Source organism: Oryza brachyantha, chromosome 1 (assembly GCF_000231095.2).
Source record: "Oryza brachyantha chromosome 1, ObraRS2, whole genome shotgun sequence".
NCBI classification, from domain to species: domain Eukaryota; kingdom Viridiplantae; phylum Streptophyta; class Magnoliopsida; order Poales; family Poaceae; genus Oryza; species Oryza brachyantha.
In genome coordinates this window covers 14231724-14303812 of record NC_023163.2, presented here as the reverse complement: position 1 = coordinate 14303812, position 72089 = coordinate 14231724, and the positions used below count along the sequence as shown (strand labels likewise).

Sequence of the window (72089 nt, the reverse complement as noted above, 5' to 3'; positions counted from 1 at the left end):
CTTACCGGGAGGGATGAATATGACTTGGATATGGACTAAAATAGCTCAACCATATTTGTTTTCATACTTCTCTCGGAACCGAAAACAAGTATGGATATGCCGAGAACTATATACGAAAATAAATATTATTGAATACAAATATAGAGAAAATACAAATTGATACACATATGGTCGAATATTTATTGAGACATTAAAACCCATTAAACTGCGCTTCTGAAGTCAACGAGGAGGTATAACTAGTTTTTCTATCCAAAGAAAATATTATAGAAAGATTAAAAGAAATATTATTGAATATAGATATAGAGAGAATACAAATCGACAGAAATATATGGTCAAATATTTATTGACATTAAAACCCATTAAACTGCTTCTAAAATCAATGAAGAGGTATAAGTAGTTTCTCTATCAAAAGAATATATTAAGTTCATGGTAAATATAATATACCACTGTAAATACTATACTCTTTAGTTTTTCTATTTTTAAAAATATAATTATTAAAAATGAAGTTGTATCCATATTAATTAGATTCCCACCTTAGAACTTTACCTCTTTAATTCTAAAGATAATACTATTAAAAAATTCAATTAACATGGACTCTTATTTTTTAAAAGAATAATCTGTTACATTCGATCAGTAGATAATAAATTTATTTAATATAATATTAAAATTGTAATTTGTATAATATCAAGAATAGTATCCAATGCAATGCATGGTTTCTGCTACTAGTAGATAAATAATATTTATGGATAGAGATGTTGCATGTTTCTAAAATAAACATATTTAAGAAGTGAGTTGGACTTAGAGATATGGCCATATAGGCCTAAAGTAGGTATATGGTCTATTTCGGAAATCTATCCAAATTAGTTATTAGCGGTTTAGTATTCGAACGTTTTCCCTTTCCGCTGAATACTAGCTTGATCGTATATATATACATTTTGGTTTATGAAAAAACAATTCCAAATTTGTATTCTTTTCCAATAATGCTATAAAAGTTATCCGTTCAACACTACTTGTTTCAGAAAAAGAAAAGTCCGGATGGTCGAAAACTATCCGAGCTGATTTAATTCTACTTGATCCGATGGCCACTGTGCATAATATAACAAAGGATTTGATCTCGCTCATAAGTCATAACATAATGTTGGTCACTGTAGCCAGTGGTGGATCCAAGACCTGAAGGTTAGGAGGCTAGTTATCTTCTTCCTCCTTCAACCGTTTCTCTTCTTCTTTCCCTACTTTTCTCTCTTCCCTCCCTTATTTTTCAGCCTCCCGCTAGATCATCCCTGACTATAGCCTGTGAGTTTCTGGTTTAAAATACCTCCAGAACTAATATAGTTCGAGGCTCCCGTTGTCTTAGTTGTTAGAGAAATAAGTTAAAAAACTTATTTGCTACTATTATCTACCAACAACTAGTTTATGGGTAAAATTTTTCCATATATATGGGCTCATTGCAATTCAAAAGCAATTCCGGTAAAATAAAATACGATAAAAAATATATAAAATAAACTCTAAAATTATGTCTTAAAATTTGGCTTGTAAACGGTAACAAATACGAAATGAAGAGAGTCGAATTACCAAAAGCTCGTCATTTCCTTGCCAAATCTCACCTCCCCTGAATTAACTGTAGTTTCTAGCTTTCTAGAGTTCATCCGTGGGCCATCATTCAGTAATGCTGCGTATAGATGGCAAAAAAAAATTGCTACTTACGTTGGACGTTTAACCAGATATCAGACGGGGTTTTCGAACACGAATGAAAAATAAATTTCACAGCTCGCTTACAAACCGCGAGACGAATCTTTTGAGCCTAATTAATCTGTCATTAGTGCATGTGGGATGACGGTAGCACTTATAGCTAATCATGGATTAATTAGGCTTAAAAGATTCGTCTCACGATTCCTCACATAACTGTGCAATTAGTTTTTCATTTCATCTATGTTTAATACTCTATTTAGATGTCTAAAGATTCGATGTGATATCTTTAGCACAAAAATCTTGGAACTAATCAGGGCCTAGGAGAAACACAGAGGACAGAGCAAGGTACAGTGGTACAGTCCATGAAGTGCATGTCCTCGGAAATTTCCAAAACAGCCATTCTCCATTTATTTCAATCGCCCTATTATTATATAGTCCCTGTAGTTCCAAACGAATCTTCCTTTTAGAACCTTGCAGGCAGTTAGTACTAGTGAAATTCGACTCCAATTGTTCTTCTACTACAATTGTTGCTTATAAGATTTTAGGCTAGAAAATTACATAGCCAAATTTCTAATAATAAAAACATTTGTAATATTATTCCTATGTAACTATTTTTAGATCACTAGTTGAATGCCCATGCGTTGCAATAAGATTTCAATAAAAGAATTCATCATGAGTCTATGAATTTGTTGTTTAAGACTTACGCAAAAGATGACTTAAGATTTTTTTGACAAGGTAAATATGGTTATGTGATTATAATTAGCACTTTATTATAATCTTCTATCCAAAGCATTCATGAAAGTGACAAGAAAAGGTGAAACAATGATAGGTTAAATATAAATTAGAACCAATCTTTCGCCGAACATATCGCTAAGGAAAAAAGAAGAAAAGAGAGAAAGAAACGGTGCTGTCGGATTTCTCGCCGAGTTCTCCATCAATTAGTCCGGCTGTCCGCGGTAGAGCCTCTCACCGCTAGGGTTGTCAGTTTCTCCCATAGGACTAGGGCGCAATTTTATCGCGCAAGTCATGTCACATAATGGGTCCACTTTCATTTTTTTCTCTGCTTTTTCTTTTTTTATATCTTCTCCCTTTTCTCTCTTTTTTCTTCCCTCTTTTCTTTTCTCCTTCTCCCCTCTTCTCCCGTTACCTCTATCTCTTTATAGTCTTCCTCTATTTCTTTTCTTAAACTTAACTCTCTAAACAATTTTACGTTGGTAAAATCACTTAGAAATAAATACTATAACTATAAATGCTTTCTAAATAAATAAATTAAAGAATTAAACATTCTTATTTGCATTTTTCATTGGTCCAAAACGACCTAAGATAAACTTAATTCCTTTCTTGTCAGGCCCTAGGGACCTAGAACAGACTTTTATTCTTTCGGCACATAGCCTCTGTCATTTCTTCGTGCAGCGGGACGATAAATAGACTTTGTTTTCTCGGCCCAAAAGACTTTTATTCTTTCTTCAGCCGTAAGGAGCCAAAACGGACTTTTATGACGTAAAATAACATAAAAACTAAAACTAACTTTATTTTGTTTCTTTTTCCTTGGTCCAGAGGAACCCATAATAAACTTATTTTCTTCTCGGCCCAAGGACTTTATTCTTTTTCTTCAAGCAGAGGGACGCAAACCAAACTTTATTTTCTCGGCCCAAACCCCTTTATCCTTGTTTCGTTTTCGTTTCGATCGAGGGACGTCAAATAGACCTTTTTCCAGCCCAAATTCCTGCGCATCGACATTTTACTTTTATTCAGCTGCGAAGACTTCAAATAGACCCTTTTTTAGTGTTGGCCCACGTCCTTTTTCGTGCGCGTGAGCTCATCCATGCACCCAGGCCACAACCTAGGCCTGGGCCATGTATTCGTTGCCCTGCGCGCCCTTCTTGGGCCAAAATCTGGTTCGGTTGCTCTCAGCCGTCCGATTGGCTGGGTAACGATCCGACAACCGCCCGCCGAGTTTGGGGCGACAAAACCCGAATCCCAACCGCCGTCAGCGCCAAAACCCTAACCCTAATTCGCTCTGCTCTCTCCTCACTCTTCGGTGATGGGACGCACTGTCGTGGTGCCGACGTTGTGCTCCGGCCGGCCCATGCTTGTCCCATTTCCATTCCTATCGTTGGTGCTCGGATGGCACGACAAGGCGCGGCAACGCCATTGCATGGCAATTCACCAGCGCACGCATTCGCCTAAGGGGGAGCATGCCGCTATCAAGCAGCCTTGTGGCGGCACTCAGACCGGCGGGCCCTCTTCCCTCGATCTCTCTCTTCCACTCAGTGTTGGTGGCTTTATCTCTGACCGATGGCGGCGTTCAGGTGGGACTTCTCGTGGGCATGTACGATGAATGGCCATGGAGGGGAGCGCTTCCTGCGGCGTCAACAACAACTGCAGTGGTGGAGGACTTCCCGTACTGGTCGGTGACGGCATCGACCCATGGAGCGGTTAGGACGGCCAGTGGTGGGCGGGCCGGTGGCTGGGCCGAGGAGCGAGGCGACGACCGAGTGCGGCACCAGCCTAGGGCATGGATGGGATGGCCCAGGGGAGCATGGGCCGACGGCGATGCCAACAAAAGGGGATAAGGCTGATGGCGACAACGACTAGGCCGATAACGTTGGGCGGCGGGGCACGTGGTGGCGGAGGCAGCCGAGAGGTGCCGGGGTGTGCGGCTGGGAGGTCGCCGTGGCGCAGAAGGAGCAGTGGAGGAGTTGGTGGACACTGACAAACGGGGCCCACAGTCATTGACAATAGCGGTGGTGCCAGATTCACTGTCACCACCACTAGTCTTTTTAGATTGATATAGATTATACAGAAAATTAAGTATTTCAAGTTTAATGGAAAACATTTAGAATGCTCACTTCAAGTCTGAATATGATAGTTCATTTTGGCTAGAGACTAGATATACAGAGTATTCAATTTATAATAGCATATATTTGAAATGATTTCGTCACACAAAAATGATAAATCAGGAATGATCTATGATTCTTCTACTCCATTATGTTTTAGTCTTTTAGAATACCTGAGTAATTAATAAGTCTAATATTAAATATAGTTCAGCGCAAGGCATTATCAAACGATATGATACAACAATTTCAAACAGCTTATTTGGAATATAATAGCAACACACACACACACACACACACACACACACACACACACACACACACATATATATATATATATATATATATATATATATATGAGAAGTAACAAGATTGACAGGTTTTCCTTATATACATCAAATATTGAGTTTATCACAACATATGAATAGTGGTTTAGACAACTGCTACCTCCGGTCGTCATCTTTGTTTGACGTTTTGGACAAACCCTTTAGCTTGTTTTCTTTGCAATTTTTTGATCCTAAACGTTATTTATTTGTGTCTGGAGGAAGTACTTACTATCTTCCTAAGTCATACACAGATGATATAGCTATATATATATATATATATATATATACTGCTATAGATTCGACTTTTTTATTATTTAAATCTTTTTAATAAATAATTTTATTACTAAAACTCGAATAAAAATATTTTTACCGTATGAACCTTTTGACCAATATTTACACCGTAAAAGGTTTAGACGGTGAAAATATTTTTGTTCGAGGTTTAGTAATAAAATTATTTATTAAACGGGTTTAAAAATAAAAAATGTATACAGATTCATACATCCATAACAGGCCATCTAGAATGGCTCAACACAACCCGTTAGATATGATTCATCGTTGACAGCTTGAAAAGTAGTCTATTTGAGATATGGCCACACGCCTAAGGTGAATGCCATGACATCTATGTCGGGTGGTAGTTATGAACCATCGCAGATAAGGGAAATTATAGTTTTTTTTATAAAACATTAAGATTAAGAACATACTTTATATAAAATTTATAGATCTAAAATTTATAATTGAAATATTTTTATTTGTGATTGTTCATGCTTGAATATATGCTATAAGTGATGGGATTTATTTTGAAATGCTTTATAAAATGTTTCTAATAACCTTTGGTGGAGATACAATGACATAAATTATATCATAGTTGTATAGATGAATGACATTTATAACTTTAATTGACCATATTTTGAGATGATTCACATGCCTGAATATACATATATGTAAGGGGATCTATTTAAAAAACAAAAATTTGAATACTTTCCAACCACTTTAGATGGAGACATGCTCTACAGTTGAAATCTACATATTTATAATTGATAATGTTTTTATTTAAGATTGTTTATATACTCGAATATGTGTTATAAGTGATGGGATCTATTTTAAAAATGTATTATTGAATTACTCAGAGCTAGTTGTATAGTTCAATGATACATATAATTTTTAGTTAATGACATTGTCATTGGAAGTTGCCTAGTGTGAAATAGGTGCTGCATCTTTCATATATAAGTGACTAATAAAATAACAACAAAAGATTGCTCAACATATATGTTCTCTAGGTGAGATGGTGAAAGGCGAGTTCCATATACTGCATACATGTGTAATTTAATACACGCGTAATTTACATGAACAATATGCATGAATTTAGATGTTCACTCATCCTAGATGAAAGAAGCTTCATGACCAATTAATTGCCAATAAACAGCGATGGACCTTAACCTTTCATCGATAGATGTGGGTTACCACCCGTTATAGACCGGAGTATAGTAATTATGTAATAGTAGGCTGTCTTTACTTCTTTGTACAAGACGATTTGCTGCTATATGTAGTTTAGTACATGATTAATTAATTATTAATATAAAAATTAAAAATAGATTAATATGATATTTTAAAGCAACATTTTAATAGAAAATTTTTATAAAAAATACACTGTTTAGTAGTTTGGGAAATGTACGCATTGAAAAAGAGAGGAATATAGGTTAACTGGCTGCACTACCGAACGCAGCCGGAGATGGTCTCCTCTCTTGAAACTTCTCTCATCTCCACGTTGTCCCTCTCCCTTCTCCCTTGACCGCTCTCCTCTTGTTTTATACTGCCTCCGTCCTGAAATAAGTTTATTTTTCAGTTTTTAGATACAATATTTAGCTCTTCGTCTTATTTGAAATTTTTTCGATTACTATTTTTATTGTTACTAGATGATAAAACATGAATATACTTTATATGTCGCTAATTTTTTAAAATTTTTGTATAATTTTTTAAATAAGACGAATGGTTAAACTTTGGATATAGAAATCGAAAAATGAGATCATTCCAAGGCAGAGCTAGTAAGGCAGCATTTAGATTGCAAAAATTTTTGCATGAAATGTTATGTCACAAGTTTGACCAGATGTCGGAAATGGTTTTTGGACATAAATGAAAAAACAAATTACAGATTCTGCCAATAAACTGCGAGACGATTTTTTATCCTAATTAATCCATCATTAGCAAATGTTGGTTACTGTAGCACTTATGACTAATCATGACCTAATTAGCCTCAAAAGATTCGTCAAACGATTTCTCTTATAACTGTACAATTAGTTTTTTATTTCATTTATATTTAGTGCTCTATTTATATGTTTAAAGATTCAATATGATATTTAGTGCTCTATTTTTATGACTAAACACGCCCATACCTCTTGCTCAAGCTAGTTTATTAATTCTTGACGTATGTTGTGAATCTGAGCCACGTTCTACCACCGACAGAATTTTGTGGAGCTATTGATTATTGTTGACTTAATCTGCATGTACACAGTTTCTTTATATGATGAGAATGATTTTGTTGCATGACTCAAAGAGCAGGGCTCATAAATTCGTGGAAAGCTATTCGTATCTGTTTTGACATCCGGCACTTGATAATTAAGCTATCCTCTCATCAGTGCCTAGTGCATGTAGTGCCGGTTGGGGGATCTGCATGCTCGTCGATCATATGAGCTGATCTACTCGTATCTGTAGCCGTGACATACCACTGCTTATACATATATGCTAACTGAAATATGACATTAATTAATTTCATGCTAAATTCCTACCTTCAAAAATAGACACGCGTATATACACCAATATCTTCAGCAAACTTGGTACGTACTCCTTAATGTCGTTGACTGACCATCCAATCTTATTTTTTAAAAAAATACATAAGTATTTTTATTATTTTTTTATGATTTAATTTATTAACAAAGACACTTTAAACATAGCTTATAATTATGCATATTTATACAAAATGTCTGAATAAGATAACCGTGAGACGTAGATTAAAAATTGACAGCATTAAATAGAAATACATGATAGAGTATATACTATTACCACCATTTAAGTTTTTTTTTATTTTTCATAGAATCATACATATGGTAATTAATCTAGATATATATAAAACATATATAAATTGGTTCATATATGAGTACAAGGAAAAAAATAGATCATCTAATTATAACCATAAATGGAGGGGTACACGTAAGTAAGTACCAATAGCCGGGTCAGTGAGTTAACATGCGTGTGCCGTGTGATGCAATATAATATATGCAACACACACGTGCATGCAAGTGCACGAACAGTAGAGTATTACGCAGCACCCCACGTACGTAGCTAGGCTGGTAATTAAGTTGTGTAAACCCCATACATATACATATATATATATATATATATATATATATATATATATATATATATATATATATATATATATTATAGTACGTCCGTTCTGTCAGTTCTGAAATGTTCGACGCCATTGGTTTTTTATATGTGTTTGACTATTTATCTTATTTAAAAAATTTGTCAAATATGTAAAGTTATATATAAGCATAAAATGATATAAAAATAATTAATAATTAAGTAATTTTTTTGAAAAGACGAACGATCAAACATAAAACATATATAAAACAGTCACCAGCTTCAAACATTTAGCGATGAAGGAGCCATAACGCACGGCTCTTGGATCACGCGCAGTCACACTACACGTTCGTAGCTCACATGCGTGCATGCAGTGCCGCACACTAGCTTGTCGACCCGGATATATGTAGCATTACAAATTCTGTTGCTCAAAGACCAAAATTAAACACGTACGTACTCACATCTCCAGCCGAATAACAATTTGGAGAGTTTGTCAAATATTTCAGTGACCTGTGGCATTGCTCGTTCAATAAGAAGTTGGAGAGTTGATTTACAGTACAGCAACTATTGATGTGGCCCATGACTCATTGTCTCACGAAAGAATCATCTACATCAATCGAATGGCCTAGATCAACTCTAAATTTCCACTGTCATGCATACACAAATTTCTTTCTATATATTAGTAACTTTCTATAAAATATAAATATATACACTTTTCAAGTATATAGCTCTATATTTATTCTATATAAACATATTGTGTGTATATATACATACACAAAAAATATTTATGACTAATTGTATATCACCATTAATCTTGTAGTGTATTCACATGTATGATTATAAATATTATGATACCGTAACATTACCATAGATATATTGACAATTTTAGAACATGGGTACTCTAGCTTCCTTACAACTAATCTACTCAACTAAGAGCAAGACCAATATTATGCAACTACTTGCTCTAAAATTAACACATAATACGTACATGCATAGTATAATAACTTACTCATACAATAGTTAGTCATACATATAGAGTTAATTCATGGCCAACCTCTCTCTTTTATAGACAACTAATCTACACAACGAGCAATATCAATATTGTATTCAACTACTCGTTTCAAAAATTAACACATAATATATACATAACGTAACAACTAACTCATGCCCAACCGCTCTTTCACAGACAACTCATTGAAATCTATGCTATAGCTAAATACAGATCTATCTATGTGTTTTTCTCAAATCTTCTAATGTTCATCTAAACATAAATCTAAGGTGTCAATTCTCATGACCCACCTATATCACCTTTTATGTCGCTATGAAATACTCATGGCTACTACTAGATAATAAAGTTCACTTTTGTAAATTTGGATAGCACTGTTTGAAAGTATTAACTTTTGGTTTCCATTATGGTGCTACAGCACTCTGGATTAGTAGGACAGCAATTTACTACAGCAATAATTAAAAAGCACGTGGTATATGGACCCTTTACGATAGGAGCTCGTACGGACCGTCGATGAGCCCTTATGTTATTTAATTTCTATTACTGTAGATGATATTATTTCATCTTTTTATTTGTTGCCAGTATTTTTGGGGCTCGGTTTAGCATTTAGAGCATCTTGAACAATATGACTATTTCACTCTCCAACCTAAAATTTGATCATTTTGATAAAAATTAGCGCTCTAACGAAGACGTGCCAACCGGATGACCAAGCTATATGGTTGGCCAATCTAGCGCCCCAACTTGCAAAATTTGGCTAGTCAAACTGACTTGCCATCTATGAGCCCCACCATCTCTCCTCCCAGCCAACTCTAGCGTATTGCGTCCCTCTCCACTTCTCGTCTAGAGCTCAAGCCGGCACCGCTCGGATAGAGTTCTAAAAAAACTAGCCATTGGAATATGGAGAGTGCAAAATGGAGAGGCTGTTGGAGTGGGTAGAGAGTGCACATTTTTTGGAGAGGGAACTAGTCGTTAGGATTTGGAGAGCTAGAAATATAGAGTCTGTTGAAATATGCGGTAGGAATGAAGAGAAATCTTTTTGGCAAGTTGGTCAAATGGATAAATGAAGAGTCAAAAATAGTCATACAGTTTGAGATGCTCTTAGGTTAGAAGTGAAACAGTTGGGTATCCTCAAGAGTCAAAACAACTTGGCACAAATAAATGCCACTAGGAAATAAGATGGATTTTGAGGCAAATCCAATTTGAATTGCAAAAAAATTAAGAAAAGATCGAAGAGGACTCCTATAAACCCCTAGGGTTGTCAACGAGTTGAGCTTGAGCTCGACACAACTCAAGCCAAGCTTAGTCCAACTTATGTAAACCTCGAGCTTTCCAGCACATTGGGCTGGAGCTCGATTACTGAGCTCGGTTCATAAGTGATACAACAAAATAATTATGGACAATCTGTTGCTAAAATAAATAACTTCTGATCAATAATATTAATGAAAGAGTAGTAAAATGAATAAGATAATTATATAATACCCATATATACTAATTCATCGTGTGGATACAAAAATTTCATATTTGATTAACTAGTTTATCACTTAAACAATAAAAACCATATATTAGTTAAGCTTGAGCTCAGCTTGATAAAGATTACGAGGTTTTGACACGAGCTCGGGTTCAGCTCATTGGACCTAAAGCCGAGCTTCAACTGTGCCTAAGACGAGCCAAACTCGAGTAACTGACGAGTCGAGCATGTTTGGCAGCCCTAATTAACCACCCCCTTCCCCCATGCACACACATTTCATACCATTTTCCCACAATTTTAATTTACAATAACTTTTCTTTATTTACCTATTTTTCAGAATATTTTTACCAGTAACACAGTAACGCTCAGATTTTCCAAAATTCAAACAATATGTTGTTTCCTACCATTTGGTTAATGCAAATTCAGAATTTATGTGTTTCAGACCCAATTTTAAATGTTCCCGGTTGAACTTTGGACAAGTCTGCTATGCTTTTCAGATGGTTAATGTAACATTAGAATATTGTATTTTGGGTTTCTAAAATTTATCAAAAACTTATTTGTCTTCCTGAAAATAGTCGTGATGACGTCCAGTGCTGGGATCGAAGATTCCGTGGGAAATATAAACACTGATTGGATAGTCGATTTTTGTACATAGACAATTTCATTGTATATTTTTTTCGTTCATTGTTTTATTTTTTAGTTTCCTAATGGTCAAACCTGGCTGCCCATGAATAGTGATAATCAAGGGGCCACATAATGAATGTGAATGAGACATGTATGGGTGGTAATCTATAATCTTCTAAAAGAAAGCAATTAAATATTGTTTCTATCTTATTTTATATCTAAATACAGGTTTATTATGCAAACACTTTACACATCTACAGGGTTAAATTGTTTTAAAAACCACACAAGTAATTTATTATAGACAATACTAAGGATACATATAGTTCACATTAATCCCTAACAAAGCATAGGTATTTAGCTAGTTTTTCCATTAAAATTAACACAGTTTGATTGCCAACATGATGAGTTTTTCATCTTTGTATTTGTCCTAACATATCGAAAATGTTGTTTTTTTTTGTTGATAAGGGCCTTTAGTTTGTAGGGAAAAAATATGGAAAATTTGTAGGGCTTGATTCCTATAGGATTAAGAAAAAAGAATTGTGATTTCACAAATCCTATCAAATTTCTATGGAATAGCTTAATACGTGAGGTCTAATCCCATGCAATCTCTCTCCACTCTAACTTTTGTGTTTTTACTACTATCTGTTCAAACCATCGTTCTTGTGTATTTTTTTCGAATTTTGTATTATATACATGCATTCCTAAAAAAAATCTATTTTTTTCCTATACATGCGTTTTATTATTTATGAATTCGGTGGTTCAAGAAGGACCTAATTAAAGCCCCTAATTATTCATATGAAATATGGTACGTGTCAAGTATCAGATTAAACTGGAGACGGCAAAATGCTGTACTTTCTTCAACTATAGGAGCACAGTACTTTGCTATCACTATCCTTGAGGGCGACGACATCAAAGACCCTGCTGGGCTAGGGACGTCCGGCTGGTACCACAAAGTCAACCAATTAATCAATACAGATTCTGTGATAGCGAGCTGAGCTACAATATGCCTTAAGAGATTGATCTAGGGGTTGTTTGGATCCAGCGATTTTTTAGTCCCTTATCACATCGGATGTTTTGAACGTTAATTAAGAGTATTAAATTTAGACTAATAACAAAACTAATTGCATAAATAAAGGCTATTTCATTAGACAAATTTTTTAAATCTAATTAATCCATGATTAGCAAATGTTTACTGTAGCATCACATTCATTAATCATGGACTAATTAGCCTCAATAGATTTGTCTCATGAAATAGTCCAGAATATGAGGGGTTTTTATTAATAGTCTATATTTAATACTTCTAATCAGTGTCCAAACATTCGATGTGACAGGGACTTAAAAAAAGTGGGAGTATCAAACACCCCTTAGTGCTCCCTCCGTTCTAAAATAAAGACTTAATTACTTAAGTATATATTACCTCTATTTCATAATGTAAGATGTTTGACTTTTTTGGTGGCATGGTTTGATCATTCGTCTTATTCAAACATTTAGTACAAATATAAAAAATGACAAGCCGTGCTTAAAAGTTCTTTTGATAATAAAGTAAGTCACAAGCAAAATAAATGATATTTTTATAATTTTTGAATAAGACAAATGATCAAAAATTGTAAATAAAAAAGTTAAACATCTTACGTTATGAAACACAACGGAGTGAGTATTTAACTTTGAAAATTATTGACTAAAATTTTAGCGAGCAATACATGTGTTTATGTTTTGCAGGTGGTGCTCTTAGATTTGTGTATGAAAATATTATCTAAAAAGAAACTATGTAACAAAAACTAATAGATTTTATATTTTCAAACGTATACTCCATTTTAATGGTGGGATATATATATGCCCTAGGTCAATATTCTATTGTTAAAAAAAACAATTTCTAAATGTCAAGATTTCAATTCATAAGTTTGGTTTTACTAAGATAGAGAAAGTAGAGATGAATATGCGATGGTTAGTAAGGGTATGTTTGGTCGTCAGCCACACTTAACTACCATGAGCTAATTAAAATTATCAAACTTGTCTAAGTTTTGAGGTTATCAAATCCTTAGCAACAACATGACATGTCACATGCCTAAGTGAATCTTGCCACACTTTTCTAAGTCATTGAAATGTGAGATTACTTTTCTAAGTCATTGAAATGTGAGATTAATTTCGTTTGCTAGAAAGGAATCTTGCCACAGCTATAACTACAATTAAACAGCTGAACCGCTGCCAAGTTAGACAAAATAATCTGCAGTGTTAAGCGTGACAAGCTGTAATAATAAAGTATACGTAGGAACCAATTAACACCACACTCCTACTCCTAAACGATAAGAAGATTATCCTAAGGAATTGACATCCTACAAACCTACTGCAAGGGGAAATAAATTAAAGTCAAAATAGTGGGCCGCAGTTAGCACTATATTAATTAGGCACTAGCTACTCATTAGCTTAATTAGCTAGATGAGCAAATCAATCAATTGCGACAAGCTAGTTTGCATGGTTCGTTTCACTCCGGCCGTCCAGAGAAAAAGACTGTGTTTTTAGCTTGTCATACCTAGCTATACTAATATTTAGCAGTTTTATCTTTTTGTTTCTGCTTAATACCTATAATTTAATATTTAATTTTTTAACATTAAATTTAGAATTGATTTTGATAAATTTTTTAATACACTTTATTTTTTAGTATTTGCTTTTGGATCACTAATAACACATATTATTATTCACAAATTATTTTTTTATAAATATATCATTTTGTTTTTTCCCTCAAAAGGTGAAATGATGACCACCTAAAATATCCTTCACTTTTTTAAAATTTATTATACTTGTTTCCTATATTCTTAAACTCAGATGCATTTATCATCTCATTTACCCAATTTTAATGTATTATTTTTTTGAAGATGAAGTTTTTTTACACAAATAAAGATGTCATGAGAAAAGGTCTGAATTGATGGAATATATTTCTTTCCACCCAAATAATAAATACATATATTCAGATCCCTGAATCGATCATAAATTTGCAACATAAATGTATATGTTATTAATTCAATTATGCACAAGATTTCCACTGTTTTTTTAGAAAAATATATTTCATAATTTTTTTAAAAAAGATTCTAATTAATTAACCGATAGAATCGCCATCACTGGCATTACCCCTGTCCCAAAAAAAAAATTTTTTTGGTTTATGTATCTAGCGTTTGATCATCGGTCTTATTTGAAAAAAATTATAGAAAAACTAAAAAAATTAGTTACACGTAAAGTAATATTCATATTTTATCATCTAATAACAATAAAGATATTAATTGAAAAATGTTTTTAGATAAAATGAATAGTTAAACAATATATAAAACTGAAAAAATAAGGCCTTGTTTAGTTCCAAAATTTTTTTCCAAAAACATCACATCGAATTCTTGGACACCAAAATAAAGCATTAAACATAGATGAACCAAAAAATTAATTGCACAGTTATGTAAGAAATCTTGAGATGAATCTTTTGAGCATAATTAGTCCATAATTAGCCATAAGTGCTACAGTAACTAACATATGGTAATGATGGATTAATTAGGCTCAAAAGATTCGTCTCGCGGTTTCTAGGCTAGCCGTGAAATTCGTTTTTTCATTCGTGTCCGGAAACCCCTTCCGACATTCGATCAAACATTTGACGTGACACTTCTCCTAAAAATTTTCTCAATCTAAACCCCACCTAAATTTATTTTAGAAAAAAGTACGAATTACCCCCCTGAAGTATCGTGGTCGGCCGAATTACCCCCCTAAACCCGAAACCAGACATTCTTTACCCTAAACTTTCAACACCGGGCAAATTACCCCCTCGACACAATCCAAAGCGGTTTTATCCTATGTGACGTACACGTGGCGATCCAGTCAGCATTTTTCTTTACCGATGGGGCCCACATGTCATAGCCTTCCTCCCCCTCTCTCCCCCTCTCTCTCTCACTCTCTCCCTCTCTCTCTCGGAGAAACAGGACGAGGCGTCGGTGGTCGGCGGTCGGCGAGCACGGTGGGCAGTCTAGCCAGGGCGGAGGCCGTGCAGGCAGTGAGCGGGAGGGCGAGGTCGTGCGGACGGCGTGCAGGCGGTGGGCGGGATGGTGAGGCCGCGCTGGGGTGGCAGGCTGACGTGCACGGGGGCGGTGTGCGGGTGGCCGGCATAGCGTGGGGGTGGCGGGCCAACGGGCACGGTATGCGGACGACGCAGGTGCGGCGCCGCGTGGGGACGGAGTGCAGATGGCTTGCGTCACACTGGGGCAGGCCGACAGGCGCAGGGACGCCGCTGTGCTGGGCGGGCCAATGGGCGCAGGGACGGCGTGCGGACGGGCACGCGCGCGGGGGTGGCAGGCCGACGGGCGCAGGGGCAGTGTGCGGATGGCCCGGGGGCAGCGCCACGTGAGGATGGCGTGCGGATGGCCGGCGCCGCGCGGGGACGTGCCGACGGGGGCGGCGTGGCGCGGAGGCGGCGTGCGGACGAGCGGCGCCGCGCTTGGGCGGCGTGCGGACGGCTTGGGGGCAGCGTGCGGGGATGAAACCCGCCGTCGCCGCCGTCTTCCGCGCGTCGCGCCGCCGCCTCCGCTATTTGCTGCCGTGCTGTCGCCGCCCGCCTCCCTCGCCTCTGCCTATGCTCCAGCCAAAAGAATGGGAGAGAGGAAGGCTATGACAGGTGGGCCCCACCATTTAAAAAAAGAAAATGCTGACTAGATTGCCACGTGTACGCTACGTTGAACAAAACCGCTTTGAATTGTGTCGAGTGGGGTAATTTGCACGGTGTTGAAAGTTTAGGGTAAAGGATGTCTGGTTTTTGGGTTTAGGGGAATAATTCGGCCGACCGCGATACTTATGGGGGTAATTCGTACCTTTTCCTTTATTTTATGACTGAGGGAGTATACATCAGTAGTCACAACTACGTATTAAATATTGGGTGCCTGCCTGAAGGTTCATCGACCAATCCGGCTGCCTAGCTTGCATTGTACGTACGTAATTAATTACTGTGCAGTTAAGTTGCAAGTTGCAGCTGTGGAGCGATCGAGCGCATTCGATGACGATCCATCTGCCCTGGGGCTACTGATTAATATCGTTGGTGCCCCGGGGTGTTGCGTAACCCACGTGGATCTCCAACGACATGCATGTACTGTGACCACCAAAGAAATTTGGGAACCATTTGCTACTGTGCCGCTTTTATTTCTTTGACCCCTACCCTGTTGCAATTTGCCATTAAATTAAATTAAAAACGCTATTTATTCGGTATTGGGTTCCTCAGGAAAAAAAAGAAAATTATTACTATTACATGGTAGGGGTGGAAAAAAAAGCTCGGGCTTATGAGCTCCAGCTCGCGAAGCTCGGCTCGGTTCGAAAACTAATGATCCAAGTTCAAGCTGTCTCCATAGTTTATTTGTAAATTAAGCCGAGCCCGAGCTGTCTCGCAAGTCGCTTGGTAGGCTTGTCGTACTATGGAAAAACTGACTTTGCCTATTAACAAGTTATCTGGACCATGAGAAATAGAGAAATACTCACGTATTATGTGCTCATATAACAGAAACTCCCCTCCCCATCGAGGCTTCCTACGCGACCACATTGCCGTCACACCGAGACCGAGACAATGAGCACGACTAGGCGACGAGAGGAGTTGCCGGCCGCCTTGTAGCCGCCTCCCTCCCCTGTCGGCTCTAGCCTCCCTCCCCAGTGCCACTCGATTTCGACGCCCCCTGCTAGCATCCTTGACCAGTCTGGCTCAAGCTTTGAAGCAAGCCAATCCAAATTATCTTTTTTACTCATTTTCTTTATCAAGCTGAGCCAAGCCAAGCATATCCTCGACTAAGCTTTCACGAGCCGATCGGCTCGGCTTGGCTTGTTTCCACCCCTATTACTTGGGTGCCCTAAATTAAATTAATCAGCCTCTAGCTTATGTCTAATTCTTGCTCATTCAAATCCTGAGTACGAATACATACATACGTACGGCGAGTCGCTACTCATATGCGGCTCCGTGGGTTAGAGTCAAAAACATATTAAATCACCTCTAAATTTTGATTTATATGGCTCAATAAATTTTTAATATTAAAATCTTATATCACGCAAAAAAAATTCTATTTTTAAAGATTTTTAAGTATTTATTTTAGATTTTTTTTTAAAAAAAAGTCAATAGAACTGTTTGGCAATAGAACACATATACCATCTGATCTTATATGCAACAATTTGCCTGGATCCTTTGGTGTTGATATACAGTACCGAGCGTAGTGAGCTGCTTTGCTGATCTTACTAGACAGAATTTGGGCCGTCATCTGAGTCTTGCTGGCCTAGCATCACGTGCCCATTGGGCCACCAATGGACCGGCACATCACGGGTCCAAATTCCGTGAGGCCAAAAGCAAGCGAACCAAGACCAGAGACATTTCTCGTACAACTCCTGAAAAACTATAGGAAGTACATGTGCATAAGCAAAAAAAAATGGTTGAATTTCAAGTGTCACCAACAGATTAAAAACGGCTGAATTTGGACGTACAGTGGATCACTGTACAGATTTCGTCTAACTGGTAGGCCCGTGGGTAGTCTTTAAGAAGTGCAACTTATATATATTAAACTAGTTGATACTCTGCGCGTTGTTGCCGGCATGTTAGAAATTTCAAAATTTTAAACATTATTATGAACGATTGGCATGAGAACAATTTTAGATTTGTAATGAGAACCATAACATCAGTTAAGAATTTGAATTTGAATTTGAACAAATACATATGGACCAAATGAAGGATGTATAAAACATAATGTAAAGACATAATTTTAGAGTAATATGCAAATATATAAGGTAATCATATCAAACAATTGAAAGGTAGTCATAACTAAAGCTAAATTGAAATATAAAGTATGTATATAACAATATATGTATTAAATCTAACTGTTGGCATCTCCATCGATGAAATTGTGGATATATTGGGACCAAATCTATAGTTTTGTCTTCATGGTGGGCTTTTGGGAGAAAGAGCATGAGTCGATCTAATGGGCCGAATCCATGCACATGTGGCGACAGATCCAAAACTGACCGGCTTTGATCGGACAGCTGTAATTTCATGATGATGTGACCTTCTAGAAATCCAACTTTGTGGGTGAGCTATATAGAAAGAGAGGATAGATCAGAATTATATCCACATCCTTTCGCTTCTGCTTATACTTATAAACAAACTTTGAATTTTCAAACTTAAGTTTAGAGTTAATTTTGGGTTTTTTTAGTATTGACTTTTAGATCGAATACATATATACAAGTTTTATTTATAAATTATTTTCGTTTATAAATATGTCGTAAAGCCAAAAAAAGACCCCCTACCCTTCTCTCTAGTCATGAAACTACACTGAGTCTAGACAGAATAACTTGCAGAGGCTTAGGGTGTGTTTGTTTCACGGTTAAGGCTGGATGAGATATGGCGATCCATATTTTGTTGTTGGATATGGCGATTCAATCTTTTGTTTAGTTGAGCGAATATGGTGATAGAGTCTTCTGTTTGGTTGTAGGAATGAAGATGGATTTGATGATCCAGTCTTTTGTTTTGTTGGAGAGAGTAAGATGAATTTGTAGGTATGGTATAACCCCCATCAAATTAATATACAATACAAATAATAAAATTTCCAAAAATTTACACTAATATCTTCATTATAAATACACATAGAAAAAGAAAAAAGGAAAAAAGCGGCTGGATATGGCTGCCGGGGGCTTACCGCCGCCGCCGCCTTCTCCCGCCCGTGGGGACCTCGCGCCTCCTCCGCCGCCTCTCGCCTCCTCCGCCACCACCTCCTCTCGCCGACACGTCGTCATCGTTGTCGTCGCCAGGCACGCATCTGCATTGCCGCTGCCACACTCATCGCTCGCGCCGGCGCTCACCGCTGCTGCCTAGCTCCTCCTAGCCGTAGCACATCGTCGTCGTCGCCCAACTCGCCCGGGCGCCCAAATCCGAGCAAATCGGCCGGATTCAGCCATCCGGCATCTGGAGGGAATATTCTCCTCTGGGCCGCCATATCCCACTCCCGCCCACTAACCAAACACCTAAAAAAATAGATTGTCATATCCTATCCACCCAAAACCCTCCATCCAAACACGTCCTTACCTCTTTGACCCATTCAGTATAGTATCGGAGTCACATCAACTAAGATTATAAAGTAATGTTAGAGTACCACTGACAACAAGGAAAAACGACATGGTACTGCAGCAGTTTCACTATGCAGTACTATAGCAAATAGCTGTGAAAAAAATCAACAAAAAAGTCACTGTTTTATACTATATCAAACTACTGTGACAGGGGAGTCCAGAGCCATTCATCTTAAAATAAACGGCTGAGATTCTTCCAATGCCACAATATTGTTCTTCTATTCCTTTCCTGTGCGAAGGCAGAGGATTCCATTCCGACCGTATCTTATTTAGACACTGAAAGTTTGCCAATAAAACTGTGGAACTACCTTATACCTTGCTAGGGTGTCATTAGTCCAGTACACAAGGACCAGAACTTACAGAGCAAAAATTGTAATTGGAACAAATACCTTGAGGATACCTAAAATATATACAAGTATCACTGCACAAGCATGGAAGCATTTGACAAAATCGAAGTTAAAGACAAATGTATTTTGGCGACCATAATCTGTGGTTGTATTCTGATGTTTGAATTAAAATGAACAAATGCAGAGTGGGAAGTTTGGTTAACTTTTCTTCCATGTTTAGAAACAAGTAGGAAGTCAGGCTGAAGGAGTTTACTCATTGAACTAAGGCCACCTTCGGCGTAGGGTTAGATAACACGTGCGAAAAACGTAGTGATAAATTAGTACATGATTAATTAATTATTAGTTATAAAAAATTATAAAACAGATTAATACATTTTTAAGCAACTTTTCTATAGATTTTTTTAAAAAAAAATACCGTTTAGCAGTTTGGGAAACGTGCGCATGTAAAATAAACGCAGCCTAAATGGTACTGTTCCACTAGTATGACTTGGATCTGGAATGGAAATGAAATGACAAGAAGGAACAACTGAGAAGATGCAAAGGGACAGACCCCGTTAATTAGATATATCCGTAGATAGATAGCGGAACCAAGCCCTGCATGTTTCATCAGTTCATCCTCTGGCTGTGTAGCAGCCGGCATCCAATTTTAAAATTTTCAAGTATGTTCTCCCGTTTAATTTCAGACTAGTGCCAATGTCAGAAACCGTGGTATCTAGATCAACTAGTAGATAGCGCTTCCAAGTGCGTGGTAATGATATAATGTATTACCTCCGTTTTAAATTATAAGATGTTGGTTTTTACTCGATTCATCTATAAACTAAACAACATATTTGTAAATAAAAATAATTTATAAATAAATCTTTTATATACATATTTTTTAGTGATTTAAATGTTGAGCCTAAAAAATAACCTTCAGTGAAAAAAATAAAATCAACTTCAAATTTAAGGCTAAAAATTCAAATTTTACATAAGGACCGCACAGTGAAGCATAAACGGTAACAATTAATAAATGTGGATGAAGCAGCCAAACGGGATCACCATTTTGATTAGATTTGACGCGTGAGAGCAAGCAAAGCACGCGTAGCGGCTGGAATGGAAGCAAGGAGCTTTGCTCTTACATATGGCTGTTTTTTTATCTCTACACTAGCAAGTTTTGGCAATCCCAATTCTTTGAGCATTCCTAACAGGTGACTAAAAATTAGCTCCTAAAAATCATCATAGATTGGGGGCTAGCCAATAAATTTTGGGCTCAAAAAACATCCCCATCTCAAAGAGGTACCTAAAATATAGCCCCAAAAAATTTAAATATGCCAACTTATCACTGTGGCTCTTTGCAACAACCATTCTCACATATACACGAGTCAAACATAAGTTTGTTCCTGGCAATCGGCAGTGGAACCTTCAAACAAAACCGGCAAAATATGTTCAGACAGTTCAGTTTTTATTACTATATCGTAAAAACTGCATGACTAAACAACGTGATGGTAGAAAACATGATGCCAATGCTCTCTAGTACATATAAAACGAAGATTGCTCCTATAGCTGGAATTGATTCTGGATCAAAACCAATCAGGTGACCTTCCTCTGCTCGAGGTGTCTGCTCTCTCTGAGATAAGTCTCTAGCTTCTTGTCCACATTCTTGCTGAATGCCGGGAATGGCTCATAACCGAACTGCTTGTTGAGTATATGTGAACACGAAGAGCAGGTCCAATAGCAGGCTATAAGCTAGCTATAATCATATTTTAAAGAGATAAGAGGGGAGAGAGAAGAAAAATGGGTTACTAATTTGTAGTCAGCTATACACGGACTCCAAGACACCGTGTGTGTATGACATATGGGACCATATACTAATATTTTGTAGGCAACTATTGTATGAATTGGCTATTAGATTAACTATAGATAAATTAGAGCTAGTAGTTAGCTATACTACTGAACTTGCTCGAAGAGAGTTGATCAGCATCACATATCAGTTCAATCCAATTCATTTCCTGTCAGATCCATGCATTTACTTTTATATCGGTACATCAAGAAAAATGATGGATCAACTGTTCCAAAAGGGAAGTCCATGATGCCATTATACAAGAACAATGCCCTTAACTGTTACCGAATACTCTCTTCGATCACCCAAAAAAAATACGGTTTTAGACATCAATAATATCTGACACAACCGCTAAATGCAACTTTGATCACTAATTTCTTCCCGGGACATCCTAATTTCACTTTGAATGTATAAAATATATTTCAAAGTTAAACAAAATAGCAGAATATAAAATTCACATCTAATAAGAACACTTACATGTCAACCTAGGTTGTTCGCGTGACGAGCGATGATCTCATTTTGTAACTTTATAGTATTGCTGTTGAATTAGAGGTATGGAAGCAATGTCTAATATTATAATTCTCTCTTCTTCTAACATCTTCTTGAGTTGTAATTCATCAAACTCCTTTGCAACCCTTGCTTGTTCAGTTTGAGCCCTAACAAGTTCACCTGCAACCCTTTTTTTCTCTAACTCAAACCTCGCCACATCTAATACATAAGATTGTTTATACCTCTCATCTTTCTTCTTCTCCCTTTCCGCGTCCAACTCCTTTTTCTTCCCCCCACAGATTCTCTATTGCCTCTGTGCATGCATCACCTCTACCACGCTTCAGTTGGTCCTTCGCCTTTTTCTTGCCTATTGGTCTCTTGGGTACTTCATTCGCCATGGTTTTATTATCTATGACATCAATATTTATTGTTTCATCATTTGTAGGAGTAGCCATACCTGTACTTGTCTGAAAGTTTGTTTTTTTTTTGGAACATGCCTTGTAGGAGTAGCCAAACACCTAAGTTGTATGAAAAAAAGAGAGGAAGGTTTACTGTGATGTCTCCGGTGAGTTGCTGAGGCTGCAACAGAGGCCAGAGCTAGCTTGATGGCAGGAATAGGCCGGACGACGGCGGAGCCGTGGAGGAGGACGGTGTGGCCGAGGAGGAGGCTAGAGGACGGCGCGGATGAGGAGGAGACCAGAGGTGGCGGGGCCAAGGAGGAGGCCGGATGGCAGCATGGCTGGGGAGGACGGAGGGCGGCGTGGCCAGGGCGGAGGGCAGAGACCGTGGTGTGGCCGAAGAGCAAGCTGGAGGCCGCGGCACCGAGGAGGAGGGTGGAGGACGGTGACGCCAGTGGGGAGGCCAGAGGACGGCAGCCAGAAACGCTAGAAGGAGGAGGCCGGAGAGTGCGGCGTTATGGAAAAAAATGGCATCAGCTGAAAAAGGTGCACGCAAATGTGCAATTGGGCACCCCATCAGAACGCCAAAATTTGAGTCAGAATAGATCGGTGTTTGGGGTTATCAAAATTTTGGGAACTGATTTAGGCAATTGTTGGAGCAACTTTTTTAGCCCCTAATGCCAAAATTTGTTTTTGGGACTTATATTAGGCTATTGTTGGAGATGCTCTGAGGTTTTATTCCTCATGTTTAGATCACTACCAATATCGAGCAAAATTGTGATAGTTTGACAGATAATTTTCTAGATCGAAACAAAATTTGATTTAAATATCAAATGGCTCAGTACAAACCAATCACAAATTTTGGTGTTTGGATCGGGCTAAAATTTTTTAGCTCCTATCACATCGGATATTTGGACACTTATTATAAACATTAAACATAAACTATTAATAAAACTCATCCATCCATAATGTTCAACTAATTCGTGAGACGAATCTATTTAGCCTAATTAATCCATAATTAGCCTATATGCTGCTACGGTAAACATGCGTTAATTATGGATTAATTAGGCTTAAAAAATTTATCATGAATTAGCTCTCATTTACGTAATTAGTTTTATAAATAGTCTACGTTTAATATTTTATAATAAGTGTCCAAACATCCTACGTCACTGAAGTGATACGTACGTATACGCACTCATCTTTTTGCTTTTTTTATGCTTAATTAGCCAATTATGTCTATACGTAAGATTTCATAACGAGGTGTTTTAACGTAAGGCAGAAGGCGCGCAGCGGTTGAAAAACTTCTTTGTGCACTAGTTTCCAATGGAGCTTGAGGAGTCCAACTTGAACCTTTAGCTCTATGGCCAGAAAGTTAAATTTAAATTTTTAATCTTAAATTTAAAATTGATTTTGATATTTTTCTTATTGTAGTTCATTTTTCAATCTTGTATTTTTAGATCGCTAAGATAACATACTTAAAAGTTTTATTTACAAATATATTGTTGGTCTTTTCCCTAGGGGATCCTCTGAACATATACGGATAGTAGTAAGAACATCTCAAAAAAAGGGCTAAATTGACTCTCTAAATCAAATTTTAGCCATTCATTTTAGTTTTGGCAACTTAAATTCATATAGCATCTCCAAGAGACTACCTATCTTACTCTCCAAATCTTGACAAGGAGAGGATGACTAATGGATCACACTCACGTGGGACCCATGAATAGCAATGCTAGCAGGAGAATGAGATGCTAGATTTGACCATTAAAGACTCAAGTTTAGCCATTCAAGTGGCATGGCAAGTCATATAACCATTCTGTTGGAGCATAATTTTTATGCAAAATTGCCAATCAACAGAGCTTGCTATACAGGTTGGCATTGTCTTCGGTAAAGAGCGTACGAGGCAATCTCGTCCAAAACATTAGCACAGCCATTTAGACAGAGGTTGCTAACGAGCCTCGCAAAATTATCGCAAAAGCACAAGTATATCGCACATCCCTCCTTGGTCAGTCATATTAGTCTTGGTCAGTTCCATCTCCTGCAGCACCTCTTTCGAGTCATACACCATCAGTCGACCTACATTCCAAAACATTTTTCAGTTCTGGAAATGATTTTACAGCCCGACTAATAAATGCTGTATACCCAGATGGAAGGGTTTGTTTGATTTGTCATCAAATTAGCCATGACAGTATCAATCTGAATTCTGAATCTGGCTGCGCCAGCTGATAATAAAACTAACTATTGTTTCAAACAATATGAAGCCATACACAAAATTTAGCAAACTTAGGGATAACAGATAGCAAAGGCTACTACAATAGTTCAAAGTTACCTCCTCAGACGATTCAGAGAACTCTACAGGGAAAGTAATACATTCCTTATACGAGTCAACGAGATTATGAACTTCCATCTTCATAGAAAAAACAAGAGAACAAAATGGGTGTTTAATTTTTCTTATGTTGTCTTCCAACATTAAAGAACCAAGTAACGTTTTTTATTTTTTTTATTTTTGAACATATAGCTTTCAACATACCTTGAGATCTACTGTCAAACTTGTCCCTTGCAGGTATCCCCAACCAAGAGAAAGAAGGTAATCTTCTAACTGTTCAGAGAGTGTAATTACAACATACAAACCATACTATATTTATAGTAAATTGAATAATAAAGACTAAGAGTTTTAATCACCTGAGGTAAAGTAGAACAATTATTCTCAAAAACAATCACGTCCCCTCTTCTGATACCAATCCTCTCAGCGGTAGAATCATCTTTCACCTATAAGATCAAAAGAATCAGATACTACGAGAGAAATATCCCCTCTAACATCTAGCCTTTCAGCAGTAAAATTGACTTCCACATATGAGACCAAAAGAGTCAGATACTACAAGAAAAATATCTGGACAGAATAGTATTATACCAGATTCACAATGAAACCGCCAGTGATATTGTACTTAAGACAGAGTTCCTCTCGTCTGGCGACATCCAGTAGTTCCACTGCCTTCAATTGCATGCCAAGCATGGGGCGAGCAACACGGCTAAAAATGAGTTAGATTTAGTGCATCAGCTCCAAAAATTAAACTGTACAATATTCTTTTGGCTAATCAGAGTACAAATGCTCGAAAATGCAGCAGTACCACGTCATTTGGGTTTAGAAGACACATTTGTATAAGGTTGCATTGACTGTTTCAAACTACTATCAGTATTTTCTTTTTCAGCATAGGAATGAGGTAATTGCCTCCATACCATCGAATTTGATGCGTCTTGCCAATATATATATAGGACCCAATCCATTACTCTTTATCCACAATACTTTGACCACCAACAATTTTTAAATGATTATATTGTGATACACTTTAATATTATGCCATTTCTTTAAGTAGTTAGAAAAAAATTAATGGCCAAAGTTTAAAAATAAATAGTGCTTGGTAACAAATACTCCCTCCGTCCTAAAATAACTTCATTTTTCTCTCATCAGTCATCACACACATACCAATATAAAAGCTAAAAGACTAAAATACCTCCACTTCATCAAATCTTAGTACAATTATTTCCTACTTTATCAATTCCCTGTGCATTTATTCATTGCTTTCACAAACTCTAATACAATGATTATTTAAAAATTAACTTATTTTGGGACAAACTAGAATGGGTAAAAATGACCTTATTTTGGGACAGAGTAAGTATAAAGGAACAGGGGGAGTACCATTTAGTATGAACTAACAGGTTAACAAAAAAGAATCAATCACCCATGATGCCCACAACACAAAATAATTAAAACAGAGACATGCGCAGCCAAAGTTTGCTAGCATTCAAACACCACTAAAATCACATAATCAATATGCTCCTGAGCATGAGCAGCAATCAATTACAGCATCGAGCAGCAATGCGAGTATGCGACGGCAGCAGGGGGTGTTGGGAGAGTAGTAATGCATGGAGCTGGAATGGCAGTAAATGTTGTGCATTAGGCGGCAAGGGGGCAACGGTGGCCCATAGTGGAATTTGAGCCTTGGTTTAGATTCGATGTTTTAGTTTTGCAACTGCAGGCCTGCAGCCAATTCATGGCTTGATATTTAGCAAAATGGGGATTACAGGTACTTCTGTGACAATCTTGCACGCAAACAAAAAAAAAACAGTACTAAAGAGGAGCAGAAATCATGAAGATGGTGGATAGCAGTGGTATAAGTGTAACAGTAAATAGAGTAGATGATGTTTCGGCAAGCATAAATGAACAGCACAAATGTTGGCATCTTGGAACATTTTGGCCTGTATAGGGATTTTTTTTTCTCCAATAGATCAGATGCATAATTATAGAATAATAGTATTGTATGGGGTCACTGCTACATTTTGTATGCTAATTTTTCCCTATATTAGATTAGATTTGAGCAATAGAAGATTCAAAGTATGTTGCACTGAACCTGAGGTCTGAGATTTAAATTGCTTGCCCCTCCTAAATGTGCAACTTATCTCATATTTGAACATACAACATAATACAAAAGGATCTAAAGGATGGGGCCAACTTTCAAATCCACCTAGTGGTGGAGATGGTGTCACCCCACCTTCTATAACTAGTGCTAACACTTTTAAATTCAATAAATAATACAAAAAAGATAAATGTTTAAACACAAGGCAAATAAAATAGTCTCGAATAAACTTTTGTGAACAAGAGACAGAAGATACTACAACAGCTCTGCCATATGTGTGACTTTGACACGAGGGAAGTGGATAAATTCAATGAAATCAGGAAAAAAAATACTATATATCAGCATATGCTTCAACATGAGGTAAGTAGGTAAATTTAATAAATGAGGGGTAAATTTTGTTTTTGCCACTCTTAGGTAGGGGTGGTAATGGGCCCAAATTTTTTGCCTATAAAATTTAAGGATTGGGTCTCAAATTTTATAGATTTCTGAGCTAAAAGTTCTTAAAGGTTAAGTAGGGTTGTAAAAGAACCCAATGGCTTTGGCCCATTACCACCCCTACTCTTAGGAGTCACAGATTCAGGCTTGCCACTCGTAAAGCTTGATTCTTTTCACTTTTGCCACTGCTATTCACAGTGCATTTTCATTTTTCCTTCAGTCACTAAAATTACACTAGAACAGTGCTGGCAGATGTTTGACAGTTATAATTTCCCTAGTGAGCTTCTCCTCATGACAACATGACTGTGCTTGTTGATTCAATTTTTCTGAGCACATGTCAAAATCGCTAACCTACGACAAGGTTCTTTCCAACCTTGCTGAAAAAATACTCTACCGCAACCATCCGATACCTTAGATTTCATGCACGGAACAGAATTGCAATAGCCAATCAGCAAGCAATATCAGGTTGAAATAGTTGCCACTGGGAGCTCACCAGAGAGACTATAAACACCATTGAACACTTTCTAGCGTTTGAAACAGTGCAACTTAGCTGATAGGATGTTGAAAGAGGGGCAAAAGGTGAAAATGCACTGTTTACAACAATGGCTGCCTATAAAATTTTTGTAAAATTTTCATTTAGATAACAACACGTAAGAAAAAAGGGAAACAAACCTAGACTGATGCCACATATCAATGCAGGTTTTGATTGTACTGATGGAGGTAACAACTGGACCCGGTTTTATATCAAGGGCAATACCACTTATATTACCATCATGGTCAATCACTGGCCCTCCTGCAGCACCCTACATTTCCCATGACATTAAATGAGAAAGTAAGAATGAATTAAAGCACGAACATAATAACGCATCAATACCTTAGGAATATCACAGCTCAGAAACATAAAATGGTTGTAACATAACATTGGATAATCCAGCCATGAGATCGTTCCATGCCTAACCATTAAGGACATGTTTCCATCCCTAGCCAATACAGATACATCCTGACCATAGTTTGCGCTTGAGCCAAAGGAAGGGATCTGCAACTGGAAATCTCCCACAACCTCCAAAAGAGCGACACCATAATGAACATTGAAGAATATCAACTGTGCTTCTGTGATAGTATTATTCGGCAAACAAACGGATAGCTGAAACATTGAGATTTGATCAATTAGAGTTAACTTGTATAAAAGGGACTAACGAGGGAAGAGAAATAATAACATATAGCATAGATAAGTACCTTCAAGAAACATTAGGTGGGAAAAGATAATTCGAAAATAAACAACAGAAAGAAAAAAAAATCATCATATAGAATAATAAGCAACAGGCATGCAAGGCATAATGTCTACTACCGTCGTTCCAAAATATAAATTTTTTTAGCTTGTTTAGCATAAACTAAGGAGATGCCCAAAGATTCCCTTTTAGTCATTTTAGTGGTCAATTTCTGAATTTTAAATTGACTAGATTCTCTTTTTAAGCATCTAATTGGCTATGGAATCATTGGAATGATTGAAATCATGAGAATAATGTAGAAATGTTTATATTGTGGTACAAAATTTTAATCCTAGAAATGCTTATATTTTGGGACAGAGATAGTACATTCTGTAACAGCATAAAGAAAAGGCACCACCAGCCATACAGTATGTTTAGGATGGTAATAAGAGGGTACCTTCAAGAACATTCAAACGACCCACCACATTAAAAAATAAATCATGAAGAAAGTGTGTATCAAAACTCATAAGGTCAAAACGTCCATGAAGATACACTTATAGAATAGAACATTAACACTGCATAATAATAGAATTTCAAATACTGCTAGGAGTGGGTGGCTAAGCCATGCTGAGACAAGCATACAATGGTGTTACTTATCTTTCACAAGAAACAATATTAATCCATTCGAGCTAAAAGTGTTACCATGCAAATCTCATCGACTCGACAATGGCATTGGACTTCTTGTGCTATACTAGAATCTGGCTAGGCTCCATTACATTCATAGAAAAAAACTGAGCAATTGATTTTGAAAAGGCTCATATAGGTAAATTGATTCTCTTGTAAGGGCTTTTTTCTTGATTGTACCTTAGTTTGGAGAAGCATTATGCCGGTGGACAGAGTTACCTTTTGAATTAAGGTAACCTCATAAAGACCCGTGACAAGATATTTCCCATTGCCACAATTGGTGTTTAATGTGTGCTTGACATTACATAATTTGGTTCATAGAGCAAAAGCAAAGGGTAGAATTTCTGGTGTGGCCTCACATTGAGTGGAAAGGAGGCCTTTGGAATGCATATTTGCCAAGTAGACAATATAAAACCTTCACCAAACGAACGGGCCTCTAGCTGAGTTGGTTAGGTGGCTTTAAAAGCGCCCCTTAGGTCCTGGGTTCAATTCCTCGTGGGAGCGAATTTCAGGCTAGGGTTTAAAAAATCCCCATGTCTGTCCCACGCCAAAGTGCAGGTCTAAGTCCAAGCCCGGGTCTTTTTTCACATGGGCTACAGTGCCGCTGTGTAGGGGGGGGGGGGGGGCAGGGGCTCGGGGGTACTTATGTGAGAAGGTCTTCTACGCTTAACCCCCACCCCAGCGCACGCGCAGGTCGAGTTTAAAAAAAAAAAAAAAAACTTCACCAACCTAGGATGAACTAGGTGGCTGTTTAAATTAAGAAGATAAGGCACCCAAATTTGAATCAACGAGGACTTGGAACTTGGGTGGTCTAGACACACATCAATGCGCTCAACTAATTGAGCAAAGCTAAACCAAGTGGGGCGTTATAACCAGATTTACTTTGCCAAACAGTCCAATTTCTACTCCATCCCATTTTATTTATTTGACGTTTGTTAGTTCAATTTTGAACTAACCAAGGTCATACATTTGCATATGGAGCGAGTATCAAAAATACCTTGGGATTTCTATTCAATTTCTAGAATTCAGCAAATTCATTTAGAATGTACTCCCTACTTAACAACAATGTCAGTGAAACTTAGATGGCAGACAAAGAGGAATTAGATAACAGCAATTGCTACATCAATTCAAATAACTAAAGCACTTGCAGACATGATCAACTAGGAGTAACGAGATGCAAGCAGACGATACACAGGGCATAATCTATATACATAAGCGAGTTTACGTACCTTGAGCGCTGGGTCATGTAATTCACCCTTGATGTTACATACAAGAAAAGAAGAGGTCAGGATCCTGGAGCACTTGTTGGCTCCATCCCAATCAATGACGAAGCCACTGCACAGGAAAACCTTCTTCCCGTCTGCAACTCATCCAACAATCACATTTATCAAGGCGATCATATGAACAGTGATAATAAAGCTTAGATAATTTTACCAGGCTTTGTGGATGAAACGCTGACAACGGAGCGAGCCACACGCAGCACCACTGCCTTGTCTGCGGAGCTGACCACGGTATCAGCAGTGAGCGGATCGCTGGGCTCATCTCTGAGAGTCGGGATATCTTCAATTTCAGCTAAAGAAAACAAGGAAGGACCATCAGTGCAATAAAAAAAAAACAGTGTTTGTGGAACACGAACAAGTCTAAATTAAACCTACCTTGATTTCTCGAGAGTTTGGCGATACGGCGGCACTCATCCATCCACTCAAAGACAGCTTTCCTATGTTTCTTAGTAAGAATGCGCTGCCCCCCCACCACCGGCGCAGTGGGATAGGGAGGGTAGCGAGGAGGGAGCGGCCGGGAGGCCAGGGTTGTACTGGCGGTGGCGGGTGGTTGCCCTTCCCCCAACCGTGTCTTCTTCGGAACCGGACCTGCCGACGCTGACGCCGCCGCCTGTACTCTCTTCCTCTTCTTCAGAGCCGCTCCCGCCGGCGCTTCGGGATCAGCTCTAGGGTGGTCGGTAGCATCCAACCCTATATCCCTCGCTCTGGATCGAGTCCACCTTCTGCTGGCTGCCGGACTCCTTTCGGATGTGTGACTTTCGCCACCCGCAGTCGGGGATGGTGCCGCACCCATCGATGACCTCAGTTTGCGTGGCATCGTCGCGGGTAGGGGCGGCGCTACTGCTCTAGGGATTTGTCGATGATTCCCACACCGCTCGCGCTGCGGCACTAGAGTGGTAATAAATAACTAGGGTTGGGCCGGCAGACTACTGGACAATTGGGCCCATAGTCCTCATGGATTATAATAAGATTTTTTTCATTTTTAATTTTATTTTCAAAATATTTACGGAACTAGATTTTCATTCAAAAATATTGCAAATCTAACCTCATTGCGCCTGCCAGAGGACGTGATATATAAAATGCCCTCTGTAAGGACGCGTTAGTTGACGTGGCAGATGGAGATAGGGCTACAGCAACGGCCGTTTGGGCGAAGGAGGATTATTTCTGCAATTTAGCCCCTTGCAGCCCTTCTATAAGGGCGGCAAGGTGGGAAGCACAAAAAGCCTTGTCCATGCGATGCCTCGCCTTCCACACATGATGCTTTGCCGACCGTGCGTTGGGAAATTTCCGTTTCCCCTAGCGCTAAATTGCAAAAATAACCATCGGCCCGCTAACGGCCGTCGCCACGGCCCTATCTCCGTCTGCCACGTCAGCTAATACGCTCTTCCAGAGGGTGTTTATATATTGCGCCCTCTGATTGGGCGCGAGGAGGTTAGATTTGCAAATTTTTAAATGAAAATCTAGTACAGTAAATATTTAAAATAATAAAATAAAAATAAAAAAAGGCTTATAATTAATGCTTCCATAGCCGAGTATTGCTACAGCTCAATTTATTAATGTACATAAAATATCGTAAACTTTTTCAAATATAATATAAAGCATGTTTGTTTATTTGCTAATCTAATTACTATTAAGTGTTTGTGTATGGCTACCAAACATACCTTATGGGATGAGCTTGATATCAATCATTGCATTAGACCATCCCTGTGAGTAAACAAGAAGGCGTTCAAAGGGTCGGACCAAAAGTAATGATAATTAGTAGCATTATTATCTTGCTCTGATGGGTACTGAAGATCCCACAAAATGTATAATGTCAAAACCTTAAGGCTCCCCATTTAATCTAGCATGGACTTTGATGATTGGCACAATAGCCTTAGATCTTGGCCAAGCAAAGTTACTAGATGGAGAGATTGATACCACTGTGTATGGCTACCAAACATACCTTATGGGATGAGCTTGATATCTGTCATTGCATTAGACTATCCCTGGCTGGTCTACAAAAGAATGAACCTCTCTTAGTTGTCACCTCTTACTTTTCGTTCGAAGGTTTGAACGCCTTCTTGTTTACTCATGGTGGTCGATGACCCTAAACTTAGCCAACATGTTTATATATGTTGACCGGTTTGGACATCCGTTAACGCCAGAATATGAAAAAATTATCGTTGGAGATTAAACCGAGATTAATAACCGAATCGGACAGGAAAGAAGGCAATCGGGTAGGAAGCAATTGGAATACGACTCAGATACAACCGATGGAGTTTGACTCTGTTGACGTCAAAATGTGAACAATGACGTGTTACACATGTAGGCCTATGAGTCACTTCTCATAATCCTCCGATGCAAGACCTAAATCTTAGAAACCAGGTGTACCAGTCAGTTTGATACTGTAACTGACAAGATAGGAGAACACAAAGAAAATAGTTAACCCCAAAGCCACTATCGGCCAGATAGCCGATATTGCTTTAGGACCCTAGCCGATACGTTTGTTAATCGGCTTTACAGGAATTTTATGATATCATTTGAAAGTGTGCCTTATCGGTTGAATTATGAGTAGGATAATCACTAAATAGTTAAATAAACCAACTCATCTTAAAACATCAGACTTAACCGAGACGGTTTTAAGACTAATCAGCCGATCGGACCAATTTAGCACTTATCGCACATCCAGTCAGCAGCCGATAGGACACTAAGCGTGTAGATTAAAGTAAAACTGAATTGCTATGCTAATTACCGGTATAGCAGGACAACAACCAATCACATACATGCCTATGCTAGACCTAGAAGATCGGATTAAACCAAGAAAGTTTAGATTTGAACATAACCATGCATGAAATCAGCGAACTATTGTAGCATACAAGTAATTAAATACCAAACCAGCGTAATCCATCAACTCGCCTACTAAACCTAATAGATCAGACAAGCTTGTATAGGCAGATCGAACCAGACTTACATAGATCGGACCAAACCGAGATAGTATGCAGTCGGATTCGATATAAATATAGAAGACGCGAAGATCTACAAGCTTAATAAATAAGCCGATGAATTACTTAAGATAATGCTAGCTAGAACTCCAGCGATAAGCTCGCACGAGTACTTGATCCGATTTGTTAATACAAACCCGACCAACTAGGTTGATCGGACTAAACCGAGGCAGAATCAAGTTAACTAGATCCATATCAACAAGTCGAGTAAACAACTCGCGAGTACTTGATCGAGAACCTATCACTACTTCAAACAAAGAATAGATTAAAAGTAACAACAAGACTCAGATAAACCATCGAACAACTCGACAGGAGATCGAACTAAATCAAGATAATCCTATTCTAGCCGATGAACGGGTTGACAGGTATGAACTACATTGCGAAGCTGACAAACCTCGCGCCGAGAGCTCGCTCCTGTCAAAAGTTGGCGTCGAAATTGTGTATATTGAATTGATTGTTGTCTTTAAAAAACTGTGGGATACCCTATTTATATCCCAGAAGTTAACTAAACTAACCGGATACAGATCAATATTTAACTAACATATTACACACTGACTCTAATTAGAGATAAAATCATAAACAAACTCTAAGATATGGATAAAACTAATTTACACGGACTGTAATTAACTCCAAACCTATCTATAATCCTCTAGGCCCAATCGGACTCCAATTGTTATCCGATCCGGACTTTATCAGCTGAACCCGAGTTGTCTTCCGTTTATTCTTCTGTCTGATTGCCCTGTTTCTTGTTCGATTCAGCCTTTAATTGTGAGTTAATCCATAATGGCTATTTGCCAAAATCTGGCATTAACAAACTCAGATGAGAAAAGGAGTCCGATTGGGCCTGGAAATAATGCAGATAGATTCGGGAATAAATAGAGTCCGTGTAATTTTGTTTTATCTACGTATTAGAGTTTGTTTAGGTTTTATCTCTAATTAGAGTCCGTATGTAATAGGTTAGTTGTTAGATGCAGATCCATATCCAGTTAGTTAGTTAATTCTCAGGATATAAATATAGCACCCCGTGGCTTTGTAAAGACATCAACACTCATATGATCAACACGTATTCGGCGCATCGCCAATCTTTTAACAGGAGCGAGCTCTGGGCGCGAGGTTTGTCAGCTTCACAATGTAGTTCGTGATAGTCATCTTGTTGATCTGCTGGATAGGACTACCTCAATTTAGTGAACAACTTCCGACCATTATGACCTTTTATTGAATTTTTGCAAGGAGTATGCAATGAAAAGTATCTAATCAATATCGGGTATGCTTATGAGCTATTGTGCATTTCACCCTACCTTCACTTCGTTGAATTCCGTGTTCCTACTGTCAAATGCGCTTTAGACAAGCTTTTGGATTAGGGAAAAGGGATGCTTACTTGGATCCTAAGCTCAAGGTACCTCTCTCGTGAATTTCTTGTGTGCTTCCTCACTCCTCAAGGCACACGAATGACATCATGCATGCCATCTTCATATGTAGTTTTCATAATAACTGCCATTTATGAGAGTAAGATATGTGCTTATTTATTTTATATAAGTAATATACCATAATGAATGTTACCATCGTGAGTTAAACTTTGCCTATAGGCTCTTCGCTGGGTACAATTCTCCCACCTCTCTTCCGGTGTTAAATCATTGGTGCATGCTCTTCTACGGGCATTCAACTCTTGCCTTTCATCAAGTGTCAACATTTTCCTACAAGCTTGTAAGCATGCACAACCCCCCTCCCCTCTCTGTCGGCATTAAAGTATGGGTGTGTGCTCTTCCAAGAGAATTTTTCTTCTCTTTCTTATTTGGTGTTTTTACATTTTGTCGGTCTGCTCTTTGACGATCTAGCTTTGCTTGCTTTTGTTCTAGTGTAAAGATGGCATAGCGAGTCGCTTCACAGGAATGCTTCCATGCTAAAACAAATCCATGAAAAAATAATTCTAGGATTCCTAGCTAGTTATAAGTGAAACTACGATTTATATTCCTAGTTAGAGCAACTTCAACAGTTCCCCATCCTAACTTGCTATCTCTGGTTTTTAGGAGTCGACGTTTCACTTGGCATCCAGGGAAGTACTACGTTGGGTTTCTCTCGCACCTCCGCCTGAAAATTTCACCATGCGATTTTTTTGTTTCGGCCGACGCTGGGTTTCTCATGCTTTCTTTTTCTAGCGATGGGTTGCCTTTGTCTGCTCGCCGGCATGCCTCCCCTCGAACAGCACCGACTTCATGTTCCGGTGCTTCAGCATCTCGTCCGCCGCGCCGCAGCGAGCAGCGCGTGCACGTTCGCCGGGGTTGGGTCGTACTCGCTGTCCGGCCCGCACGGCGGGCGGCATGCTTTCCCGCTTCGCCTGATCACGCGGCGAATTTTTTACCAGGATTAATCCGAGGAATTGCTCGTTGAGGCCGGAAAGAATGTGCAATGCAGCGGGAGAATTTGCTCACCTGAATGTGTAGGTAGTTGGACGGCGGCGTGGCTGCTCCGGGTTGCTGGGTGCGATCTCCCTTTTGTCTCACGTCAACTTTCAACTGATTTGAGAACTAATTCTGTTTTTTAGCAAATGGAATATTACTAACTCTTGGAAATAAAATAAATTTTCCTTTACCATATTATTTACAAACTTGCTAAAATATAGAATTTGGGAAATGAAAATTGGATAACTGTTAGAGTTGCTCTAAGTGAAGATTGCTAGTTTTAAGTCCATACCCTTTCAGCATTATCCATGTTCCAATGCTTGAACAGACACGAGTGTACTACTTATAGGATTAGAACATAAATATGTATTTTTTGATGGTTCATGTATTATCCAACCAAGTGGAGTACAAGGCGCACGGAAACATGATCTCTCTCATGTGTTAGATTCATTGACCACTGCCAAAACATATCGTCACCTTACTCATGCTAAGGTGGTGATACTAAATAATCTGAAGAGGGCAAATGATTTTGTTTTCTTTTGAAATTATCTTTGCCAGCAGGGTTTGATTGTAACATTTGTGAGATAAATAAAACTCAAATACAAATAAGGATGTAAGAATTGAAAAAAAGTTGATACAAGCACATCTACAGCACTAACTGAACAACATCACTAACTAAACATAAACAACCGGCAATTTTCAGAGATCTGCATGTCACCAAATTTACATACATAGTGATTAAAAAAGTCAGTTAATAAACATCTTTATATATGCCCTAATAATACTAGAAACATCGAAGAATAATCAAGGCATTGCAATTTGCCTCCACTTATTTCAAGTCACAGTGAAGACTACAGTTGTAATAATTACGTGCAAAGTTCCCGCGATGCCTACCCGTTATGACAATCAAGTTCAGATATGGGGCTCTGTTGTTTCACAGGTTGCTTGAATCAAAAGTAACAAATCCTTTCTCTTTCAAGCTCACGATGGTCTCCTTGATGCTTATTGCCAACGGAGTCAGTTCCATGCCCAAGCTTGTTATCTTCTCCTTTGATACCTGGTAGATTGGAACTAATGGCTTGTCATCTGCACACCTGTAGAAAGAAACAAAAGTATCACTCACTTATCACTGGAAAAAGGTATCTTTTATGACATCTGAGCACTTGACTTATATCTGAGCACTTTTCACCTTGTTAGGCACCGTCGCCAGAGTGGCGTCTCACCAATGGGGTGGATGCCAGCATAAAGGGAGAAACGTACTCACTCCACTCTAATATTTAAAATGTATAACGAAATGATTTTTGATGCGAAATTTAATCATTTCTCTGATTAAATTTTCTTTTCTAAAAGCATCGTTTATTTTGTTCTGATATCACTACAAATATTTTAACTATAATATATATATTTTAATAAAATAAAGGGATAAATATTGAGTCTAAAAGTCAAAATGTTATATATTAAAACATGAAAGTAATACGTAAATGTCTAGGACATAGTATATATATTATTTACATGTGCTAACGCTACGACTCAATTTAGTAGTACAAATAAGATATTATAAACTCTTTTAAATGTAATCATAAATCAAGCATTCGAAATTATTTGTCTAGCATATGTTAATGTGATTATTATTTAAACAAACTGACAAAATAGCAACAAACCACCCGTTAATAGTGACTTTTGCCCATAATTAATTACAGGTTGTTACCCATTGCAATTACGAGTTTCAAGTTTGGATGGTAATTTCAGAGCTCATAAGGCCAAATTTATATACTAATTTCATAATTATTAGAAGATTAAGTTCACAAAATTGCAAAGATAATTTTTAATAAAATAATTATTACATTATCTAATATTCACAAAATTTATTTACAGAAGTATAAGGCCACGTTTACAATTCTATAGTTGAAGTTCCTACATGACCAATAATAGTAATAGAGTGCATAGTTCACTCTCTTAGAGGTCGTGTATTTATGCCCACACTTATACTACTACCGGTGACCACCCCGGCCTTCTTAGCGAGCTCCTTCCTTCCTCCTCTCGCAAGCTCAAGATTACAAGATACAGGTGAACTTTAATCCCTCACATCCAGGTGAGCTCCAGGAGAGTAATATGATGATTTGCTAAAACAAAAAATTTCTACTTGACATCTCAGAATCAACTAACAGAACAAGCATGTAGAAGATGAAAATAAATACTTTAAGAACCATATGGGATGAAGCAAAACTTAAGAATCTGGAGATCATCAGGCAAATTTCAAGGACATATAAGGAGCACTCTCTGTCGAAAGCTAAACTTCAACATCAGAAATGTAGGGTGGGAAAGCAATTCACTTGTTAAATGTTCTCATGAGGCGCCAAGAAACACCTCAGAATAATCAAGGCATTGCAATTTGCCTCCACTTTATTTCAAGTCGCAGTACAGACTACAATTGTAATAATTACGTGCAAAGTTCCCGGGATGCTACTCGTTATGACAATCAAGTTCTCACATGGGGCTCTGTTGTTTCACAGGTTGCTTGAATCAAAAGTAACAAATCCTTTCTCTTTCAAGCTCTCGATGGTCTCCTTGATGCTTATTGCCAACGGAGTCAGTTCCATGCCCAAGCTTGTTATCTTCTCCTTTGATACCTGGTAGATTGGAACTAATGGCTTGTCATCTGCACACCTGTAGAAAGAAACAAAAGTATCACTCACTTATCACTGGAAAAAGGTATCTTTTATGACATCTGAGCACTTGATTTATATCGTATCACTTAGTTCCTCAACACATAGGAAACTAGGTGACGAATGATATCTAACATTACTTAGCCTCCGACTTGCTAAAACATCATGGCACCATTAAGCATTACTTGCTAGAGCAGGTACTTGCAAAGAGTGCTGACTTACTTGTCTGGCAGAGGAATGTTGGGATACATCTCGCGTATGATTTTAACAAGCTCGGAGTTGTGAGCAACTCTTTCAACCATGCAGTATCTTCCATTTGCTGAAGGAACTTCATATGCAAGGATATGTGCAAGGGCGACATCCTTAACATTTATCCAACCAAAGCTGAAATTAGGATATGTCGATGATCCTGCATGGACATGAAAAGAACCTGGATCAACAGTTCTATTCCTTTGTTAAGGGTCCAAACAGCCAAACATAAAGGCTTTCACGTTACAGTGCACACTGCTCCAACATCAGTGTAATTTGGACAGTGTTTTCTAATTGTAAGCATTTTTTGGGGTCGCAGTTTTTAGAAATCATCCCAATAACCTTTCTCTAGAGGATTATTTGTTCCTATATATTTTTCGTATTCAGGACCTTGATTAAAACTCTAATCACGCCACCCACCCAGTTCTAATTGAGTATCAAGAACCACACTGGTCACAAGATTTGAAGCCATAACCATCGACTGTCCCAATTATATGGCAACAAACTAGAGAAAAATTTAACATGTCCATCTTATTTGTATTGCTTAAAGACTGAAAAAATCATTTAGTATGTAGCATGTGACTTCAAGATTCATAACAATTAGTTAGATGAACAGTCAAAAGGAGAATCACAGTGCTTGTGTTAGTTGCCAAACAAAAACAACTAGTTTGAAGTAACATGACCATGTTCGCATCTTCTATTTAAGTCCTAGATAATTCCCCTAATAGGTGCTTCTTTCTATTAGGACAAATGCAAATTGAGTGTAGGCATCAAATGAAAACTCTATTAGCTTGATTCAAGAAAATGAATTGGTTCTGTTTGAGGTCTTGAGCCATACCGTTGATTAGCTTCAGAATTGCTTCGGCACTAGTATTCAGTGAAGGCTGCAGCAGAGGACCGATGACCATTGCTGGGTTTATAGTAACTATTTCAATTCCATTATCTTTTGAGAACTTCCAAGAAGCCTCCTCTGCTAGGGTCTTTGACAGAACATACCATTGCTGAAGCAGAATGGGCATTCAAATAAGAAAAATATTTTAGGATACCTTAACAGAAACATTGTAGGGTCCAACTACAGAAATTCAAAAAGGATATTTAAAAGCAACTGGAGCATAGATCATTAGTGTTAAACAATGAAGCAAACACAAATGCTATCATTTCTAGTTAAGATTCAGATTAATACTCCCTCCGTTCCAAGTTATTAGACTTTCTGGGTTTATCTAGATTCGTCCATATATTAATATATATGTTTTGTATGTGTCTAGATTCATTAGCACACATATGAATCTAGGTAAGGACATAAAGTCTTGTAATATGGAACAGATGGAATAGATGTATAAGGAATTCTTTTGAAAGTCAGGCATATTACCTGATGCTTTTCACAAAGATCTGGAAGTGAAAACCATGTCTCATCAACAACTACATCAGGAGTCCTTGGTTTCCCGTTGTAGGCAACAGCAGCCATGGATGATGTTACAACCACTCTTCTAATAGAAGCTTTCTTGCAGGAGACCAGAACATTAAGGGTTCCCTTGACTGCAGGATCAAGTAACTCAGCCTATTCATTAAAAAAAAGTAAGTTAGCCTGAAAAATGCAAATATATAGAAGAAAACATTATAACACTCTGTGAGATCATTTGTTAAAGAAATAGTCTGCCAAAGAAAGGTAAATCCGGTTCTGACATTCAAATATCCAATACTGCTAAACTCAAGAAGATCTGGGTTATATTTTGGGTGCATTTAAAGATTACGTATTGGGTGAAAGATTATAAATGGAACATAAATGATATATGCACGAGTTGTAAACAAATTGAATCTACAACGGCTGGAGCCAATTCCAAAGAGAAACTTCTGGAATTAAAATAAAGAATTGATAAAAGATACCAAGGACAGTGCACAATAAAGAACGATGCAAATATATCAACAGATTTGTTCCCTTACAACAAAAAACCAGTGTTCAACACTACCCTCATCTTTTCGCTTACGATTATGCTTATAAGCTAAATTTTGAATTTTAAAACTTAAATGTAGAGTTGATTTTTAGGTTTTTTTCATCATAATTTTTTTCCAGCATTTGTTTTTATATCATTAAGAGCATGTATATATAAAATTTTTTCCCCAATTTCTTTTAATCATTAATAAGCAGTTCCACTTATTCCTATGAACAGCGAAACAATGAGGCTTGTTCCATGCAGAAGAACATTGCATATATTGATTCTCAGTAAATAAATAATTATTATCTTGAGATCTCCTTTAGTAAATGTGCGTATAAGCACCGAAATTCTGCATGTAATACATACGTCCATGATGTTATACGTCTTGAAGGAAAAAAACAAGGTGGCATGAGGATTCGTTTGTACGGTCAGATCAACCTAGAAACATACATCAGTTGTGATTTTGCATCAAACAGCCATAATACTCACCTTAGGATCTTTAACATTGTGATAAAAGGGAGAAGCCGTGTGGAAAACACAATCACAGCCATTAACTGCAGCATCGAAAGAGCCCTCTTCCAACAAATTTGCTTCGAGCAATTGGAGTCTATCTTTGGCCCCATCCAGGGCACGCAGGTGCAGGGTTTTCTTTGGGTCAGCTGAAAACAATTGCATATCATCATTAACTTGGAGCATCACTTATTCTGTACTACTAAATAACATAAATCCTCTTGGTTTCATCAGACTAACAGGGGGGATAAATCTCAATCGATCATGTTCATCAGATGAAGAATCGGTTAAAATTCACCACGCTAAAATCACATTGATTAACGCTAGCTACTGGGAACAATCCATCCAAGAAACGAGGTGGGAGAGAGCGAGGGGAACCAAATGGGCGGAGATGGGAGGGGAAGAGCAGGGGGCGCGGCAATCGTGGGGGACTCACATGCGTCCCGCACGGTGGCGCGGACCGTGTAGCCGCGGGCGAGGAGCAGCTTGACGAGCCATGACGCGATGTACCCGGACGCCCCGGTGACGCACACCACCTTCCCGCTCCCGGGCGCCGCCTCGGAGCTCATCTCCGCCCTACCTAACTAAGGCAGTCTGGCTGAGGGACGCCGACGCGAGGTTACCCCGGGGGTGGGGGGCGCCGCCTTGCCTTCCCCGCCGGCCGCCGGAGCGAGAGGCGAGAATGTAGTGTGGCGTAGTGGTGGGTAGTTGCGGGTGCGGTGGGGGTGGGGGTGGGGGTGGGGGTGGCGTGGTTTATGTAGTGCGGATAACGCGTCAGAGCAGACGTCATCAGAGGAGGGGAGGGGGTGAGGGAGATGCGCGGCGTGGCTTGATGGGGGACGGGTTGCGTCGCTGTCGGCTTAACGCGATTTTCGTCGCATGAAAACGGAGTGGATTCGTCTAAACTACAGTATAGACGCAGGTAACCAGCAGTCCAGCACTGGACGTGTTCTCCTTTTCTTTTGGAACCAAAATTCAGCGAGCTACAAGGAAAAATATATAGGTTTCTCCCAGCCGAAAAATATGGGTTTCCGTAAAGGATTTGTCAATTGGGATGGGGAAGCCCATCCGAGAGCAATCGGGATCCTCTGCAGAGGGTTACAGTAGCCTGAATTTGAGTTTTTTTTGCCATCGGATCGAAATAGACGGCTCAGATCAAGTGCTACAATGATGGTGCAGTATTCTCTCCAGTGCCTAAAAACCTTGCTGGTACATTACTTTACATTGCTTATGGTATTTTTTTTAATGTGCTATTCACATGAACAGTCCTTGTTTGTAATAATGGGGGTGATCCGGAACCAAGTAGCATCCTAGAGAAGACACCAAACACACTTCTCAGGGTTAAGTTTTATGCAGTAACGTCAAAGGTTATTGAATGTTTCCTGCAAGTCGGCTATAAGGTTTTTCTTATTTTTTGTCTTGATCACCATGTTGTCAACGCATGCCTCCATGTTGCGTACGATTTGATAGCAGAGGCAACTCTAGATAGTCCTTTGGTAGTTTGCTCTGGTGTTTTTCAGACCGAACGGCATTGTGATGTAACAATATACCCTGAATGGTGTGATGAAGAAAGTTTTTATCTGGTCTTCAACCTTCAAGCTGATTTGGTGATAGCCTGAGTAGCAATCGAGAAAGCTGAGTAGTTCATAGCCAGAGGTTGAGTCAACAACTTGGTCGATATGTGGGAGACCAAACGGATCCTTAAGACAAGCCTTGTTAGATCTGTATAATCTACACACATTAGTTGTTTGATGTTTTTCTTTCGGACTAGGACCAAGTTGGTTGACCAGTCGAGATACTTCACTTCCTTGATAAAGCCTGCTACTAGGAGTTTGGTTAGCTCATCTTTGATGGCGTATTTTCTGTTTCGGCCGAATTGTCGCAATCTTTGCTTAATTAGTTTTGCGTCGGGTTTGACATTAAAAGAATGCTCAATCACTTTCCTTGGAACCCTTGGCAAATTAGATGATTTCTATGCAAAAAATCTAATTATTTTGTAGGATAGTCATGAACGCGAGTTCCTTATTTTTGGATCTAGTTGGGTGCGTATGAGCACAGTTTTGGTGGGGTGGCCATGTCGAGCAGTCTCTGTTTTTTGTCGCCAATGGACATTTTGGTGATCTTCTTGGAGGTCACTTTGTCTTCCTCGTACTAGAGAGTTGACTCATGGCAGATCTGCTCTCTGTCGGCCTTTGCTTCAGCACTTTGGGCAATTTCATAGCTTTCAGTTTTGCATGTGAAGGCTTGCTTGATGTCATTGCTCAAGGCGATAACACAACGAGAACTCGGCATCTTTAGCACAGGGTAAGTGTAATAAAAGAGTGCCATGAATTTTGCTAGCGCGGATCTTTTAATGATGGCGTGGTAGGTCATCTCGAAGTTGGCAGCTTTAAAACATATGTTCTCTCTTTTGTAGTTGTTCTTGGAACCGAAAGTGACTAGAAGAGTAATTTACCTGAATAGCGTAGCAGACAACCCAGGAATTACCAAGTGGAAGGGTGCGCTGCTAGGAGGAAACTCGGACTTTGGTATCTTCATGTCGTTGAGTGTCTTGGCAAAGATGATGTTAAGGGCATTCCCGCTGTCAATGAGCACCAACTTCAACTAGATGTTCTTGACCACTAGGGCTAGCACAAGTGGGTATTGCCCTGGGTGAGCCACTCGGTCAGGATGATCTGAGCGATCAAACGTGATTGGGACCTCCGACCATCATAAATAGTGTGGGACGTCCATCATAGTTGCGTTGATCTCTCGTGATGATAGTTTCTGCTTCCACTGGGACTTGTAGGCTAGTGGTCCTTCAAAGATGGGGTTCAACTCGCCTGCGGGTCCTGGTAATCATTGTCGTCTTGTTTTTGTCAGCTGACTTGCTCTTGCTGGATCTGGCCATCCGTAACTCTTCCTCATATTTTCACATGATGAAGCGGTTCTTGGTGTTGTGAGTGGAGTTGGGATGATATGGGCATCGGTTATTCATTGTCTTGTCGTACTCATTGAGCTTGGGGTTGTCGATTGGATGCCAGTTGATAGCTGCTACAAGCTCTTATGGGTTCCGCTTCCGCTTGTCCTTGCTCCTGCCGTCCAAGTCCCTGTGGTGCTCCTCTTCCTTTTCTTTACCCTTAGATGATGGCTAGGTCTTGTCATCGTACCAATCGGATCAGGAAATAGAAACTTCATCCACTGACGCAACATTGGAGTTGGCCATGTTGAAGAGGTCTTCGATGGTGGTTGGCTCCTTTCGGGTGAATTTAGCGATGAATGGTTCATCTTTTATACCTTTGTGAAAGGCGGCGATGAACACGTCATCTTTGATGTTAGGGATGAAATTTCAAACCTAGGAGAATCGTTTGATGTAGGCCTAGAGAGATTCATTCTTCCTATGCTGGACCTAGAAAATGTTGTATTTGATCTGTGGCTTATCGTAGGTACCCTATAAGTCAGCGATAAATCGGTCGTGAAGCTCTGCCCAAGAATAGATGAATAGCGTGGGGAGCCCCAACAACCAATGTCTCGCCGACTGTGCAAGAGCGACGGGTAATGGACTTGGTATCGCCACCAGCTGCCTAGATGGCCATTGAGTAGACCGTTATCCAATACTTGGGGTCAGAGATGTCGTCGCATTTGTCGATGCTGGTTGGCTTGAAGCCACTTGGTGAGTGTACCTAGCTTAGGCTCTTGGTAAATGTCAGGACGTCGTCTTCGAGGTTAGCATAACAGCTTTTGGTTGATTGACGCCTTGGCGACTGGCCCTGACTATGGTTGTCATGGCTGTTCTACAAGCGATCATGGCAATGTTGCTTCTCGCGCTCCCTTAACTAACACACGAGCTTGTTGCGGAGGTCAAACTCTTTGTTGTGGTGTAGTTGTTCCTACTCAGTTTCGAGTTGCTGACGTTGCTCCTCCAGTCGGTGTTGTCTGTCGTCCACGGGGTGATGTTTTTCCATGAATTTTTGTTTTAGCTCCGAGTCGGCCGACGCTAAGCCCAACCACATAGAGCTTGGAGGTAGCTTTGGAGATGGCCGCCCAGAACAAGGTGACCTAAATGACTAGGTCTCCAATCTAGAGGGTGTGTTCCTAGAGTGATGTGTGACTGTTGGATGGCGGCGGTAGTAACCATCGCATTCACCTTGTGTATTGTTCCCAGGGTTTATGATCCCGCGGTTACCGTGGCGGTAACCACGGGCTCGGCAGGGGTACGGCTTCGGTAAGCCACGGTAACCGACTTTAAATTTAAGGAGAATTTAAAAATTTTGAGGAAATTTGGAAAAATATATGTTGTATAGGTTGATATATAGTGTAGTTTTGTCAAAGAAATTCATGAAAAAGTGTGTTTTCGGCGTAATTAAAAATCATAAACGAGAATTTTGGGAAACAAAAATAAATAATAGCCTATTGCAAATAATATTTCATAGGAAGATGGTTAAGAATATTTTATTATTGAGTCATTATTAATTTGCCCTAGACGCTAGGGTACATAATGTTGAAATACAAATATACAACGATGGATATATGGAAAATATGTATGGAGAAAAATTATATGTGCACGTTAGTAATAATGGGTAGTAGGTATAGTTGTGATGAAGCAATCAAAATGAAGTTGTTATTTGTTATTGGTGTGAATTATTTGGTGAAGGGTGATATGACGGTGTATATTATTAGTGTGAATTATGTTGCAATATCAAGAATTTAGAAAATGTCATGTGAAAATTTTCTTGTTTTCCCTAAAACATGTTCTATTTTCCTATTTTTCCTATGTCACAACTCACAAATATAGTCACAAAATATTTTCCTATTTTCATGTATTTTAAAAGATTTTTTAATGTTTTTCTTTTGCATTTGACATCACACCCACGGTTTTCTCGTGGTAACCGCGGTTTCGGTTGTAAAAACCGCGCGGGAAACCACGGTTTCCGCCGTCCTCATGCGTTGTTTCAGCAAGCACTTACCGCGTTTACCGCGCGAAACCACGCGGTAAACGCGTTTACCGTGCGGTTTTGAATTCAAATTTTTTGTTTTCAAATTCGTTGCAGTTACCTTACGGGATCCATGGGAGCGCACCGCCGCGGTTTTCGCGGGATGAATGGTAAGGGGAACCCTGATTGTTCCCATGACAGGGTGGTCTAGTAGTTGTTCGAGGATGTTCCCAAGTAGTTCTGCTACCGCTCAAACATTTTGTTCAGGGGTCTTGAACACCCTGTGCCCCTCTACGTGAGTTTGAACAAGATCACACTGTACCTTGTGTGATTGATTCCTCAACCTCGTGGGATTGGTTCTCACATTGGTAGTTGGCTTCGGCTTCAAGTCACTAGCGGTCATCTTCTTGTTACCTTTTTTCGACCAGTTGGCCTGCTTGCTCCTCTTGGAGCTTCTTCTCGGTCTCGTCTAGTGACTTCCGAGTGGTGGGGGAAGTTCTTGTCGGGAAGAACGAATCTTCCTGAGCTTCTATAGGAGTCGTATGCAATGAGTTGTACGGTCGGCTCGGCATCCAGGTCGTTCTTGAGTGGCTCATGTGCCATCTCAGGAGATTGCAACTTTGTGTGGTGGGATCCAAATTGGATTTCATATTCAACTAGTGTCGAGTCATCTAGTACGAAATGGCACACCTCCTCTCCGGACTCAGATGGTTCCGAATCCGTAAAAGAAAGTGCGTTGTATTGATCAGCCAAAAGAATGATGCCTCCAATCTTGGAGGTTTGCCCTGGAGCAAACCTTGTCTTCATGATCTTTGAACTTGAATCCATTAATTTCGCTGAAACCTCGAAGCAGGCCCCTACTTGGCACACAACCTATGGACGATCTGGATCGGTAGTAGTACTCTAGGGTGGCTAGCGAGGCTCAAAGGTCAGGGGTAAGCTGTGGACAAGTGGTTACCTTGGTTCACGCTCTCAATATGAGACAATACTCTACTATTGCTTGGATGTTTGTATTTCTTGGGATAATAGATCAACAAATGACTCATCGATCTAATATGACATGCCCCTTTCGGGGACCCCTTCCCCCTTATATACCGAGGGACAGGTTACAAATATAGACCTAATTTGATAACATCAAGGAATATTGTGCCCAGATATAGTAGAATCCGACAATCTAGGCCTATAAGCTAGATATTATCAAACTCCTAACCGACTCAGTATAAGGTTACATTGTCCTTCCTTGTTCGGTACCCCTTCTATACATACACATATAGATCAAGGATACCCCATAGCCGGGCATCCCACAAAACCATTTTGATAAGATCAACTATAAAAGCAAAGCTTACGACACTAGACACAGGTAGTGTTTAAGCAGTATTGTTGCATGATCTCCTGATTGATTTGCTTATGGTTGAAAAATTGATGCTGGCTATTCTTATGAACTATGATAATCATATGGTAATTCTCAAGGTGAATAGTCCATCGATAACATGAAATCGTCTAGACATATGAAAAAACTATTGAATTCTATTAGGAAGTTGAGAAACTCCGAGGGTTATAACATTGAAATACATCCAAACAACTAGAAATTTGGTAGATCCCTTCACAAAGAGACTATCACGGAATATGATAGATTGTGCATCCAAGGAGATGGGTATGAGACCCTTGTGAGAATACTGTGGTGGTAAACCAACCTATTTGATCGAAGATCCCATGAATTAGGACATGGAAAAAGCAAGCTTTTAGATAACTGGAGAAAATTACCTTTCCAAAAACCATCTCTTGATGAGTATACTCTCTTAACTTGTAATTTGCAGGTTGTAGGGTTGTTAACTGATCGGATAAATATCCGATTCGAATCCACTCAAATTGAGGATGTGGTAGGAGTTTGTAACTATCCGGCGGATATAGAGTTGGATTCGGATAGTGAGTTGCGGATTCGAATATAGATGTGGTATCATTAATACTCGGTGGATGCGGATTATCTTATTTTCTTACCGGATAATCCGATAGGCATTTTGGTGGATAATCTGAGTTTTTTAGCCCATAAAGCAGTGAATCAAAAGCCCATCAATAGAACAACTATTTTTCGTCCAATATTGAATGACAATATATTGATTGCATGTACATATCACATCCGGTCATAATAATCCGTTTCCGAGCTGACTCCGCACCAACTCCGAAACATTTCTGACATCCATAACAGTTCATATCCGCATCCGTATCCGAAAAGATCCACATGCGCTTAAAAATTATGGTTTAGGATATGGTTTGACCACTATCCATCTGAATATGCTCCGTTAATACCGCTAGCAGGTTGGCGATTGGCTTAATATATTATGTTGGTTTTAAATAGTAAAGGTGTTATTCTACAAAGCATTCTTGAAAGGATATAACTATATGAGCTTGTCTATTAGTTGTTAGTCACGTTCTATATAAATTTTGGATGAATCTCCTAGAAAGCTTATGAAAGACCATGGAGTATGACTTACACTCTACCCAAGGGTTAGTCTAGTAATGACCTAGTATCATGTAGGATGGAACAAGATCAAACAAACCTAACAGAGGGGGTGAATGGTAGAGAAAACCAAAACCTAAAAATCTTTCGCGGAATAAAAGATTACCGATGTCGAAAAAATTACAAAAGCTTGCTACCTTGATCACGTCGCTCCTGTGTCACCGCTATCTTAATCGTATTGCTCATGTGTCAATCAGATCGTCGGATTGCGTCACTCCTATGCCGCTGATCAGATCGTTAGAATCCAAAAAATCAGTAGTAGATGAAAGCCGAAAATGTAGATTGAATGATCTTGACTTTATTACATCAAGTAGAATTTATAAAGCGCACCAACAGCGCTTCCCATAAAATTATCGATCTAGAATCAACAACTATTCTAAACTCTAAGTTTCTAATTCTAAACCTCACAAATAGCACACATAGCACACCGGTGGCGTACCCCTCGGTAACTATTTATATCGAAAAATCTATCTTTGACCAGGAATAAAACTCCAATACTAATAAAACACAATCTCGCGATTTCCTAAACTAATTCAATTTACCAAAATTTAATCTATTTCTTTCTATCTCCAAAGCTTAGACCCACTGACCTGTAGCCAAATCAAAAACCAGCCTTCAAACCAAATCACGGTTTCGCACGTACGGCCTAACGCATAGGACTCCGACCGTGTACGAACGTCCAGAGTCCAACCCGCGTGGCACGTGCACAGTATCTCTCATTTTCTTTTCTTCATTCCTTCGTCCATTAATCTCTAATTTTCTTCCTAATTTATCCAGGCGCTTTCCCAAACAGTATGTGAATCTCGTTACACATCATCCCTATACGGTGTTCTTTCACCGTATGTCACCTTATATTTAATATCGTCACCCGACATTCTCGACCGTCTGGACCTCAACTTCTCGCTGAGCTTAGTCACGATCCTGCCGCTGTTTGACTGATATTGACCTCAAGTCACCTGCACACGTAGAGACAAACCAACCGTTTTCGGGCACAGATATCGTAACTTGACTCATATTAGTCACACGCACTCACGCCAACACCTTAATTATTTTCAAACCAAATTCCATTTATAAACCAATTTGCAAGCCAATTGTTCATCAGAAAATATTAACCATGCATATGATCTTATGGTATCAGATAAGACTTTGAGTTAAACTTGCTCACACAAGACTTGTAGTTCAAGGCGTAATCTATTTTTCAAGTTGCGAGTAAGTTTAGCTTGGAGTTTTAGGTGGATGTCCAACCTTAACCAATCTAAATCGAATCGCTTGTATATAAAAAGGCAAATCTTTGTAGGATTTTGGGATTTGGTGGGGGATAGTTAAAATTAATAGGTGGGTTAAGGACCATATGCAAGGAAGTTTAATTCTTTTAAAAATAAAAACCCACCTCATGGGATGATATGCAAGGAAGTTTAGTACAACCTTGCATATTCTAGGAGAATGAGACCTCCTTATAATGGAGGGTGCTCTCCTAGCCACTTGAGGCATATGTGGTGGAGATGCGACATGCGCGTGAATGACGTAGACGTAACTTCCTTTTCCAGTTTTATTTTGCTGGTTTTGTTTTATCTGAATAATCTGATGCATGTAGCAGCGAGGTGTGGAGTCTGGATAAGGTACACGTGACTTATCCATAGGGGCAGAGCTACAGTAAATTCGTCGGGGTCAGCCGACACTAGTACATAACACTCTATTAGCAACGGTTTATTTTCTTCAAGAAAATACGGTCCGTTACGGATAACTACTTAAAATGCAGCCCGTTTCAAATATGCCCGCTAGGAATGACTCGTTACGGATATAAGGTTATATGTCACGGGTCGTACTTATAGACCATTACGGATGATCTGTAACGGGATAAAACCACGACCCGTTACGGATGGGAACGTATTGGTAAAGGTGTTTTACGACGAACCATTACGGATAACTAACCTTATCTGTAATGGGTCTTAATTATGGACCGTTATAGATAAGAACATATCGGTACGGGTGTTGTAGGATGAACCGTTATGGATAACTAACCTTTTTTTAACGGGTCATAATTACTAACCATATCCATAATGGTCGGTAGTTACGACCTGTTACGGATAAGAAATAACCATTTAAAAATGATATTTTTTGTTTTTAAAATTGTTCTGGATGGAGATATACCCAAAATAAAGTTGTAGATTCTGATAAGACCTACAACTTTGTAATTGACATTATTTTCATTTGAAACTGTTTACATGCTCAAATATGTGTTACAAAACGTTAGATCTATTTTGAAAAACTAAGTTTTGAATTTAGAAAACAATGTCGAATAGATATGTGCTCTACAGAGAAAGCGTAGATCTCGGATAGGTCTACGACTTTGTAATATTTTTTTTATTTGACATTGTTTACATGTTTAGATTTGAATTTCTCATTTATTTGATATATTTGAAATACATGATATTTTTGAATTTTTCAAATCACATCGGATGAAGATACGCTCTATATCAAACTTGTAGATTTTGAGTTTATCTACAACTTATAATTGACTATATTTTCATTTGTAACTTTTTTGTTGGCCAAATATACCTTATAATTATTTTAAAAATGAATAGTTAAAAATTTTAAACGACCTCGGATGAAGAAGATTTCTATATGAAAATTGTAGATCTCATCAAGAACTCCAACTTTGTAGTTGACAACTTTTTAATTAAGATCATATAGAGATTCAAATATGCATTATATGATTTGAAAATCAATAGTCAAGAGAATAACGGAAGAAGCAACCAAAAGAGCTTTGTAGGTAAGATGGTTAGAGTATGTGTTTGTAGAGGTGGAGGTGTTGAGTTTGAATCCTAAACTACCACATATATGATGAATATCTGAATAGATAGATGGTGCAAATAGTTGTAAGCATGCTGCATACCTAAAATTAGAACTATTTTTTCTGTATTTCGAGTGTATTTATGTAACGGTTCGTAATCATGAACCGTAACGGATATATTATTTTCGTAACGGGGTTTACCCATTAACGATGATTTTTGATATCAGTAACCCTTTGTCCGTAACGGAACCAATACCCATTACGGAAAAGGGTATTGACCCGTGACAGACAAGATGTTCTGTACTAGTGTGACCCCGATGACCTTTGATGAAATTCATTGTTATACTGTTTAGGCAGCTAAGATCGATGATTTTTTAAGTAAGATTAGTATATTCTAACCCCAGTGATCCCGATAAACTAATTTTCTAGCTCCAAATTAAAGAGAAATTAAAGAGAAAGAGGCCACTCCGATGGGAAAAGAAATGTTGCTGAGCACATATGAAAGAGGCCAGTTGATACGGATACCTTGCTCACTTATACGTCCATATATACGTCCATCGATCCAACTCCTCCGTCAGTGTATGTACATGAAAAAATTGGTACAAATTTGGTACGAGTATTAGCCGGCTAATTAATGGATTTTTTTTCTCAATTTATGCATACCTTCTTAGGCTATCCAACATTAGAAAATGCATATAGTTCATTCTTCTGGCATTATATACAAAAATTTGCATGTTAATAGGACAAAACCAGAAAGGCATATATATACACACGTTCATATATCTTCCAGTAGCAATAGTGTAAGTCCTTAGTCATATCACAATATGGTAGTTAAGTGAATAAAGTTGAGTGATTGAAAATAAATTATAGTAGAAAGATTGGTAGGTGAACTAAATTCTCACCCAAGTTGATAGGTGAAGAATAAAATATTGCCTCAATAATAAAAATAATTAAAGTATGGGATAAATTAAAGTGGTAGAATAACTTATTACATGGGACAGAGAGAGTAGTATTATTGGTATAGCTAGACGGTAACCTTCTAGCTGGAACCAAATAACATATACATAAATGCAATTTAGAGCGGTTCTTTCCCTAGAAATACAAAAATAAAAGGCATTGCATGTAGTCCCCAAATTCTTAGACTATTCTCCTTGCAAGATTTTATTATACAGTTTCTAATACTATCACATGTCATCAAAACATATTTGAGTGGATTAATAAAACAAGTTATCTCAATACAAAGTTTCACTTCATGGTTTCAACAGGCTAACGTATCATTTAAATGTTGCATTCAAGTGATTAATATGAGTTGATTAAATACGTGAATATGAAACGAATTACTATTAGTGTATATTTTAATCTAGTTTTATTGTTTAGGTAACTGTCTACGTCAAATTTTATCCTCGTGAAACTCAAATTCTTTCTCATCATAAGTTCTTTTTATCTAGGTGACATATCATTTAATGAGTATAGAACTCTGGTGAAACCCCCATGACACTCGGCACACAGTCTCAATATATGTTTTATGAGGATGTCATATATATTAAATAGGGTGTTACATCAGAAAAATTGCTGATTTGGCAGGGTCATTAAATAAGAGAGTTTTATGAGATGAGAGAGGAGTTTCATCCCCATGAAACTTACCTGGCTCGGTTACCTGATTTATAGTTTTGATAGCTATACCATAAAACTATGCATTAAGATTGGCCTTACCATAAACGACGCACATACCCGTTTTCATTTTTCTAGGAAAAGGGGTCCATTTTCCATTTATAGCTCAATTTATTGGGGTGTTATCGACAAAATTCTTGGAGAGCGTGGTGCGTTATATGTACACGGCCGGCCTCTGAAGTATCAAATGGTACTTGCGTTTATCCGCTGTACATGCATGCAAAGTAGGCTTATGCACGTGGTGGATAGCGCTTGTAAATGCATGGCTTTCTTCTCGATCCAATATACCGATCTGTGTACGTACCTGGAGATGTGATGAGATGGGAGGATAGTGCCTGAGAGAGCAAGTTTTTATTGGTCGTTTCGGCACCGCCCATTATTTACCTAAATTTTCTTTTTTTGCGCGTATATTTTTCAAACAGTTAAACGTGTATTTTATAAAAAATATTATTTTGAAAATCATATTAATCTGTTTTTAAATTTTTACAACTAATAATTCATTGATCATGTATTAATCTATTATTATTTTTTTCCACACCGGATTACCAATCCCAAAACAAAGGCGGCCTAAGAGCAAGGCTATAAATATAGCCAGCAAGCTGGTTGTAAGAATCCTTGTAGCCTTTTTTAAACTCATCCATGTACTAGTTAGCTATTTATAATTAATACATGACTCACTTGTATTTCTCGCAGAGTTTCTTAGTTTTTGTGCCAGAGCTGGCTATAAAGGCAGTCCCAATGGATGGTTTCTTGATGTTGTTTCCAAGAGAGAAAGAGGACAACTAAAGTGCAATAGAAACTATCCTTCTCAATCCATAGTTTCTACACCAATTCCTATACTAGAGATAACTTAAATGCAGCAAAAACAATGAAGAGATCAACTGTGGCAAGCAACCATATAGCCTAATTCATTTCTACATATCAAATGAAACATTTTACAACAAAGAATATGTACGAATATTGTTGACCTCCCGACTACCGCATACAATTTCCCAAACCATATATTAAACATATAATCCAGAAAATTGGTTAGCATATCTGGACTATTAATTTCATTGAGATGGTTAGCATATTGGTTTGATTGCACAAAATTGGTAAACCCACCTGATGGTTAGCATCGCCGGCGGCCGGAGCAGAGGTCACAGCACCGTGGGCAGCTGGAGAACTAGATCCTTGCATGGAACCACTGACTCGATCCATTCTTTGAGAGGAGCAGCAAATGAGGGTGCGGGAGATGAGCGCGTGTAGGAAGAATGAATCGAGAGCGTGTATAGGAAGAGTGAAGCAGGGCTGCGTGTGGGAACGGAGGAGAGGGAACCAGAGCGTGCAAGAGAAGTCGGCGGCGGCGCAAGGGATCTGGGGGAGAAGAGGAAGAAACGACTTGAATCTCCCCATCGCTAGTTCTACCATTTCTTAGCACATCGTTGCGCGAGAAGACTCGATTTCATTCGGTGGAAACGGTGTCTCCGTTTTTCCTTCTCTCTCCATAATAAAGCTGGTGTCACCTCAGCAAATTGTTGAGTTATCAAGATAATTAAGATACATGGAAACTATCATTAATGTCCCATTGGGACTGCACTAATAATCTTATAATCCACTTCTCCACTCTCTCTTCTCATCTCTCCTCCGCATCAGCATTTAGCATGCTTATAACCTACTATTATACTTGCTCTAAATCCTTCCACTGTCATCTCCTGCACCTCGTGTTTATCCACCCTCGAACCTTCTAATTAATTACTAGTATGTATGGTGCTATTACGTTACATATCCTAGATTTGCATATATGTACCGAACCTAAGACAAATTGGTCAAGCCTTGTTTGGTTATTCCCCGAGAGGGAGAGATTGAAGAGGATGGAATAGGAATAATTCCACACCATAATAGGTGTGGAATAAATCCCTTCCTAATCCCATTAAATCCTCTTTTGATTGGGATTAACCGATCAAGGCTAACAGGTTCCCTCCCGAAGTACTCCCTGGTGATCGTTCAGCGACAAACATAATATTGCACCATGTGACGACATATGATCTCGAGTGATATCGGCTCCCATCGTTTCGCTTTTCGGAGGAATAAGCGAAAACACGTTTTTGCAAACGAAAAATAATTTGTAGGTAAAACTTTTATATACGTTTTCATAGAGACTCAAAAGCAAAATGTGTAAAACAAACTATGATGAAAAAACCATAAATCAAGTTCAAAATTAAGTTCTAAAATTCAAATTTTGGCTTATAAGCCGTTCTAACTGTGAAACGATGGAGCCTATCGTGTATATTGGACATAAGGTGCGCATGTGTCTTTGCGTGACTTTTTTTTTCGCGTAACAATCCCTTCATGTATGGTTGATTAAATTTTCGCATGGTTCAACTCTTTCGATCGAGTCATATATATGGCTCTCCCATATTGTCGGCCGAACTAGGCCCGCTAATGGGACGGGTCCAAATGGATTTAGTGGAATGGATTAATACTTGGTTTTAGTCGGGATGGGTGGGAATGGATCCCGATTGCTATTGGCTTGGCTTGGCTTGGATTGGATATATTGACATAGTGGGTTGAATGTTGGTTTGAATGGGCAGAAATATTTTGGGTTAAAATGGGTTCAGTCCATGGATGGTAATGTATCACCTCTCAATTTCTTGTCCAGCTGCCAATCCCATCGTTCCTCGGTTGCACTGCTCACGCCGCCGGTGCTGCCTCCCCTATGCACCCGTGCCGCGCTGCTCACCGGCATCGTCTTCTTTGCGCTTGTCCACGCTGCTCGCTGCCGTCGTTCTTGCACGTTGCTCACGGGCACCACTACTCCGTGCTGCCCCCACACACTTGTGTTCTCTGTGTTGTCCTCGTCGCGCAGCGCTAATAAGCGGAGGGGGGAGGTTGAACTTACCTTCCTCCGCTCTTTGTGCCCAGACAGCCACCGCCCCGCTATCGCTCCCACCATCACCTACTAGAGGCCATCCGTCGAAGGAGGAGCAACGACATCGTCCAATGGCAGATGAGGACCTCGAGGTTGCGACGGCATCGGCTGGCGGCGGCGAGGGACCCGACATTGCGGCGGTAACGGTGGAGGAGCAGTGGCACCGACAATGGAGGAGAGGCCTGGTTGGCACCGATGGAGAGAGAGGGGATTTTTATTTTTTATTTATTTTATCCCATACCGTTGTTTATGTGTATATGTGTGTATATATATACATATACTAGCAAAATACCCATGCTTTGCTATAGCAAAATACCCATGCTTTGCTATAGAATTATATTACAAAATATTACAAGGATTTTTTTATCAACTATACTTATATCACTTGTTTGAACTACCATTTTATAATATCGGGAAATACCATGGACTATTTTTTAAATAAATTATAGAGAGCAGTGAGTGGCAGATTCACTGTCGCCACCACTCTACACAAGTAACTGCAGGCCCTATGGGCCCATTTGTCATCTACATCTGCTACACGTCACATCACTTACATGTAAGTTCAATAGGACCCTATGGACAATCTAGACACGTCGATAAATACCAAGGGCTTTGCTATGGAATTGTATTGTAAAATGTTATAGGAATTTTTTTATCAACTATACTCATATCACTTGTTCGGACCACTATTTCATAATATCAGGAAATATCATGGGCTATTTTGAAAAAAAAACTGTAGAGAGCAATGGGTGACAGATTCACTACCGCCACCACTCCAGACATTTAAAGTAGCATAGATATTTGAGTAGTATGAACTATTAATATATGTGATATTTTCACTGTTTTTCACCCATCAAGTATGAGGGGGTAATCTCACCAGATAAAAGAGGAGGTAGCCGAATTCAAATTTCATGTATTCAACCAAACAAAATCTCAGGTTATATAGGCTCAACTGATATATCAACCAAACAACTTTATTTGCTTCCACCTATGTAGGCTAGAGTCATTATGGATGGCTGATATAACCAAACATACCCAATGTTACTCCAGCACGTAGAGTATTTGATGGGGTAGTACTTTTTTGGCATAGGTGATGCATGGTCACATTCTCTCATCTCATCTTCTTTTTTTCTATTTGCTTAACGAACTGGTACAATAGATCAGTGCATTCCAATTTTATTGGAGGACATTGAGCAAACGTCCATGTTCCATTTTTGCAAACAAGCATATAACCGAAAACTCCTTTATTTGTTACAGTTTTTTTTGTCAATACGAGATATTGACAATAAACTTATTGGGTAAACAGATGACATAAATAAAAAGGTGACCCGGTTATTTATATAGGTTCAGACCATCGATATGACTTAATATCGTAACTCTATTTATAGTAGTACTATTTACTGTGACTTGGTCACAAATTCAATGTGCTCGAGACAAAGAAGATCCCCCTCAACGAGAGTCCAACCTCCCTTTGTATAGACCAAGAGAACCAACCCCTAGATGGTGCACACATATCCACCGTTGCTCGAGTGAACTCTGGATCTCCTCAAGAGGGTGATTCTTAGGTAAATCATGGTACTAAACTAGTTCCCAAGTCCACGGAGAAAATCTTCTAGGTTCCCGTCTTGCCTTCATCGTCCTATGCTTTCCCATCCAAGTCGTCTGGTTCAATGACCAAAGTGACATAGAATGGTTTGCTCAAGCCAAAGACCAAGAGGAGATTGGTGAACTTTATTACAGCCTCATGAAGGCCTTCCAAAAAAAAATGAAGGTGTGATATTCCTTAGCTTGTGATAGCATGTCGCGTTGAGAAAAACATGGGATGAAGTCTAATAATGATTCCGCCTTCGGTGTGCAGATAGATATATTTTGATCGGCTATCGATAGGAGAAAAGAGCAAGGCCTTGGAATGGAGGTTTGGCCAAGTGGCTAAAATTCAAAGGATACATGAAGAAGTGATTGCATTAAAGAAGCGGCGTATAGGTGAGCACAGGGGCTGTTCTGTCATTGGGCAGTGGGTGCTTGAGCCCCTCACTACCCCAGTTAGGACCATGGGAGTTTACGAGCCCCACTAAAATTTTATTCAGATCCCCTTCATATCATTTGTTAGATTCACCGCTGGCTAAAGGTATGTACGATGGTATAGACAACAGCTTTCTATTTGATATACAAGACAACTAAACATACAAGTTATAGAATGTATAGTCTACTTGCTTATCTGTATAACATTTAATACACTATTTTTTATGTCTGGTATTTGTTGCATGCAACCAATGCATGATGTTTTTCTCTAGAAAATATTCCATGCAACTTAGGAGCATGTGCCCAAATAGTAGACGAACGAAGAGACAACGTCCAAGTTTTTGTTGAGCTAATGATGCCACATACGATGGTTAATCTGACGTGGATGTATATAGATGGCTATAATCTCAATGTTGTACATGCCCTAAGCAGATTGAAGCGCATCGGCGGAGCGCAAGTTAGCACGCTGAGATTGACTGCCTATGCTCGGAGTGTGCATGGTCTGATGGGTCTCCTTTCTATCAGTGCCCCCTTTGATGGTGGAAACAACCGTCGTTCGTCATTTTGGCGTTTCGCAGCTCTAGTCGACATACGCCAAGTGGAGGCCAAACACAATGACTTGGCGGCGCACGCAGAGGCTGTGCAATCTGAACTTGAAGGTAACACCCATTCCAACTTTGGGGGTGCATTGAAGTATAATTTTGCAGTACATCGCCTTAGCTTTTTCTTCCGTAGATATGTCCAAATAACTTGATGAAGAGGCAACCAAACAAGCAGCAAGAAAATAGGTGAGGGCCGAAGCAAAGGTATTCAATCGGCTTAGGGCATGCACTATGCAAGCCACTTCCTAAGAGCAGAGTGCTCTAGGTGGGCCCACGAAACATTCCTTCTCTTTTCCTATCAACTCTCTCTCTCTCTGCCCTCTCCCAAACTCTCTCTCCTCTCCCGATCCCAGAGCTCTCTCATCTCTCTCTCGGTGGTCTGGCCGGCGGAGCACGGGGTGGCCCAGCCGACGGCGGACTCGGCGACGCGTCGGGGGAGGTTCGCATGTCGGAGAGGTTCACGAAGGCATGGGCCCGCCACAGGCATGGCAAGGATGGAGACGGCCTCGTCGGCGTCCTGTTCAGGTGCTTCCTCGGGGAGGTCATGCTCACCGGCTTCTAAATGCTCATGAAGACGCTGGCCATCGCCGTGTTGCCGGTGCTACTCTTCGCGTTCGTCCGGTTAGCAGCCGCAAGGTGGAGGAGGAGCACCGGGATCGCACATTGGAGCTCACCGGGACTGTGCATCGGAGCTCATCGGGGTCTTGTCGGAGCTCATCGTGGCGGCACGTAGGAGCTCGTGGATGGGCAGATCTGGGGGTCGGCAGTGCGTCGAGGGCGGTGGCCGGCCTCGGCGATGATGGGTCATAGACGGATCTAGTGGCCGGGTCAGGGGCGATGGCAACGACGGCTCGGGGGCGGTGATGGCGGCGTCGGCGGTGCTCGCGTTCACGAGCAGGGCTGCTCTGATCTATGCCCTCACCTCGTTTCCGAGCTTCTTTCTCCTCTCTCTCACTTTTGGCCGAAAGACACCGGATCTTGCAGAGGATACATGCACCCCAATGGGACACGGTCCATGCTAAGCTAGTGAGCTTGCTCCGACATGGCAGGCTTGAGCCACTCGCCATGTCGGAGCATAGTGCATGCCCTTGGCTTGTTGAGCCCTGCCTAAAGTCATCGAGTCAAAGTGTCAGGCACTGGCTTTTCTTACAGAGAGCATCAGCAAGGGTTAGTGGTAAAGTGAAGGGCAGCAGCTGGTGGCTCTATTGATCTCTTATTGATCTTTTTGGAACCGAGGACTGAGCTCAAAAGAGCTAGAATTGTATATCTATCTTATAATCATAATCGAATCAAAAAATTCATAAAAAAACTGGATTTAATGCCCGAGCTCAAAAAATCACTTAATGATAAACATTTTTCTTTTCCTGCAATGCGACCTGCATTGCGAAGAGTGTTGGTTGGCGTGGAGAAACAATTTGTGTGTAAAATTTGAGTATGCAAGATAATCAGCGGTGCACAAAGAAGTCTACAGTTAGTAGTTTAGTATGCCTAGTGATAGATTCATATCCTAGCAAATCATTCTGATTGCTTCTTGAGGTGCAAATCTGTTCCGGTTTTTCCCTGCCAACATAATAGTGTGTAAAACTGAAATGCGCTACGTGTGCACAGTAAGAATAGACTTAGGCAAGGAAATCAGTCTAGATGAATTATGTGCTGCAGCAAGTTTAGTTTCACCTCGTATTTTCATTTCTGTTTATATTTATAAGTCAAAATTTAAATTTTTATTATTAAATTTATAGTTGATTTTAGGGGTTTTTTTTACCGTAGTTTATTTTTTCAGTAATATCTTTTAGATCCCTAAAAACATGTATATAAATGTTTTATTTATAAATTATTTTTCAGTTGCAAATATGACATTAGTAATTAGTAGTTCTTCTTTACCTTCTATTGTCGGTCAAATCCAAGTTCGTTAGTTTTCAGCTTCGTTTCTGAGCTGTTTTCTTCTTCAAGAGCACAGCTCTAAGCTGTTCCTCTCATATTGTTTGTCATGCACTCGTTCGACCTTTAACTTGCTTTGTAAGGCTATCAAGCGCGTTCCCAATAAAAATACAACATTCTTCAGAGCTGGTTGCTTTAGTAGCCAAACCGAATTTGTGCAAGAGAATTTTGTAGCGAAGCACAGCATCCATCCAAGATCGAACTTTTAACATCATTCCTTCATCTACAGTGTCAAATAGTTCCCATACTGCGCTTCTCGAATCCATCACTTCAAAGAAAGTGCAATGAGCAGGACATTCATCAAATGAAGAACCTTGTGAGCAATGGAAGCACAGCGTCCCAGCTTGCTACTCTGTCAAACTGATCACGATTGCGTGAAGCTGTTCATCGCAGACAGCATATACCAATCACCAATGGCATTGTTGGATCATCAGAAAAGAGGCGTCAGATTGCTACTCTGTACTATTTCAGCAGCACAAGCTTGGATCAGTGTGGAGAAGAGGTGTCCGGCGGTTCATGGCTGGCAGCGTCGAGCAGCAGCGGCCGCACCTTGGCGCGCAGGATGCCGTGCAGGCCGCGGAGCTGCGCGCGCTCCGCCCAGGTCAGGTCCCTGCGCCGCAGCGCCGCGGCGAGGGCGGCGTCCACCTGCCTCCACGCGGGGGGCAGGACGCGGCCGCGCTGCGGGTCGCGCGCCGTCAGGTTGCCGTCGCCGAGCGCGGCCGCGACCGCGAGCTCGTCGAAGAGGGCCGGCAGCTCGGCGCGGGCGCGCGCCGTGCAGGCGGGCGCCGCCCTCTCCTTGGCGCGCAGCCAGGAGTCCCGCGTCACGGTGCGGCCGGTGAGGGAGCAGAGCATGACGGCGAGCTCGTACGGCCGGCAGTCGGACGGGTCTCTCTTCGCGGCCACCTTGTACCGCCTCATGGCCTCCCAGAAGCGTCCGTCTCGGGCCTCGACGAAGGCGAGGAGGAGGTTGACGTCGACCGCCGCCTCGACGTCGGCGTCGACGAGGGCGCGCTCGGCGACGGAGCGCACCTCTCGGACGCGCTCGCCGGCGAGGGGCCGCGCTCGCAGCAGCGGTGCCAGTATCAGCTGGGAGCATTCCACTAGTACCTTGTTGAGGTTGGACGGCGATAACCTTGTCGCAGTCGCCCTCCTCTTCTTCTTGGGTTTGACGAGGCGGCGCAGTAGTACTCGGAGCACGGCGATCTCGAGCTTTTCCAGCGAGGAACGCCCGGCTTCCTCCATCTTCCTGGAGAGCCACTCGTCGGCGGGCACGTACGCAATGTTCGTCACCAACCACATCCAGTTGATGTCTTCTTCCAGTTTGTGCGGCGAGGACCCTGGCATGGCCAACAAGATGGTCTCGAAGAACTGGGCGCTCTCGGGGCTGCTGGCCTTGTGAGGGACGCTCTTGATCCACTCGAACGCGGTCCCCGACCGGCCGTGCAGGACGCACAGCGCGGCGGCGGCAAATCTCGGGCGGGAATCGCCGGGGCTGTCCCTGGCTAACCGGACGACGGCCGCGAGCGCTTCGTCGAGACGGCCTTCCCTAGCGTCCACGAGGGCCAGGTTGAGCCTGTGGCGGACGGCGGCGTCGGTGTCGCCCGTGGACTCCGCCGCCGCTATGAGCTTGCAGAAGCCTTGGGGACCGTACCAGTAACGGATCTGCGCGCCGGTGAAGGTCGACTCCCGGAGCGCGCCGGCGGCGAGCACGTGCGCAGCGTCGAGGAACAAGGCGCCCCTGCTGCTGTCCAGGGCCGCGTTGAGCTCCCGCAGCCCCGGGTGCGCGCGGACGAGCCCCAGGTGGCCGCGGCCGTCGCCGTCGGCGAGGGGTAACGAGCTGGAGAACCGGACATAGATCCCCCTCTTCTCCGCCTCCGAGAGAGCCACGGCGGCGGCCCCGGCCAGGGCGGCGGCCACCGCGGCGCGGCGGAGGAATCTGGACACTGACATTGCCGCTGCTGTTTCGTGTACTGACTGGTCTGCTCTCACGCGGCGCCGCGCCGGCGGCGGCGGGGGAGGGGGAAGGGAGTGTCGGGGTGGGCGGGGGTGTGTTTGTTGCCTGGAGATTCGTGCAGTTCGATCGCGATTTGTGATCATGGCGGAACCTTGGGCCGCCCTGTAGGCCCATTACCTAGACAATCAGAGCCCATCGATCTCCTACCAGGAAATTAAAGCAAGCCCATTAGGTGCGTCGTATGCAACCCTGCGCTGTTCAAAATATATATAATCTTATGTAGAATTAATTTGTTCTGAATAAATCATGACATATAATATGTCAACTAACAAAGGTATCACATATGGATAGGATCTATACATGCATATGAAAGTACTGAATATTAGTAGATCAAAAGTAAAATACATAATTTTGAATTAGGTGCTGAACCGGAGTGTTCGTATAAGCGGTTGCTTGTGGAGTTGTGAGTTGTGTGCACCAGCACACGTTCACTGTCATACGGCCGAAGAAGTAAGACGTGTCGTGGTGGACGAATAACAACCAGTCGCCTAATTAAAAATCTTATTTTCTCCCAGTGTAGGTTGTTAAAGGTGATGGTTTTGGAGATATACTCTTCCGATACGCCGATGCACATCAACCAGTGTGATGGAGCATACGACACATGGTGGCACAATAAAAAGCATGTGGCAAAAACCTAGGTTATTTCTCACATTTATTGTGTGAGGCAACAACTCATTATTTATAGAGATATCATGATACGTGCTCATGATTCTTGCATGATCTATACAACTTTTAACCGAATTGAATATATCACGTAACATATATGAACTCCATGCATATCGAGAGTTCCAACGACAACTCTAAATAAATCTAGTAATTTGCATCAAAATAAAACTACAAATGGAAGCCATGTTTGTGGAAGCATGAGTAGCCTATTCTGACAGACTATTCATCATTATGTGGTATGTGTGCACCCCGTGCTTGACAAAAGCCAGGACATGTGAGCGAAATGCTCATATGTGTTTTCCTTGTTCTCTTTTACACCATTGCTTAAATGACTAAAAGAGCATTCTACCTTTTTAGAAGGTCCCCCAACACATAATAATTAAGATGAGACTAAAGTTCGCGGGCATTCCTCTCATAAGGTGGGTCTTTAAGATTTATATGGAATTATTTCATGTGTGAACTAAGGCTCATTGTCAAATTCTAATAATCCCCCACCAAATATTAAATGCTATAGATATCTACATGTTTTCAATGTATTACTTATGTACCAATGTTTCAATGGAGATTGGTTATGGTTGAACATCTATCTAGAACTGCAAACTATACTTACTCGTAACTTGGACAATGAACTATATATTGAATTATAAGTTTTGTGCAAGTAAACTTCACTGATAGCCTGAACTAATAGATTTTTTTACGTTTTAAACATATTTTAATAAATAATGTAATTACTAAGCCTCAAAGAAAAATATTTTCACCATATAAATATCTTGGCCACACCAGTGTTGGTGTCATGGCAAAACAACGCTATCACGCAAGCTGTTTCGGGTGACAGGCTTGCCACACTAGTGTCGATATGCCTAACACTCTGCGTTGTAGTATTGTCTTGCCACGCCAATGTTGGTGGTGTGACCAAAAATATTTTCTATGTATATTAATTAGCTTGAGAACTCAATTTTTTCCTAACGTGGCAGGGCAATTAAGGAAGAGAGTCTAAATCAAGAAAACGATTTTCTCTTCATAGAACTCGGTGTCGACGAAAGAAACGAGACAAACAAGAAACCAGCAAAACCCCGTTGGGGGAGACTCTAGTAGTTTCGATCGGATTTGGGCCAGATCGAGTACGGCGGCGACGCCGCAGATGGCGCGCAGCCGCTTCCGTTCATGTGCGCTCCCGCCTCCGCTTTTCCTCGCGCATGCGCGCTGCCACGCCCGCCTCCGCTTTTCCGCACGTGCTCCTGCTTTTGATTTCCCTCTCACCTTGCACAGATGGCGCGCTTGCCCTTCCCACTCCCGCGCTTGTCCGTTCTCCAATCCATCTTAGTTCCATGACATAGCATCATCCGCCCACGATCCATCCTAGCTCCATCCCAAATCTTCAAGTCTCTAGTTCCATGAATCCACTTCGGCCGCCCTCGTCAAGTTCCAGGTGAGGCAGGGCTGCTCCTACCGCCTTCACTGTCCAATCTGCTTCGGTCACCAGTGCTCCTGCCGTTCCTACTCATGGATTCACTTCGGCCGCCGTTAATCGTGCTGCCATGGCTACAACTACATCCCCACCAATTCCAAGTCTTAAATCCGTCGGTTTTCCAGAGTGGTGGACAAGTTCCTCTCTGATGGGCTCCACCAACGAAGGGTATGTTTACTTAACAAGTTATATGTTTACTTAACAAGTTATAGTGTGTCTAATCTAGGTTTCATTTTTCTAACTGTGTTGAATGTTAATCACTGGAATTTATAGTTAAATGTGTTTCCAATTTTTAGGATATTACCCAACAGTAAATATTCAAGGTTTTGAACATCTCTTTTTATTTTTCTTAGGACGTACCCAGCAAGTGGTTCTGGAAAGTGTGTTGGACTGAAAGAATTTTGTTGTTTCTTTCCAAGCGACTGTAGCGTGTGTTCTATACATAAATTAATTATAAAAATAGTTGCCATAATTGATCTGTTTTTTATTATGCTGTATTTAATTTACCTTTTGTGTGGACAATACTATAGAAACCATAGATTGAAAAGTACTAGTTTCTTGTGCCTATTATCGTAGAAACTGCTATAGTTTCTACCCTAAGGTCATCTATGCTAACGTTGCAGACTTTTTGCAGACTTTTCTTTGCAGCTCTCCTTTCTCTTCAGTCTAGGAGAAGTACTGTACTTACTACTCCCAACATATATCAGTGCGATGCAGGAGGAATTGACTGCTTCCTCGTGCGTTAGGTGTGGCCTTGTAGGCTTGTAGCATAGTAATTCATATATATTTGCATATGATTAAATAGCAAATTTTAAGTTTTTTTATCATCCTTGAAAAATATTTCAATGTACCACCATTTTTTTAAGTGTAAAAAGGGAGGTACCCTAAGGTACATGGTACCTTAAGGTACCAAAAATTTATACTAAAATTTTTCGTATTTCTCAAGGATGATAAAAAAGCCCAGCAATTTTATCATCCATAAGAAAAATCAAAAAATACTATGTTTTATATGGTATGAAATTTGGTATTAAAATGCTGAGTATAAATTTAGGTACGCAGAGATACTTTTTTTTCTCAAGTATGATCGGTAAAATTGCCCAGGAATGTATACTTTTTCCCACGAAATGAGCAGCAAGGCGCCACCCATTCGACAGCTAGTAATCGATCGATTGAACTTCGGCATCAGAAGCATTGGGAATTTCTGCACTGCAGGATTTAGTATCATTGCATTTTTCTCGTCACGAGTATTCTAATTTACGTGCGACACACAAAGATTGTCCGAACGTCCTGTTAAGAAATTTCAGGCGAGGCAGTAGTAACTTCAATTCACGTCAAGCACTATACTGGGTGTATAACTTCAGCCACCATTGCTCGAATCTTTTTTCAAGGTAATGAGACCAAAGTTTAGCATAGTGTACACGATAAAATGGGTGTGTGCATCAGTATGCGGTAGTTCGAATGTGACTGTGCATTAATTAGCTAGTAAAGGCTGTGATTGCTAAATGGTATATATGTAAATAAAAAATAATTTGTGAATAAAACTTTTGTATACTTATTTTAGTGATCTAAAAACCAAGACCGAAAAATAAACTTCGGTGAAAAAAATCTTAAGATTAACTCTAAATTTAAAACTGAAAATTTAAATTTTACCTTATAAACACAGGTAGAAACGAAAAGACAGGAGGAAAGTCAGCCTAATTAAGATGAGTAGTACTGTGCTCGCCCTAAGTATCTTGAGCTACTAAATCTTATCCTAAAAAAAAATTTGGTACTTCTATAAATACTTACTACTCTACTTATATACAAAGCCTCACCAGTGATTCCGGCTTAAGTTTGCAAGCTCCAGAGAAGATAAACTCATTACTAGTCCAAAGTCACTCGCTATAGTGATAGATCTAGCGATGCCTTATTCACACGCTTTCCAAATTACTGAATATTTTATTTTTAAAAGTTTTATATATCAAAATTGATCATCTTATATTTCTAAAATATATTTTCAACTTTCTAACGGTTAATTTCATTATTTATGCATAAAATGTCTATTAAAATATCAGATAATCTTTCATCCTTTATCTCATCTAACAAAATCTAAGACCTAAGCTGGAAGGCACCTGGCACAGTGAGAATGAATGTGATGGCCTATTACCATGCATCTCCACTTCTTGGAATGCTAAGATCAGTAGATAGTACTCTCTCAGTCTCTAAATATTTGACGCTGTGGACTTTTTAATATACATTTGATTATTCATCTTATTCAAAAAAAATTTACATAATTATTAATTATTTTTATATCATCTCATTTATTGTTAAATATATTTTTATGCATATATATATAGCTTTACATATTTTTTAAACAAAATAAATAAAACGAACGGTCAAACATGTGTCAAAAAATCAACTGCGTCAAATATTTAATTAGGGGCGGAGGTAGCAGAATATTGGGTCTAGGTGGTATCAGGAACACGACATTTGCGCATAACTTGCGACGTAAGCACGGCTAATGGCAAATTAATGGTCGACTACCGTGTGGATTGTGAATATGAGTATATTGGGTGAACTTGAAGCACGTACTGCATCGATGCCAAACAGTTTGCCTGCCTTTCTAGTAGTGCTATAAACCTAGCTGCATGTGTCGACGATTACTATGAAAACTAAGCCGTAGCGACGATTACCATTGGAAAGTTACCGAACTCTACTAAAATTCAGGTAAATTCGAGAACCTTCTACTGACAAACCTACATCAGAATTTTGTTAGGTAAGTATATCAAACTAAACAACATCTGTATTTTTTATCTTGCCAAAATTTGGGATTTGCTAAACTCTAGTTTTATTAATAAATGATACTAGTAAGTTCTATTTTAGCATGAAAGTGAACCAGCCCTTGGATTATATACATCATATCCAAAGGAAATGGAAATGATTATCTACTTCATATGGTAGAACGTAAGAATATATAGAAAATAACCATTACGTCAGTTAACTAGGATGTGCCATTATATAGACTACGGAGAGTTCCGATGATGTGGGATTACTGTGGATAAGAAATAGGAAACCATACAGTATACAGACCTCGTATGTATGTATGGGTCAAAAAGGCAGTTTTGTGCCCCATATACACGTATCACTCCTATTGTTTCAACCATAGGCAAGGGCAGATTTATCACCGGTGCTAGCCGATCTACACCGTTGGAGCCCCCTAGTCTCCTTAACAAAATTTCTGATATTGAAAGCAGTTATCTCTTGTTTAATCTATTCTAATATTTTTTCTATATCCGCCACTGACCATAGACAGGTAGTTTATCTAGGATTACGATGCATAGGGGATGGGATCTACGCTGCACTATTTCCCGTCATCCACATGCTGGCAGTGCAAGGGTCTGTTTTAATGTCCATATGTCTCAAGCTTGGTTTATATCTTTCATGTAAGCTGCTCTCAGTCTAGTTAGAGTAGTTCATTTGGCTCTTTTTGGTATCCTGTTTGGGTGCCTTAGGCCGTGTTCGCCGCCCCCCGCTAGTTAACTTATCCCCTCTTGTTTTTCGTGCGCACGCTTTCTAAACTGCTAAACGGAGTATTTTTTGTAAAAATTTTCTATAAGAAAGTTGCTTTAAAAATCATATTAATATATTTTATATTTTTAATAATTAATAATGAATTAATCATGTACTAATCTATTACTACGTTTTCTGTGCCAGGGATAAGTTAACTTATCCCCTCCACGCCGAACGCGGCCTTAGATGACTTAAGGTATTGTTTGGTTGGTTGAATCTCTAGAATTTTAGTACAAATGTACCTCAAGGTATAACCCTTTTTATACTAAAAAGTATGAGTTTTACTCACATCCTTCCTTTTGTACCTCGAGGTACCGGTAGCTCACGGTGCCAAATCGTTTCTGATTGTTGGATCCAATAGTGCATGTCCTACTTAGCTAGATCCAATGGTGAGACACGATTTGGTACCTCGAGATACAAAAGGAAGGATGGGAGTAAAACTCAAAAAGTGTGATACCTTGAGCTATTTTTTTAAGGATGGTAAAAAAGCTCAAAATTTGGTTATTATCTCTTCTTAGGAATGGTGATGTTGCCACATGATTCATTTCAATGAAAAATAATTTAAGTCTATATTGAACAAATTGTCAAATAAGTTTAATTTAATTTTTATGACAGCTAGTCTAAGTCTTTCATTTGAACAAAATGTTTATAAGTTAAACTAAACTAAATGATTTATGTAGAGTACAAATGCATATATTACTACTGCACCCCAACACTTGATGAACAGAATTTTGTTTTTACATATTAGATACACCATGCATGTGTATGGCATGATTTCTACAAGTGCTTTGTACCAAGCTAACACTACCACAGATGAAGTTATCTGTACCGGGTATAAGCCCAACACGAAATCTCCAACACTGGTGAGGGGAGCTCATTAGTGCAGCCCAGCGGCCATCATCTCGGAAAGATTCTGGTCCGAGCTTGACGAGGCGTACCAGGAGGACATCGGCAAAACCTTCCTGGAATCCGCCGATGCCGCCATGTATGGTGCTCTTTGGTGAGAGGAAGGGGAGGCGGGAACGCGGTGGGAATCGACGGTGGCAGTTTTGGGGGCTCGGAGCTAGGGCTCTAGGTGCTTGAGAAACGCCGGAGCAGATTGGGCTACAGTGTTCAAATGAGGAGGTTTGAAGCAGCGGCGGCGGAGAAGAAGACGAAGAGGCAGAGTAACGGGAGAGCTGAGTGGGTCATTAATGGGCCCAACGGCTAGAAAATTTCCGTTGATGGGCTAAGTACTATTGTGTCTCTTTACGAGCAAAGCGGGCCGAAATTCGTGGTGCTGGCACGATTGATACTATGCCTATATAAGGAACGTTACAGATTTACGGTTGTGCCAAATGGTAACATAAATTTCGTAATTTCCTTCAAAAACAGGGAATCGACGGTGCGCCTATATTTCAGGCCCACGACTGTATTTACACAGGCACCGATCGATATCGCTCATGGCACTTAATTACGTGTTGTTCACCTGTGTCTAAACATTAAGTAAACCCGAATATACTTGGTACTAACTACTCAGCTATAACGGTTAAGCAATTTTTGCGTAACCTACCCTACAGGCAGAACATAACTATAAATTATATGTTTGGGTAGATACAGCACAAAAAACCTTCTCCAAACCACTCGGGTACAAAACGCTCGAAGAGAGCAACCAAAGCTAGGTACCACTTAGGTCCGAAAGCACTCGAAACAATGTTGCTTAAGTCAGGAAACTAGATTGAAACTTCGAGAACTCATTTTATTGAAACTTCGAGAACTCATTTTATTGAAACTTCGAGAACTCATTTTGGGTAACAGTCCATAGATAACTTCATGTTTAATTGTTATGCATTTAAGCATAGAGTTGGGGGCTGCACCTATTAGGAGCATCTTCGATGGACCTAAGTTTTTAAACGGTCTCGAGAAGGCTCTATGTTTAATTGTTACATATTTAAGCATAGAGTAGGGACTACACGTAATAGGTGCATCCTATTTCTTTCTTCCATTCGGAGCCCTCCACGGCCTCTCCAATCATTATGGAATACTCGGGATCACCTAAGAAGCACTTGGAAAACGTTCGGGAAGCACTCGGACGTTGTCAAACATACTGTGTGAAGATGTTTCTGATGATCTGGCCATCTACACAAACGATTTGCGCTGCTATAGATGACTCCGAGGGCTATTGTGAGATACCTATACTAGGAGTATCTGTAGACTATATAAATACATATAATTGTAGGGGTGCCTATATACATATAATTGTAGGGGTGCCGAATAGGAAGGAGTTTATATCCGTATGGTATCAATCGGAGTTTGGTAAATATTGGATTTCATGCTGCAGTGCCGCACATACCATCTTCTATTTTGCTTTTCAACCTAGGCTGGCTAGCACAATGATAACTGAGTTATTCGATCAGGACTGGGATGCATCGGAAATCTATGATGCACCAGATTGGTGAGTGCGGAATACCGAAAGGATCCCTACGGTGAGCTCATCGATGCGCAGCTTGCATGGCCAGCTAAGGTTTCAAAGCAAGTAGCCAGCCAAGCCCAAGGAAATACAACACATGAACGATTATTGGACCGTAGCCGGAGCGAATGAAAATTTCTACTTAGAGTGTGCCATGCTATATATGGGATCCTGCAACATCATATGGCTCTTCATCATTTCCCTGCTGCCACTGGAGTATTAGTTGACACACGTGCATGATAATATGATGTCATCCTAATTAATACTCAACTCTACATTAAGTTACTATTGGAAAATTCAGTCTCATCACATCAACTTGCTTCTGTTGAGACATGCATGCATGGATGATCGATCACGATCTGCTGGGCTGACATTTTCTCAAATTTTAATGTCGTAAAGTTTAAGTAATTTACCTAGGCGTCCTCATATATTTTTCCGATGAGAAGTTTACCGAAATTGATTAATGGTTTCAGACCTATCACCATGCACCGGATGGCCTGTTGAACAATATATATAACAATAACAGAATTTCTTACGGTACCCTCTAATTAATATGCATCGTTTATTTGGTTTAATACGATGGTTTAGATGAAACTTATACTACTTCCTAAGTATTGGGAAGTAGGAAATTTGTAGTTGTAGAATGGTAAAAGGTTTAAACGGCACAAGCATAATCCAGGAATAAGGCAAGTTCATTTCCAAATCTCAATCCGAAATGCGTTTGCTGACGGCTGCCTCAAGCGCGGCCAGGCAACCACGCAATCATACAGTAGTGGCAATTTTTCCAATGAAAAGTAATATAGCGCGGACACGATAATTGTGGCGGACTCCGGTGCATTTTACTGGTAGTAGAATTTAATACATACCGTTAATCTATTTTTATCCGATGGCCATGATTAAATTATACTACCAATAATATTAAGTGTAATAGAAATTTGAAGGGCTAATATCGTCCTTTTCACTGTGATCTTTATTGCAAAAAACAAAATTAAAAAAATATTGCTAATCAAGTAATTAACAAAGTACAAAAATATTTTTTTTCTACTAGTAGTATACTAGTACAAGTAATATACACCGGAGAGTTGCCCCGATAATTAGTTAGACAATTAGCCTTTTCATCCTCTATTACAACTTTAAAACTATGCAAAAATTATGAATTTGTTTTTTTTTTTGAAAGATCACCGGGGGAGCGAGAAGCCCCACCTGAAAATATTATTAATTAAAGGAAATAGTTATTACAGGAAGTAGAGGGGGGCTAAAACAAGAAGGGCAGGAAAAAGGGAGGGGGCAGAACATTAAGGAATTAAAAAAAGAGATTTCCAGTTGCCTATTACATATCTA

General features: G+C 39.7%; 3 protein-coding genes and 1 long non-coding RNA gene across 5 annotated transcripts in view; all 4 read right to left on the bottom strand.

The window, feature by feature from the left end:
• Window positions 1-23994: 23994 nt before the first annotated feature.
• On the bottom strand, window positions 23995-31352 carry LOC102721967. 2 transcript variants are annotated; one of them, XM_006644185.3, is made up of 10 exons: window positions 30870-31352; window positions 30649-30786; window positions 30444-30574; window positions 28197-28466; window positions 27995-28125; window positions 25384-25501; window positions 25155-25241; window positions 25003-25071; window positions 24802-24879; window positions 23995-24548 (listed from the first exon to the last, which is right to left on the bottom strand). In XM_006644185.3, the coding sequence occupies exons 1-10, from the start codon at window positions 31309-31311 to the stop codon at window positions 24540-24542; spliced, it is 1473 nt and encodes a 490-aa protein (XP_006644248.1). In that variant the 5' UTR covers window positions 31312-31352; the 3' UTR covers window positions 23995-24539. The 2 variants fall into 2 exon arrangements, with proteins under 2 accessions (XP_006644248.1, XP_015688736.1); XM_015833250.2 differs by lacking the exon at window positions 24802-24879 and having other exon boundaries at window positions 24000-24548.
• A 6896-nt stretch (window positions 31353-38248) lies between these two features.
• Window positions 38249-41947, bottom strand: LOC102710456 (phenylacetaldehyde reductase-like). Its single transcript, XM_040521454.1, has 6 exons — window positions 41670-41947; window positions 41213-41382; window positions 40159-40347; window positions 39628-39790; window positions 38763-38949; window positions 38249-38541 (listed from the first exon to the last, which is right to left on the bottom strand). Exons 1-6 carry the CDS (start codon window positions 41800-41802, stop codon window positions 38382-38384), a joined length of 1002 nt encoding a protein of 333 aa, XP_040377388.1. The 5' UTR covers window positions 41803-41947; the 3' UTR covers window positions 38249-38381.
• Window positions 41948-60513: 18566 nt separating this feature from the next.
• LOC121055912 lies at window positions 60514-62608 on the bottom strand. The gene has a single exon (XM_040529191.1). It carries the CDS (start codon window positions 62550-62552, stop codon window positions 61089-61091), a length of 1464 nt encoding a protein of 487 aa, XP_040385125.1. The 5' UTR covers window positions 62553-62608; the 3' UTR covers window positions 60514-61088.
• A 9339-nt stretch (window positions 62609-71947) lies between these two features.
• Window positions 71948-72089, bottom strand: part of LOC107305095 — a 1139-nt gene continuing 997 nt past the window's right edge. The window contains exon 3 of the long non-coding RNA XR_001551172.1: window positions 71948-72089. This exon is cut by the window's right edge and continues 333 nt beyond it. This is a non-coding gene — a long non-coding RNA (uncharacterized LOC107305095).

What these genes read in the sequence shown, in the direction of transcription:
- LOC102710456 (XM_040521454.1), bottom strand. Translation starts at nt 41,802, where the DNA reads ATGAGCTCCGAGGCGGCGCCCGGGAGCGGGAAGGTGGTGTGCGTCACC. An exon ending in ACAATGTTAAAGATCCTAAG is followed by an intron (nt 40,348 to 41,212) that starts GTGAGTATTATG and finishes TTTAATGAATAG; the next exon opens with GCTGAGTTACTTGATCCTGC. An exon ending in AACATTCCTCTGCCAGACAA is followed by an intron (nt 38,542 to 38,762) that starts GTAAGTCAGCAC and finishes TTCTTTCTACAG; the next exon opens with GTGTGCAGATGACAAGCCAT.
- LOC121055912 (XM_040529191.1), bottom strand. Translation starts at nt 62,552, where the DNA reads ATGTCAGTGTCCAGATTCCTCCGCCGCGCCGCGGTGGCCGCCGCCCTG.
- LOC102721967 (XM_006644185.3), bottom strand. Translation starts at nt 31,311, where the DNA reads ATGCCACGCAAACTGAGGTCATCGATGGGTGCGGCACCATCCCCGACT. An exon ending in CAAACTCTCGAGAAATCAAG is followed by an intron (nt 30,787 to 30,869) that starts GTAGGTTTAATT and finishes TGTTTTCTTTAG; the next exon opens with CTGAAATTGAAGATATCCCG. An exon ending in ATTGTTCTACTTTACCTCAG is followed by an intron (nt 25,072 to 25,154) that starts GTGATTAAAACT and finishes CTCTCTGAACAG; the next exon opens with TTAGAAGATTACCTTCTTTC.